General features: G+C 34.1%; 4 protein-coding genes across 7 annotated transcripts; 1 reads left to right on the plus strand and 3 right to left on the minus strand.

The window, feature by feature from the left end:
• Positions 1-498: 498 nt before the first annotated feature.
• LOC145601262 (DExH-box ATP-dependent RNA helicase DExH14-like) lies at positions 499-34,636 on the plus strand. 2 transcript variants are annotated; one of them, XM_081657244.1, is made up of 49 exons: positions 499-725; positions 826-887; positions 1,062-1,236; positions 1,613-2,051; positions 2,153-2,218; positions 2,815-2,919; positions 2,996-3,298; positions 4,681-4,797; positions 4,878-4,937; positions 6,818-6,889; positions 7,002-7,118; positions 7,236-7,397; positions 9,834-9,899; positions 9,991-10,143; positions 10,223-10,306; positions 11,316-11,390; positions 11,473-11,604; positions 11,687-11,752; positions 13,817-13,882; positions 14,240-14,362; positions 15,316-15,465; positions 16,101-16,313; positions 16,759-16,911; positions 17,186-17,410; positions 17,491-17,592; positions 17,657-17,737; positions 17,883-17,963; positions 20,323-20,526; positions 20,676-20,792; positions 20,876-20,998; positions 21,951-22,040; positions 22,141-22,266; positions 22,443-22,505; positions 23,860-23,948; positions 25,440-25,530; positions 26,231-26,380; positions 26,806-26,997; positions 27,181-27,246; positions 28,484-28,639; positions 28,724-28,867; positions 29,808-29,875; positions 29,970-30,135; positions 30,212-30,274; positions 30,627-30,722; positions 30,834-31,001; positions 31,677-31,847; positions 33,360-33,506; positions 33,870-34,001; positions 34,095-34,636. In XM_081657244.1, the coding sequence occupies exons 1-49, from the start codon at positions 619-621 to the stop codon at positions 34,179-34,181; spliced, it is 6,264 nt and encodes a 2,087-aa protein (XP_081513370.1). In that variant the 5' UTR covers positions 499-618; the 3' UTR covers positions 34,182-34,636. The 2 variants fall into 2 exon arrangements, with proteins under 2 accessions (XP_081513370.1, XP_081513378.1); XM_081657252.1 differs by lacking the exons at positions 499-725; positions 826-887 and having other exon boundaries at positions 1,124-1,236; positions 1,654-2,051.
• A 195-nt stretch (positions 34,637-34,831) lies between these two features.
• LOC145601274 (flavonoid 3'-monooxygenase-like) lies at positions 34,832-38,186 on the minus strand. The gene is made up of 3 exons (XM_081657263.1): positions 37,645-38,186; positions 36,576-37,028; positions 34,832-35,636 (listed from the first exon to the last, which is right to left on the minus strand). The coding sequence occupies exons 1-3, from the start codon at positions 38,095-38,097 to the stop codon at positions 34,989-34,991; spliced, it is 1,554 nt and encodes a 517-aa protein (XP_081513389.1). The 5' UTR covers positions 38,098-38,186; the 3' UTR covers positions 34,832-34,988.
• A 6,450-nt stretch (positions 38,187-44,636) lies between these two features.
• On the minus strand, positions 44,637-48,972 carry LOC145601283 (chaperone protein ClpB1-like). The gene is made up of 4 exons (XM_081657275.1): positions 48,685-48,972; positions 45,572-47,819; positions 45,274-45,471; positions 44,637-45,177 (listed from the first exon to the last, which is right to left on the minus strand). The coding sequence occupies exons 2-4, from the start codon at positions 47,807-47,809 to the stop codon at positions 44,884-44,886; spliced, it is 2,730 nt and encodes a 909-aa protein (XP_081513401.1). The 5' UTR covers positions 47,810-47,819; positions 48,685-48,972; the 3' UTR covers positions 44,637-44,883.
• A 4,210-nt stretch (positions 48,973-53,182) lies between these two features.
• LOC145588479 (protein LEO1 homolog) lies at positions 53,183-64,390 on the minus strand. 3 transcript variants are annotated; one of them, XM_081645135.1, is made up of 12 exons: positions 64,107-64,390; positions 62,789-63,135; positions 60,628-60,754; positions 60,356-60,538; positions 58,962-59,138; positions 57,426-57,557; positions 55,427-55,606; positions 55,221-55,352; positions 54,894-54,998; positions 54,559-54,789; positions 54,070-54,229; positions 53,183-53,522 (listed from the first exon to the last, which is right to left on the minus strand). In XM_081645135.1, the coding sequence occupies exons 1-11, from the start codon at positions 64,236-64,238 to the stop codon at positions 54,095-54,097; spliced, it is 1,881 nt and encodes a 626-aa protein (XP_081501261.1). In that variant the 5' UTR covers positions 64,239-64,390; the 3' UTR covers positions 53,183-53,522; positions 54,070-54,094. The 3 variants fall into 3 exon arrangements, with proteins under 3 accessions (XP_081501261.1, XP_081501268.1, XP_081501255.1); XM_081645142.1 differs by having other exon boundaries at positions 53,183-53,572; XM_081645129.1 differs by having other exon boundaries at positions 53,183-53,527; positions 64,107-64,389.
• Positions 64,391-71,736: the final 7,346 nt, after the last annotated feature.

The following is a 71,736-nucleotide window of genomic DNA, read 5'->3' on the forward strand; positions in this document are numbered from 1 at the left end:
ATCACTTGCATTTACACGGAGTTTTAGGAAAGTTATTTGCTTCAATATTATATTGTGCAAGTGGATGATTAATTTATTTTGATAAAAGTACAATGTGGGTCATGAAATAGATAGTATGTGTGAGAGAATGATTTATTTAATAATATAAGTGGGGACCATGAAAGAGAGTGAAATGATAAAATATTTTGAGTGGGGTATTTGAGAAGAGAGAGAGATAATAAAATATAGTATAAAGTTACCAAATATAGAAGTGATGCATATATAAAAAAACACCCCTAAATAGAAAGTGATGCATATAAAAAAAAACGGAGGGAGTAATAAAAAAATCTTACATTAACTAATACGCCAAAAAACCCATCTAACCGAAACCATATCGAGCCATACCCAACCGGTACAACGGCTGTCATAAGTTAAACCCTTTTACTAAGTCATACGAACCAAACGGACCCTCGTTTCATTCTTCTTCACCCACTACAAGTCTACAACCAAAAAAACCCCTCGATTGCAACTTCCTTGTAATCCAAGTTCCAATACTAACGTCGACGATTGCCAATTTGCCACCACATTCTTCCGCATTTTCTCTTTCAGAGTTCCGAAAGCAGCGCACCTGAATCAACCATGGTGCTTCAACTCCCTCGACTCACCAACTCTCTTCGAGACCCTTTCGACATCGATCGTGCTTATCTTCATCGCAAAACTCTCCTCCAAAACCTCTTTCCAACTAGGTAATCTTCAATTTTGAATACTCTAATCAATCATCAATTTTCTCATTCTAGTTTATGTTTACGATTTTTTGATTTTTTTACTTGATTTTGGTGTTTTTAGTAATGCCAATTCAGTTGATGAGTCGGAATTAGCGCGAAAGATTGTTTTTGATTGGGAACAAGGTAAATTTCAATGTTTAAGCTAGTTTTGCTTCGAAATTCAGTTAATTTGGACTGTTTAATTTGATGTAAATTACTTGTAAATTGAATCATTTCAATTTTTTTTTTAAAAATTGTGATTGTTTTGGTTCGAGAATGAAGTTTTGACATGATATGTGTGCAATTGGTTTTTTTTAGCTTCTACTGAAGTGCGGCAAGCGTACAAACAGTTTATTGGCGCGGTTGTTGAACTGATTGGTGGAGAAGTTGTGTCGGACGAGTTTCGTGAAGTGGCATTGACTGTGTATCGACTCTTTGGTGTCCGAGGGGAGGAGGAGGAGGAGGAGGATAGTAGAATGCTCGCCGAGAAAAAGTATAGCTTAATTCTATCACCTTTGAAATGTTCTTTAAAATTTAAATTTTGATATTTGGTGAAATTGCTCTAGTTTTATGGTTATCCTGGAATATGATTTGAACACTTGTAGAATGCTCGCCGAGGAAAAGTTTTGCTTGTATTTCATCTGTAGTCTAATTGTAGGTTTGTAACCAATTGCATTTGAACACTTGGGTGGAGTTGGGGAAAGAAAACATGGTAAACTTATGAAAATGCTGTAATTTTCTGCATTAATTTTTTCGTTTTCCTCTTAGAAGCATTTTTTATTGGAGCTTTCATGCTCAAAGAGATTGTTATTATTGTCCAACTTCTGATTGTCATTTGTGAATCTGATAGTCTCTGAACATGGATTTAGGTCTGAATTACAAAAATTACTGGGTTATACTGTTTCTGAAGGTAGCCTGCGGAAAGTAGTTCAATTGGCTCAGAGACTATGTAGTCTGCAACCTAGAACAGCTTCACCTAATATGGATGGAAATTTGATTGATGATGATGTAGAGTTCGGATCTAATCTTGATTTTAGACCTCCTTCACGGTTTTTGCTTGATATTACTTTGGATGATGAAGAAATTTTGGGGCCAGAGGACTTGGCTCCATCGACTTCAGTGTACAACGATTGGCCTGCAACTGATGCTGATAACAACCGTTTTTCAAATGGTGGGATAAAATATGATTTAAAATGGTTAAGAGACTCATGTGATCTAATAGTTCGAGGAAGTGGCTCACAGCTTTCTCGAGATGAACTGGCCATGACAATTTGTCGAGTTCTCGATTCTGACAAACATGGGGAAGAGGTATTATTTAAATTTTAATCTGTTGTCACCTCCTCGTTGTTGGTTTTTAAAGTTGCAACTAGAAGAAGTGTAGTTTGGACAATAACTGCCTTTTGTTGTAGATTGCTGGTGATCTACTGGATCTTGTTGGGGATAGTGCTTTTGAGACTGTTCAGGAGCTTATCTTGGTAAGGTGTAATGACTCTTTGTTTCTATAACTTGCCATATTTTTTCATGTCGAAATCCACATGTGTTTTTATTACACGCATCTTGATTTCATTGCTATACTTAGGTACGTAGTTTCTGGGGGCAAAAGCTTTTTTACTGAAGGAATTTTTTTTCATTAAGAACAATAAGATAAGAGTATTTCAAAAAAGAGGGCAAATATCTGCTAAAGGACGAGCATAAGATAATCTTAACATCCAGGGATTGTGATTGTCGGTCCATTAATGTTTGTTTGCTAGGTGGTCATTAATGATTTGGTTGTAGAAAGGAAAACATAAGACCTGAACTTTTGAAACACAAATTTGCATCAAGATATCGAATGATCCATAACTTGAATTTCGAATATGGGTGATAGTGGGCCTAGTGGCATAGTGTCAGAATAATTCTGCACAACATATTCAGCTAGTGAGATTGGTAATTTGGCTAATTGAAGTTCAAGACTCATTATTGTTTGATTTTATTATGGGTAGAATAGGTCTTTACAGTAGCAGAGAAGGCCTTTGGTGTATTTATTTGCAGATGGTTAATCGACTCTTTTCTCTGTGTTTGTTGGTTTTAGCATAGAAAACAGCTTGTTGAAGCAATTAGTCATGGCCTGCTAGTATTACGATCTGATAAGTCGCCTTCAAATGCTCAACCGCGCATGCCTAGTTATGGCACTCAGGTAATTGCTACATATTTCTGTATAAGTTAGTTGCAAGAAACATCATTATTACTTTTGACTATATGTGTCATTTTAGGTCACTGTGCACACTGAGTCTGAGAAACAGATTGATAAACTTAGGCGCAAAGAGGAGAAACGCCACAAGCGTGGAGTTGGGCAAGGGATCGAAGATGACTTTTCCTCTACAAGTTTTTCATCCTTGCTGGAAGCAAGTGAGAGGAAAAATCTATTTGATGATGTGATTGGAAGTGGACCAGGACCTCAGTCATTAGGTGTTTCTGCACTTCCACAGGGAACTGTGAGAAAGCATTTCAAAGGCTATGAAGAAGTCATAATTCCTCCAATACCAACAGCTCCAATGAAGCCTGGGGAAAGACTGGTATCAATCTTGCCACCATGCATCCATTTCTTCTTGCTGATAAATTACAATTCTAGTATAACAGTGTTTCTGTTGAATATTTCTGGTTTTGTCTTTTCGGATCAGGGAGAACATGCGACAAGAATAGTCTAAGAAAATTATTGAATTTTCTATCTATTATATTAACACACCACCAACTATTATAGAAGTATTGAATAATTTCTACTTTGAAGCAATTGATGCAATATTGACTAACCAAAGGGCGCACGGATCCGATGTCAAAACACTTGGAAAATGATACGTAGGGGTGTTGAGAGATAAGGGAGACTACTACTGTGGGAGCCGAGAGGATACATGAGAGTGAGAAAAGGATAGTACTATATGATTAGGTTTTACTGATGTGTTTGACTCTCAGTATTGGTTTAATTTGGGAATTGATCTTATACTGTACTGTGTAGGATTTGGATCTCGATGAGGAATGGTAAGAGTTTTAAGATCAGGTGCTCTACACTTCTAAGTGTTAGTCTTATAAAGAGTAGTTATCTTTGCTTCTGTTTGGCGCTACTTTGTTGGGTCAGAGGCATTTATAGGAATATCTTTACTGGTGAAAATATAATTGATATTGTATTTTCTATCTATTATTTTAACACACCACCAACATAGTCACAGAGCCTGAGAATGCCTCGTAGTTACATACTTGTAGTTAATTAAAATATTTATAAACTTTACTACACGGGCATCGCTATAAGACAGGGGGCCTCTAAGACAATTTTATAAATATTTTGTATGTCGTGCTTTTCTTTGTTATTTGCATAGATCATCTAATGTGGGAATAGGGGTTTTGAATTGAAGATTTTCTGCTAGCTCTGTAATTTTGCCACTTGTAGATAACTGAATACATCGGTTTGGTCAGAATATTGTTGTTTAGTTGATCCAGGAACCAGGAAAAATTAGAAATATTAGAGATTTTCAGGTATATTGGTATTGAAGAAGTATCTCATCTCTCTCAAACCACAACTCTTCTTCTTCCAATATCCATGACAATCTTTGTTTTAACAAGCTAGGCACAGTTTAAATTCCGATATCGGTGGTTAATGTCTCGTCGCTTTCTCAGACCACATTGCATCTTCTTTTCCGATTTAATTGTTCTCCTTGTTCCAAGTGATATATACCTTGCTGCTGCAATGAAAATTCTAAGCCTTTAAGTGATTCAAGACGCTTCTGTTTCAATTATTTCATTGCTCCCGGGTCCTTTGTTTTAAACCTAATTTAAGTCTTCAATGCTGATTGTGATTCAATGCTTCTCATCTCTTAATATGGACCCTTTCAATGTTCTTGCTTTTGGATGTTGCGAACTTGCAATAAGTGATTTTATCCATTAGTGGTGATTTTCCTGCCTGCAGATAGAGATAAAAGAATTAGATGAATTTGCCCAAGCTGCTTTTCATGGATACAAATCCCTCAATCGTATCCAGAGCAGGATCTTTCAGACAGTCTACTACACTAATGAGAATATTCTAGTGAGTAATTAGTGAACTATCCTAGTACTATTTTGTCGCATAAAGCAACATCTTTCTGAAGTGGTACTTTTTAATTTCAGGTATGTGCCCCAACAGGAGCTGGCAAAACAAATATAGCTATGATTTCTATTCTACATGAGGTATGACTTGTTTACAAGTATATCATGCAGACAACTCATACTGTATTTTACTCTCTAGGTGTATTCAGCTAGAAGCATTCTTCATTATTCTTACCTAGGGTGCACACTGGAAGCTGTTAATAAGTTATGTACTAGTAAAGTAGACACAATTTTGCCACATATGTCAACAACTCAACACTGTTAAAATTTTTTGCTGTCAAAAGTTTTTCCCTTTAAAAAAAATAAAAATATTAATACTATGTATATCAGTATATAGAATCTTTTGAAAAAGGATAAATACCAAGTATACATTTGTTCACTAGTTTGGAAAACTGAACTTTCGACCAATATTTTATCTATATAGAGCAGAATTTTCTATCTCGATATAGGGGAAAGATCTGGTGAGAATAGTTCTCTATGTGAGAGCACTATATTCTAGAAGATATCACAACCATTAGAGACTAAAAGCTCCAACTACTGAAATATCTCAAATAGTAATGGTAGTACAGTGATTCTATAATCAAGCATCTTTCTCTTTAAAAATTTACCCAACTTTTAATGGCAGCGAATTCTTTGATATAGAACTGAACATTAACGAGTTGGAATTATTGTTTTTCGGCCTTCTAATGCTGAAGCTATTGCTAAAGATGAATAAGACCTTGTTACGGCTATGTTTAAGAGGCTACCTTTTGTTTAACGGATGAATGTCGCAGTCATTTATGATGATGATAATGGCGGAGGAGAGATTAATTTCCACCATAAATTTGAAATTGATTTCCACCATTGATTTTACTAAGCTTGATTGAAATTGTCGTGAGTTGGTTATTTAGAAGATTATTGCATTTATGAATTTCTTTCAAAAATTGTTTCTTTAAGTTCTGCAGTTTTTAGATAGTTTTAGATAAGCTTTGCAGTTTTTAGATAATTTTTGCAATTTTGCATATCTTTAAAAAAAAATAAAAAATGCATTTTGTTAGTATTTATTTTGACGATGGAAATGTGCTTCAAAATGTTATTTATCTGTATTCTTATGTTTTTTTCTTCTTTTGGAACGTTTGATTTAAGTTAATTAAGAAATGTGACTTAAAACTTTGAGCACCTGATTTTAAATTTAGAACACACGAGTAAAAATTTAGAACATATGAGTAAACATTTGGAACATCATATATAGATTTAGAACATGTGAGTAATAATTTAGAAAATCTGATTTAAGATTTCAAACATATGGGTAAAAATTTAAATTAGATTTTTTAAAATTTTACTCACATGTTATAAATCTTAAAGCAAGGTTTCTTGTATTAATTTGTATTCCCTCCGATTCTTTTGTTCTTTCCATTCAGAATCTTGGCCCTATCCATAAGATGAGAGAATCTTCTAAACTACTCTCAATATATAAAACATAACATCGTCACGTTGGGCCTTATTTGATTCGTCTCAATGTGTTGTTTATCAATATTCCAACTGTTGTATCTTTTTTTTTACTAATATAGAACTAAATTTATTTACGGTCAAAGTAATGTGTTGGCAAACGTACACAACCAAAATGCGAAGAACATTAAGGATCAGAGGGACTAGTATGTATTGCAAATGTTCACCATTATGTTATTTGTATGGGCCTTTTGCTTTCTTCCTCAGTTCTTTTGTCCTGTTTTTTACCATTAAAAGGGGCGGGCGGTGATGTTCTGTTCTGAAATTGTTTAAGGTCTTCCATATACTGGATTTAGTTTATAGCTCTGAGGTGGAACATTAGGGAAATTATGCATCCATAACTGATTGAAATCTTGAAATTGCTCTCATCAAGTTTACACTATCTTATATACTCTTATATTGGAAAAACCAAAAATGCTGTGGAAATTATATGATACAATTGTAATCACTATATCAATTTTGAATAATGGCAGATTGGACAGCATTTCAAGGACGGTTACCTGCACAAAAATGAGTTCAAGATTGTTTATGTTGCTCCAATGAAGGTAAACTTGTCTGTTTTTTTTTTCTGGCTTGTCATCTTCCCTTCAGCTTTTTAAAGTATCCCCTTCGTCTATTTTTTTTCATTTCATTGATGATTCTCTCTAATTTCTGTAGGCATTAGCTGCTGAAGTTACAGCTACATTTAGCCATCGGTTAGCTCCATTAAATATGACAGTAAAGGAGCTTACAGGAGACATGCAACTTTCTAAGAATGAACTTGAAGCAACTCAGGTTGGTTATCTTTTTTTTTTTTTTTTTTTTAATTTTATTATATCTGCATGCCTCAACCTATTTTGCTGTTGTACTGGTGTATTAACATGGCTTATCTCTTTGCTTTATGTCAATTAGATGATAGTGACCACACCTGAAAAATGGGACGTCATCACGCGCAAGAGCAGCGACATGTCACTTTCAATGCTTGTTAAGCTTTTAATAATTGATGAAGTACACCTTTTGAATGATGATAGAGGTCCTGTTATAGAAGCATTAGTTGCTCGTACTCTTCGTCAGGTAAGATCCTCGAAATTTTGGAATCATCTTCGTTTTGTAGATATTTACCCTGAGCATGAAAATTTTGATAGAAAATGATGATTTAAGAGCAATTAAAACCCATATATAGCAATCTACTTTATCATAGCAGTTCTTGTTACTCTAGCTAGCTTCTTGACATACAATTAGAATCATCAGAGGTTCACAGATTTAGAAGTTTTGCACGCAGCAGCTGTTGAGGCGAATGTTTAGGGTGCTAACCTTGTTTTAAAACCTCCCTATGAAATTCTTTGAGATCTACCCTGTTGTGGTGAGTGTCTACCTTTGAGTAAGGATGGCATTGGCTGAACGTAATAAAATTGCTTATTTTTACTGAAAGCTACCGTAGTTCAGTAACATCGGTCATTTCATGTATTTGTCGAACTTGTTCTCTTCTTACTTTAGGGATTGTATACTATTTGTAGTATTTTGTCAAATAGTTCAGGTTAGTCGGATATCTCAGGTCCATGTGCTCACAACATTGTAAGAAGTTTACAAACTGGCATATGTTACATGTCCTAGACGAGAGCCCACTGTAGCCTTTTTAGACATGCGAGGTACTTTGCTGGTAAGGCTGAGCCAATTAGGCTTATGGTTCCATCTGTCATATTTCTTTCCAGATCCTCAATCTATATGTTGAATCTTCTTAATTAATATAGCCCCCAAAAAAACCTAGGAGGGTGAGTAGATTGTGTTTCGGTGGATGTAGGAAGAGCAATTGTTGGGTGATTGGGTTGATTAAACCTGATGTTGCCTCATTATTTGGCTTACATATAATAGTAAATGTTGCAGTTTAAAAGTTACTTGCATTTTTTTAAACTACTTTTCACCCATCTTACTTGACCTAAGATCTGCGTTACCCATCCAAATTTAATTCATTTTACAGTAAAGACAACTAAAATAAGTGCATGCACCCACTTGGACATAAATCCGACTCTTAGATGCTTCAAATTTCAAAATCAACGACTTAGAGACATGTTTTAGAAGGATCTGTCACTTGGATTTGGACTCGAAGATTTTATTCTGTTTTAAGATATAAGATAACCAAAGTATGATTTTCTCGTATGGTGTCAAAGAGATAGCAAAACAGGAAATGTAGCAACAAGCCAACAAATCAACTTCTTTATTTGTGCCAACATCTTTACCAATTACCACAGATTTGAGCAAGGTTTTAAGGTTTTTCTTGGTAAAAAAGTGCTATTTCTGATCTTTTTAAATCAGGTATTTGGTACCCAAATTAGTATAAAACTGGACGATGGCTTGAGCAGTTGGTATCCAAGTAGATAAGCCACTTCTTTTTCACAGATCTTGCATCATACTCCTCCTTATAAAAAGACCCAGTTAAACATTAAGATACCAAAGAATATCATGTTTTGATACAAGTATTAGTTAATTAGCAAATATTGAAACACATTGGATACCAGGAATTATAAAATTCTAATTATCTTGTGCATTCAAGTAATCCCAATGTGTTCCTTGACAAAGTCAATAGTATGTTATAAAGCTATAGTTATGCTGTGTGTTAAACAATCTCAACGTGCTCTTTAAAAAACAGATATAAAATGAAATCCAGTTTAAACAACATATACATACTAGAATATATTGTCATATTACGAACTTCAGAAAAATTTGAATCACATTGATATAAGGATTAAACAAAAACGATTGAATGATTGGGGAAAATTAAAGGGACAACAATATGACCACAAGTCCACAACCATAGTGATCAATTTTGAATTAGCTCAGAAAAAGTAGTTGCCTCACCAATAAGAGGATATTGTTAAAGCATCCTGTCATCGGGACAACTGTAATAATTAAGTATAGTTATATCATTATATTCAATTTGAGCAAGCATATTTACAGTTCCAAATACTTAAAAGCAGATAAATAATTCCAGAGAATATAAATCAATTGCATAAACAAACTTATCCATAGTAACAAGGGAAAGTGAGGGACTAAACCACAAAGGCATTGGAGGCGTGTTTTTGAGTTACAGAATTTATATGTGATTGTCGGGGAACTTTGTTTGAGAGTTGCAGAATTCCATTGTAGATGGCTAAAGGTCTGAGTTCATTCTTGAAGCTTTTTAGTTAAAAGTAAAATCAACTATAGACAGTTGCAAAATTGAAGAGCTTTGGTATTTGGGGATATGGACTTGTTTGGAGAATTTTGGTATATGGGATTCGTATTTTCGTCTTTTAATTTATTTATTTGATCGGAAAGTTTTGTACTTGTTTGGGTCATTCTTTTCTCCCACTTGTTATTCTGGCTGATCTCCCTTTTCTGTTTTTGTAGGGAGAAGAGAGAGAGAGAGAGAGAGAGAGAGAGAGAGAGGGGGGGGGGGTTATTGTCAGTGTTGTGGAAGATTATTTATAGAATTGTTCTAACTGATTGAAGCTGCTTTAATTTCTTTGATAGGTCGAGTCAACTCAATCAATGATTCGCATTGTGGGTCTCTCAGCCACTCTACCTAATTATTTGGAGGTTTGTCCCTTTAGCTGTTGTTGATTTTATCATTGACAAAACATTATAAATTTTCTTAAATAAGAATAATTATGACCAAAGAACCATTTAGGTGGCACAATTTTTGAGGGTGAATCCGGACTCGGGGCTCTTTTTCTTTGATTCTACCTACCGTCCTGTGCCTCTTGCACAGCAGTACATTGGTATCAGTGAGAAAAACTATATGGCTCGCACTGAGCTGTTGAACAAGATTTGCTACTACAAGGTAATATTTTCTATGTAGTTTTGCTAATTTTTTCTTTTGAAGTGAGTGTTTATGTTTATCACCCATAACTTCATGACAGGTTGTTGAATCCCTAAAGCAAGGTCATCAAGCAATGGTCTTTGTCCATTCACGCAAAGATACTGGGAAGACTGCTGAAAGACTGGTACCATTGCTTTATAAGTTTTTCTGCTATCCATTGAACAAATTTAGGGTTTTATTCATTATATATTATGAACAAATTAGCTGTTCTTCGTGGCTTCATCTGTTCATTAACGAAAGATAGACATTAATGATAGTTCTTGTTTCATTGCTGTTTCTCAAGTTGTCAAGTTCTTTGGGTCAGGATATTTTATCTAGCTTCCCTTTGGTGCTATTGCATGGGGCTTTCCGGGAATGTTGTTGACTTTCGGTGTGAGTTGCACCTCATTAGTTTTCCTTAGAGATTCCAGGCTTTCCTACCTAGTTTGATCTGATCTTGGGTGTATGGTATAATACCAAAATACTGATGACAATAAAGGGTCAATCAAGCAATACTAGTATGTAGAATATCTGAATGACGTAAAAGAAATAAGATGTCAATCACCACAGCCTCAATTTTACCGAGTATGAATTATGAAGATAGTTGTTAAAGGAATCACATTGTAAGAGCTATAAGCAGATTTTAAGAGATTGTTAGTGTAACTTCTATGAAAGATTCTCCATTTTATAGCTTGGACTTGAGAGGGCACCTGATCTGAAATTGAGACTAGGGAGAATTTTCGTATCAGGATATTGAAATAAAAATTAACCTTGTAATAGGATTGGTTATTAGAAGGATAGTGCTTTTTTAACGTGCTAAATTTGTCAGCTAGTTATTATATTTTTTTCCTGAACTCTTTTAGATTTCAATGGCACATTCAGATTGAAAAACTAACCTTGGCTTCCCACTTGTAGCATAGAAGAAGCTTAGAAGCCTATATCCTGGTATATGTTCTTGGTTTCAAAATTTGGGGTTAAACAATAAAGAATTATTATAAAAAAAAGAAATTTTTGACGTATGTTGAGTGTTGTAATTGTTATGGTATTAAACTATTAATCAGGTACTAACATATATCGAATGTGAAGTTGAATGCCTGCTGGCCTACTGTTTGACATTTCATTGTTTTCTTGTTAATTTTTTTTGTCTACAATAGGTTGAGCTTGCCCGAGAGGACAATAATCTAGAGCTTTTTCAGAATGAGACACATCCACAGTTTCACTTGATAAAGGCAAGGACCTCAACTGTTCTTCACTTACTCTTTGTTAACATGATTGCAGGTCACTGATGTATTTGAACTGTTTACATTTCAGAAGGAGGTTATGAAGTCTAGAAACAGAGAATTAGTTGGACTCTTTGATTCTGGGTTAGGTATTCACCATGCTGGAATGCTTCGTTCTGATAGGGGTCTTACTGAGAGACTTTTTTCTGATGGATTGCTAAAGGTAAAATCTTTTAACTTTTATTTCTTTATTGTTCATTTCCTGATTTAAACTCTGTTTATTTCATGGATGACTTTTGCTGCAGGTGCTTGTCTGCACAGCAACTTTGGCATGGGGAGTTAACTTACCTGCTCACACTGTTGTGATCAAGGTTTGTTCTTTTCTTCTCTATTGCCTATAGAAATTTTAGAAATCAAAGTGGATTATTTTTTGATATTGGTAATGAAGGTGGTAACTATTTATCAAGTTGAGTATCACCCACAAAAAGTGGGGCTGCAGTTGTATATCATGTTATTCTCATATTTCGGCATGTGAAACTTTATAGTTTTAGGGAGGAAAAAAAATTAATAACCTGGAAGACCAATGGTGTATAAGAAATGCCCTATGCTTGTTGTAGTTAATGGATGCCGAATATTGATATAATAATGTGTATTTAAGCTCACATTTGTTTCATTATCATTTCTAAGATGAGGCTTCATTTAGCCATCTATTGACTTGGTTAATTAGGATAACAAAACCTGTAGTGCTCTGTATAATCATGCTACCAACTGCAACATCATCTTTGATCATGCTCCTCATTTGCATTGTGCTGTGTATTATGTAGTGTGCTCTTGCATGATGACCATTGAAAGAACAATATTTTAAAGTTTCTGTTACACTCTTCTTTCTCCTTTTGCTAATTTTATAATAGAAATTAAGGGTTGAAATGTTGAATTGCAAAATAAAGCTTTGCAATGAATTACTGGCACTATTTGTCTCAGAAAGTGTTGTTAAATATATTCCTTTGCTCACATGTACATGTATTTCTTTGACTACACAATTGTTGCAGTCAGAGCTCTACAGTCATTTGTACATAGCCTAAATTTAAAAATTATGATTGTATCTCTGTTGTGCCTTGCAACGTTTGGTAATTGGTATGCCTGTAACAATTTCTTCATATATTACCACATTGCATCAAATTATTGGCATGGGTCATAGGAATGCTCTTGTTTTGCAGCAAAAATGTAACACAAGTTGATCCTGGTGAAATAATCCTGTCAGCCGCTCATTTGTTAACATTGTATCTACCCCATACTATTAGAAATCATAGGTTGGCATCTAGTATATGGAATCCTCTCAAATGGAGTGGGTTAAGTGATTTTTGTCCCTTCTTAATAAGCATGTACATGATGCAGAATTTCTCTCATTGATAACAATCTTTAATCCGGGTTGAGTGGTTTTTATCCCTTTTTCTCATTCATTGCATATTCTTCAAAGTTCATTAATCCTGATTTGAAACATCAGATGTCTATACGTTTACTTCACCCTTCAAGTATAATATCAATGGATCAAAGAATATGTAATCATTTTCCCTTGCAAGAATCAGAAATGCTTGTCTATTGCTTTCTGTTCCATCTGGGAAAATTAGTTTGGCTGAAAGTCCCATCTTGCTTGCGAGATAGTGAAATTAGAGATCTTTGGTTGATCATGCACTGTCCTGTCCACAGATAAACCCGTTTATCACTTGTTAGGGTTTTTTTTTATTTTTTTATTTTTTATTTATTTATTTATTTATTATTTTTTTTTTATTTTTTTTATTTTATTTTGAGAAGAGTCTTCATTACAAATAGTTTTTCTTGTACTCCCTCCGTCCCATAATATAGTTCCTATTTTCCTATTTTGGAGATCCAAAATGTTGTTCTCGTTTCTATTTTTGGATAGTATGTAAAGACTTTATACCCTCACTTTTTTTAACTTTATTCATTGTACTTCCTAAATTACCCTTGAATTTTATACATGTCATGTACTTTTTTTTACTCTCTCTCTCTCTCTCTCTCTCTCTCTCTCTCTCTCACTTTTGTCTATAGTTGTACTTTTCACTTTTATTAATGCATTTCATCTAATTTTTCTTCCTATTTCTTAAACACCGTGAAAAAACACAAATAGGAACTATATTATGGGACGGCGGGAGTATAGAACTTCTTACTAACTGCCATTCAGGATGAAAATATTTCAAAAATTCTAATCAATTTATCTGATTGTAGAGTTTGGTCAAAATGATTAAAATTGGTTACGGTTGTTTGTTTGTTTGCTAATGCTGAATACGAATTATGTATTTTATTCCTTGACTATGAAAAACCCTCAACCAAAAGGCATGTATTTCGTTTGGGAAATTCTGCATACCCTTCTATTGATCAACAACTCAAGCTTACATGTATATGCTTTAACTGATTAGGGCACACAAATATATGATCCAAAGGCTGGTGGTTGGCGGGACTTAGGCATGCTTGATGTTATGCAGGTGAGAAAATTCTTGTAGCTTTTGCTTGTGGCTTAGTTAACAGAATTTCTTGTATTCTGTCCATTCTTTTTTAATTTCAACATTGGAAGTTTCATGCTTGCCAATGCACTTTTTATACTCTTAATATCTCTAATTAGGTAAATATTATATTAATTTGAGATCTTGAAAGTGTATTAATAAGATGAATCTAACAATTTCACATGAATATATTTATTCCTAATGTATAAATCACAAAAGTCGATCAAAGGAGCATGTGTGAATCGTGTAAATTTCCAAACATTTCAATTTAAAAAGAACAGAGGAAGTATTATTTATGGTTTCTATTTCTTAATACTCTTATTGATGCTGTACTTTTAGATCTTTGGGCGTGCTGGAAGGCCTCAGTTTGACAAAAGTGGTGAAGGCATTATCATTACATCTCATGACAAGTTAGCCCATTACCTGCGGCTACTTACTAATCAACTCCCTATTGAAAGTCAGGTAGTCTTTTGATGATCTTTTTGTTATGTAAAGTGATTAAGACTGCTTTAAGCTTTCTCTATTATCCCTGGTGAAGTGCTATCTTGAGAATCTGCAATGTTATCCTTGTCGTGGAGTGAAATAAGGAGTATTATGGCGGACATGATGATTTATTTTTGGATTTAGTCATTTAAATTCATGGTTTGATTGTTATAGGTTTGAGTTGGATATCTGTAGTTAAGAGCATTTCATTTCTATGAAACTTTCCCATGCTAAAATATCCAAAATTTCTCTATTATAATTTCTTGTATTCTGTCCGTTCTTTTTTAATTTCAACATTGGAAGTTTTATATTATTTCAGCCCCTTACAATAAGCTTTACTTAACTACCAACAACTCTTTTACAATTAGGGGAGTTTTATATTATTTTATTTATTTAGTTTGATTTATATTGTTTAAAATATGTTTGTGCTACATGCATTATGGGTCGAGAATCAATAAAGCATGTGCTCTTGTGAGGTTTTTTTTGTACTTGTGGGATAGAATTTTTGGATGTGAAAAAGGGGTTTGCGGGTGTGTCCATGACCCAATCTTAATCTGTGTGTTCCACACTTGGTAAGGAGAACATGCTTCACGGGTGTGGATCAGGATACCTTGGGTAATCTAACCTGGTAGTTTGCTAGCTTTTGTTAGGATGTAACTTGTTGGCTGTTGTTTGGGACCAAATGATGCTTCTATGGCATTCTTTGGCCAGATCTTTAGATTGGCTGGCGGCCAGGCATGCTGTTATGTTGTTTTTATACATGTTGTTTTGATATAGATAGTTCCTTGTCATCTTGCATCTTCTTTTTATACACTACATTATGCATTAATTAATTAGATTTGTCAAAAAGAAAAAGAAATTTCACGGCTAAGAAAAAAAAACTGTAAAGGCTGAGTTTCTGACAGGGCTTATATTAATTTTTCTTTTGGCAGTTCATCAACTCCTTGAAAGATAATTTGAATGCTGAGGTTGCGCTGGGTACTGTCACAAATGTGAAAGAAGCTTGTGCTTGGCTTGGGTATACCTATCTATTTATAAGGATGAAGATGAATCCTTTGGCATATGGTATTGGATGGGATGAGGTATTCGTTAACCTGTTTAGTTTATATATTCTCGTATTTAGTCTTAAGTTTTGGAAATGCAGTTGTATTTCTGCAGGTTTGTGTAATGAACTAGAAACTTGAAGATGAAGAAGATTAAGGGAAGAAGAATAATTTGATTAGTAAATTAAGATAGTGTAATAGGCCTTAGAGAGGCTTGATATTCTGCATGAGTCTGAATTAACAAACTAAAACTCCTTATTACTCTCTCTCACACACAGTCACACATATGTATTGCCTTCTTCCACAAGTTTTGGCAACAGACTTATAGTCATTCCCGATCATTTTCCTTCCGTAAGCCAGTTCATTACAGTTTGAAACCAAGCAATCATTTTTTTTTGATGGTGGTGGTAATGTTTTACAATTATGACTGTAAGGGCATTTGTTGTTCTCGTTTTGTTGTATATTCTTTGCTGAGATTTGTCCTTCAGAGAGTCATTTTCTGAAGCTAACAATTGATTTCCTTGATGGGGATTTGTAACTAACTTAGTTTTGTATTAGTGTCTACTTACACGTCTTCATCACCTATCGTCTACTTGTTATTGACACTGGGCCCAGAAATAAGGTTTATATATCCCTCTAGGAACTTCTCATAAATTTTCTCTTATTTGTTACAGATAGTTGCGGATCCTTCTTTGGGTTTAAAACAAAGGTCATTTATAACTGATGCTGCTCGTGCCCTTGATAAAGCAAAGATGATGCGTTTTGATGAGAAAAGTGGCAATTTTTACTGTACTGAGCTTGGTCGTATTGCAAGTCATTTCTATATACATTATTCCAGTGTGGAAACTTACAATGAAATGTTGAAGCGACATATGAGTGATAGTGAGGTAATTAGTCAAGATAATGGCTTCCTTAACCAATTTAATCTGTTGAGCTGATATTTCACTTATCTCCTTCATTGCATCAGATTTAGGTGAAAAAGTTTTAATATTGTTGAGGTTGCTAGTTCAGTTTATTTTATGGTGACTCTCTATTATTAGATCTAAAGCATATTAAGAATTTCTTGTACATTAGACAATCAGGTTCCTTAGGACAAAATCAATACGCATTAGTATTTGGTTCTTTATTTATTTTGTGGATAATCGACCTGGGATATGCTGCTCATTATATCCTGTGGCGTTAGGATCTTCAGTTTATGATAATATATATATATATATATATATATATATATATATATATATATATATATATATATATATATATATATATATATATATATATTAGATATTTTTTTTTTTTTTTTATGTTGGTTCATACTTTATACTGATGTAGGTTATTGACATGGTTGCACATTCTTCTGAGTTCGAAAATATTGTTGTAAGAGATGAAGAACAAATGGAATTAGAAAATTTAGCACGTGAATGCCCCTTAGAAATTAAAGGTGGTCCCTCCAGTAAACATGGGAAAATTTCTATCCTCATTCAGGTACATTTGGTCTCTCTGAATTTATACAGTCCCTCCATCAAAGTATATTGTGTTGCATTTCTTTTTACGCTTCCTCTGCCATATTTCATGTGCCATAACTTCAGTATTACTCTTCTTCTAGCATAATTTTTGACTAGTTTAATTATAGTATCAACAGATGGCTGTCTTGGTATACTATAGTTGTTGCAATTTATTAGAGATGGAGTGGCTTACATCTTTTGAATACAATAATCAGTACGATTATGGACTGTTCTGTTTATGTTGTTATTTGCAGTTATACATATCACGTGGATCCATAGAGGCTTTCTCATTGATTTCTGATGCTGCATATATAAGTGCAAGTTTGGCTCGTATTATGCGTGCTTTATTTGAGATATGCTTGCGGAGAGGATGGTCTGAGATGTCAGCGTTCATGTTAGAATACTGTAAGGCTGTAGATCGTCAAATCTGGCCTCATCAGCATCCACTCAGACAATTTGATAGGGATATCTCCTTAGAGGTTTTTTTGGGAGCTTTCCTACTCTTTTACACTCTAACAGTTTAAAGTAGTTTTTGATAAATGTATTTTATTTATTTCAGATCTTGAGGAAGCTCGAAGATCGAGGGGCTGATCTGGATCGCCTTTATGATATGGAAGAAAAGGATATTGGAGCTCTGATTCGTTTTGTACCTGGAGGGAAGGTAATCCTTGTGATTGTATGTGAACTTTTTGATGTTGAGAATAACTTCTTTACTGCATTTGCAGACAGTGAAGCAATATTTGTCATTTTTTCCAATGGTCCTGTTATCAGCCACTGTCAGTCCTATCACGAGAACTGTCTTAAAGGTTATTCTAGTTTTTCTTTTCATAAGTTATATATCCTCTATAAGACGGAATCTATTAACTCCATATTGTCATGGATTTAGATACTGGATACACCATCGACTGGCTGACATAATCCTTCTTATTTGCTATTGTAATTATTGTCCAGGTTGATTTACTTGTAACTCCTGATTTCATTTGGAAGGATCGTTTTCATGGAACTGCTCAGCGGTGGTGGATTCTTGTTGAGGTGCTATGTTTGCTTCGAGATCCTAACTTTATTATTAATATATTTAATTATGCTAAAAATCTCAGAGCTACTTTCTTTTGGGATAAAATATTTGTTGGAGTAATAAATTGCATTTGTTTTGCCGACTTGCATGTATAATAATTGATTTAATTGCATCTCTCTTCACTTTCCTCCTCATTTACCTAAGTGACTTCACTTTGCTATTTTTTCTCCATTTTTCTCATCTATTTTTTAGATTCTTAAAGATGAAACATGTGAAGGTGAATATATAAAGGAGTGTCTATTCCCTCTCGAAAACCTTTTACTCATGTGGTTAAATAACAAATAGAAGAAATAATTAACATTAAGGTGTCTAGATATCACTCCTTTTTTTATACTCACAACATTATTTCTTTTTACTCATGTCTCTTCTTTTTATAATCAATAAAGTTAATTAATTACATTTAATCTTGTCAAAAAAAAAAAAAAAAAAAAACATTTGATCAACAATATTTCTTTCAGTTTCCCACAAGCTTAAATATGGAGTGTGTAACATTAATTGGTTAAAGAATCTAGATTCTAGGCATTCCCTAACTTGAATAATTTTAGTAACCAACTGAGGTGTTTCATTTTCTTAAAGACACACCTCAAGCAAAATAATTTATAAGAAATAACCTGTGCATTCAACTGGCCAAATGACTGGTTGATTATAAAAAAGGAAAGACGTTTTAAGGGTGATACTTATCTTGTTTACGGTAACGATTTATTATTAGCATCTTTCTATGTTTTAAAGTTCTAATCCATGTCATCTTATCTAGCTTGAAAACAAAAATCCCCAGTATATCAACCGAAAGAAGTGGAAATAAGAATTATTTTAGAGATCTGTAAATTAATATTAATAATTAAGGAGAAGATTTACTTAGATTGATGACCAAATGTAATTATTGATATTAGTAAAGGAATGTGTTAGATGATGAGAAAGTACCGTGTATAATACATTGATTGTCACAGTATGCGACTTAAACGAGGAGTTTCTTATAGGGTAAAAAGAGTGTTGAAGATACGTAAGGATTTTCCAGTTGTAACCATATGGAAGAAGTTAAAATGGGAATGGTAGCCTAAAAAGAAGGAATCATTGCTAACTACCCTTTAGCTATTGTGGACTGTGAAAATATACAATAATAATGATTGCAGTAACAAATAACACCCTAATATTAATTAGAAGGATGTTACCCGTATTCAATTAAAAAAAGCGGCTTCACACGGGGAAGTATGCATGTTTATATCCTCCATTACCATTATGGCATAGATAAAACAGTAAAGTAAATTGTCTTGTACTTAAATCTTGTTAAAGTATGATTGCAATATTTAATTGGCTTAAGGTTTCTTGCTTGATTAATATGTTTTTCTTTTTCTTTTGAATTCATTCTATCAATAATTATATTTCTGATGATAATAAGAAGTGTAATTAGATCTCTATAAGATTATTAGGCCCACAATGTTGTGTAATATATGGCTCTGGTTGGCCTTCAACATGTGAGTTGTTTTGATGTGAATTTTCATTATTTATTGGCAACAATGAAACATACATGGGAGCGATCTATATTATGCTTTCCCACCAAATTTTAATCTTATTTCTCTTAGTATACATATACATTATGCTATACAAACATGTCAAGTAGCAAGCAGAGGAAAAAGAACTATGGATGGAATGAGTGAATGAGAGGGGGGCAGAGACTGTTGAAAGTGGATGGGGGAATAATGGTAAGATATTGAAAGGGGAAGTAGAGCTGGTTTGAAGTGGCTGGAACTGGATTTTTTTTTATTAGAATTTTTACTTCTTCTTGTTACGATGATTTATTCCTCAAGATTAAAGACTAAGAGGTTGTGATCAAATATCCTCCTTTTCATGTATACTTATTTTCAGCAAATCCACTTAAGAATTACTAAAGAGTTCTGAACATTATGCGAGAAGCTGATGTATGGAGTTGTTATTGCCTAAACCAAGGACCAAGCCCTCAGGTGAAGCTTGGGGAAACCGTTACAAGATGTTGAAGTTCCTCCTCTTTTAAAGCGGAGACTTGATTTAATTTTTTTGGTACATGAGTGTAGACTTCTTTAAGTTTAATCATTCATTTGCTTTATATTTTCTAACACTCGTTTTACCCTAGGCATGGTGGCTCTGGAACTATTGTAATGTGACCTTATATGTTGGGCTGTTTTTCCCCTGAAAGTGTATAGATTTGGAATCCTATTAATGCATTGAGACTGCTTATGACGTGCTGTGACTTCGTAAATGCAAATTTAGAGTATCGTATTTAGTGATTGTTTTAGCTGGCAACTTGTATTTCTCACTTACTGAGGATATTATGCTGAACAGGATTCGGAAAATGACCATATATATCATTCAGAGCTGTTCACACTTTCGAAGAGAACAGCAAGAGCGGATCCTCAAAAGCTTTCTTTTACCGTGCCAATATTTGAACCGCATCCACCACAATATTATATACGTGCTGTTTCTGACTCTTGGCTTCAATCAGAATCTTTTTACACTATATCTCTTCACAATCTTGCTTTGCCTGAGGTAATCTATAAGCTATAGTACAAGAGGAAGAATAAGATTTTTTTTTTTTTAATTTAATTTTTCCTTTGTTTGTTTGTTTGTTTTGTTAATTGGTTACGTTACTTGTGTATTCTATACGGGAATTCACTTGTTTTTCTTCTGTTTTCCAGTCTCACACTTCCCATACAGAACTGCTTGATTTAAAACCTCTTCCAATAACCGCGCTTGGTAATAGTATGTATGAATCCTTGTACAGCTTCTCGCACTTCAATCCAATTCAGACACAGGTCCGCATCTTCTTGTTCTTGCTACAATATAGTGTAAAAGTTACTGTGATGCTTATTTTTTTATACCTTAGCGGTTCTTGTAGGCTTTTCATGTCCTGTATCACACAGACAACAATGTTCTCTTAGGAGCTCCTACAGGAAGTGGAAAAACTATATCAGCTGAGCTTGCAATGTTTCACCTATTCAATTCTCAGCCTGATATGAAGGTTGGTTTTTGGATCTGTTACCCAGTTAAGAGAATGCATATATATACAAGTCATTTTTTCGTCAGAGATGTGATAAAGGTTGATGAAGTTACTGGTCAGGCCATGCAAGACTTCATGTACAATATAATTTATCTTAGAACTCTAGAAAGATGGAATTATAATTTTCTTTTGGTCATACTTTTGATCCTGTCTCTTTTGCCTTCTTCAGGTATGTGTACATAAGGGCTTTGTCGTGCTCCTAGTATATAAACCCTTTCTTCCTTCATTAATGTGCATATTTTAATTTTCATGTTACAAACTTTTACTGTAATTTCTCATCAGTTTTTGGGAAATGCATAGTCATGTGGAATCTTGTTAGATCTGCCTTGATGTTATGAATTAATATAGCTTTGGACAGAATTTCGAGATTAGATGCAAGCATAAAGCAATGAATGATGTTTTATTCTGGAAAACAGCAATAAGAAGGATAATTCAAACTTTCGAGATATTCAGTTGAAATTAATCAATCAAACATCATTTTATTGCTTTATTCTTGCATTTGATCTCCAAATTTGTCCAAAGTTATATTAAATAAAATTCAATGCGTATCTTTAAATTAGCAAAATTTATAATATAATGATACACAAGTAAAGATAAAGATGGTCAAAAGTGTGTCTTAGAGACCATTAAAGTCAAATTGTGCAGAATATCATGTGTCAAAGGGAGAATCCTCTTGCTCACAGCTCTTGAAGTTTAGTTAACGATAATTCTATTTATTAATGCTGCATTTGCTTTTTTGTTGTATTAATTGTGTTTTGGACAGTTGTAGTTATCAAATTCTAGTAAATGTTATAAGACTTGTCTTGAGGCAAACTGTTTTTGTTTAACCTGGACAAAGGTTTAATCTGACTTTGTGGCGGGTTTTCGTTGTTAGTCTAACATCAATAAACATGCACTGCTTTTATTCTTGCAGGTTATATATATAGCACCCTTGAAGGCCCTAGTCCGAGAAAGAATGAAAGACTGGAAAAGGCGACTTGTCACTCAGCTGGGGAAAAAGATGGTACACTGGATATTTTTCTAGTTGATTTGGAGAAAGAATTTTGTTTGGTTATTTCTTTTTGTATGGTTAAATAATTTTAATGACAATTTCATGTGATCAGGTTGAAATGACTGGTGATTTTACTCCAGACTTAATGGCCCTTTTGTCCGCAGATATCATCATTTCTACTCCTGAAAAGTGGGATGGAATCAGCCGTAACTGGCACACTCGAAGCTATGTTAAAAAGGTTATCCCTTTCACCCTTTGCTATGGTTTCTCTTAGTTAATATCTCTCTTTATTGCCTCCCTTCCTTTATTAGTTGAAATTCAATGGTACATTGAAATGCGTGCGTGTGTGTAGGTAGGTAGGGCTTATGATTTTTTGTGTATTTGCTACCTTTTAAGCTGTTTGGGGATCTGTAGGTAGGGCTTATGATTTTGGATGAGATTCACCTACTTGGAGCTGATCGTGGACCAATTCTTGAGGTAATATTGATCTCAAATGCATGTATGTTGTCACTTGGGTGGGTCAGATTTGCAACGAAGAATCAGACCCCCTATTAATTCTGTCTTATTTGTTTGGTTCCTCTATCCCTTTTATTCTCATTCTCTTCCACTAATTCTACTACTCATTGAATACTAATATGTTAAATAGTGTAAATTTGCAAATTATGTATGTAGTCATAACAATGTTAATATTTGCAATGTGCGTGCCTTTGCCCCATGCCTTGTTTTTGGAAAGTGATCATTCCTCAGAGCTCCTCATATGTGCTAAAACTATGAAGGGCTCAAGGTGAAACCAAACTACCATACCACTAGGGATAGGGAGATTATAAGGGCTTCCAGTCCATATAATCTTGTCTGTTCACATAAATAAAAATCAAATGGCAACCTAAAGAGTAAACTGATTGCCTCAATAACCTAAAGAGAACAAATAGGGATACCCCTCCCCCAAATAAAGACATTAGATAGTTTACCATATCATCCTTGCACACTTATTCTGTATAAGGCTAATAGGCTATGAGCGTTATGGTCTTATGGAAAACTAACTTTGGTCTTGTAAGTAATCTAAAGGTAACATCTGGACAGTCATGTTTGGTTGGATTATTAACAATTGTACTGCATCCTTTTCATTGAAAATATCCTTTTCTTCCCACTTTCCACTTATTAAAATAATAGAAGGGTCGCACAGGTAGGCATGATGGGGCTGTCAATTAACTTTACCTATGCCCAAAGGCTTATAGGCCTATATTCTATAAACTTTCTACCGCACTAAAGAGTGTAAGACTGTAACAACCAGTCACCGAAATTTGAACTCTGATCCCTGGATGGCGGTGAAAGGCTACAGTCTTAGCCAGTCCACTAAGTTGGTTTCTTACTCCTGTGCTCAAGAAAATTGTTGTTAGAATATGCCTTAAAATTGTCACTCCCCTTCACATTACCATAACGGGGATCTCGTTATGGTTTTCTGTTTTGGGCCTAATTTTTGGTATATTTTATATTTGTTTAGGAGTTCTACATAAACTCCTTAAGCTATTAACCTAGCATATCCTCTAATATTTGTGCTCGATTTAGTTCTTTGCATTTGGACGTAGCTACTTTAGTGAACCATGTAAATTTGTGTGAATCATTTTCACATCTGTTACAACGATTGTCTCTGTAATTTTTTGTATTGCTCTTACTCTTAAGTCTGAAGCTAACTTTATCTGTTTATGTTGCTGAGAATTATCCATTATTGTTTCAGATTATAATCATGTCTAACCTGCTTTGTTTGACGATCTTTTAAGCAATTCATGCAACTATCATTTCTATATTGCTAATGGCAGATTGTGCTTTTTAGGTCATTGTCTCAAGGATGAGATATATATCGTCACAGACAGAACGTTCTGTGCGATTTGTGGGTTTATCAACAGCTTTAGCAAATGCAGGGTATGTAATTATTTCCTTAGGAATATCTTTATTAGTCTTTCCTTCCTGACTGTGCATTTGTGCTAATATTGTCTAATTACCCTTGGTTGTGTTTATTGTATTACCACAACTATGCAATGAAATCTATAGTTTATGTAGACAAAGAGGAAGCAGGGTATTAATAATATAGAAATTTGACACGTGAGGTGGCGAGTTTGGCATTGACTTACATATATTTCACTATTGTAAGAAACACTTGTTATATGTATTGTCCATATTAGCTGCGTCAGTGATGCTTCAATGATCTGTAAAACAAATTTGAATTACCCAATTTGTGCTATAGACTGTTATGTAGGAGTTAAGATATTCTGTTAAATACTCCATATACAACTTCAAAAGTGCCATAAACTTTTGAATTGCTATTCAGAGAGCTACACATCTTGCTTGAGGAAAAAGCTACTAGTATTGAAAATTTTATCCTACATTCTACAACTATTAGGGTTACATCTGAGATCTGATATAGGGGCCTTATAATTTGCTATAGAGTAATGATAATGTTCTATTTCCACTAAAAAATCAAGCCCAGGAACCTTGAAAACAACTCATTTTAAACTATATTACGCTTTTCTTTATCCACAATTCGAAATTGGTTAGATATTCCCTCCCGCCGACTTCAAGGCCCAGTCAGTAATCGCACCAACAGGGCTGGAAGGGAATCTTAACCAAATTGATGTCTATGATCCACCTTGGCCAGCGCTGCAGTAGACTAGTGCTTTCTGAACTCGATTTTGTATAATTCAATTTTTTCCCTTATTTCATCTCCTCCACTTCATTCTTCCCCATCGGTAGGCCTACCTGCTTTGGAAGCTGCTTTCCCCACCCCCACCCATTTTGACTAGTTACCGATAATGCTGTTGTCATTTCTTGCATCTTTGACTTAAACCACTCTTAATTCACATTCTCTCCGTAGAAGCCCCTCCCCTTGCAATTGGCAAGTCTGCAAGCCACGATTGATTCCTTTCATGTCTTACTCAGCCTTACCCTTCCTTTTTCCCGCCAACAACCTTGCTTATACCTTTACCACATTTTTTTCTTCTTCCTTCCCTTTCTTTTTGTTTAATTTCTTGCAGCCACCTTTAGGGTTTCAGGCACTTGTCAATATAAAGCCAAATATACAAAATAAGGCGTGAATAACTCTCTTCATAAACTTTGCATAATTACCATCGATGAAGTTTTAACTAAAACACAAAAATAACTCAAAGAAGCACAAAAATAAAATGGTATCTACATAAGCTAATGAAATTCAAATTTGTGTATCTTCTTGGTGCAATAAAATAATACACCTTTGAATCATTTATATACTTATAAGTTATAAGTGTGGCTAAAAATAGATGAATTCCTACTTTACATATTTTATGAATATGTAAATAAAACGTTGAATCTCTGTTTGTGATTTTTTTAATCAAATAAGTTGTGTTACTTGATAATCTATTCATACTATTGACCATATAGGAATTTGGCTGACTGGCTGGGTGTCGGTGAAGTGGGACTCTATAATTTCAAGCCGAGTGTGCGACCTGTACCACTTGAAGTCCATATCCAGGTCAGTGAAATTGCTCTTTTCAATTGGCTTAATATCTGACCATGAAGGTATAATGATCAGAGTGTTGCCTACATATGCTCCTAAAGTCTAAGATATGTGTGATTACTCTCTTAGAGGAGCATTTCTTCTAAATATCATGATGCGTGAATTTCCTTATTGCCAAGAGTTGGCTGCATAGATTATTCTTCATTCTATATCCGATGGATTCTGCAAATTTAGGATGAATTTCAACATAAATGATGTTAAAACAATAAAAAGACCTTATCAAAACTGCGAGCTGTATTCTACATTCCAATTTCTGTACCACAAATCATATTGTACTGGCTACCATGTAACATTGGTGCTGCTTGACTGGCTATTGTGGCTGAAAAGTAATTGCTAAATTTCAGAAACGTCAGCTTTATAGAAATAGATCTTTAAACATAACATCTTTGTAGGTTAGAGTTGGGTTGCTTGCTTCTTTGTGGTGCTACACTATGGGTGTATCTTTGGTCTTAGGTTTGTTAAAAAATTGATCTTGTTTTCAGTAGTTGTAAATTTGTAATAGTTTAGCTCACGATTGTAGATATGTTTACATCTTTAAATATTTGTCTTTTGGTTATTGTCTTTTTAGTTCTAGATACCTATTGTTTTTGTGTTACAAGATATTGGTTTGAGTATTGCAAAAAGGTGAATGGTTATCTCTGCCTCTCATGTACAGGGATACCCTGGGAAATTCTATTGTCCAAGAATGAATAGCATGAATAAGCCTGCGTATGCTGCTATCTGTTCACATTCACCTACAAAGCCAGTTCTTATATTTGTTTCCTCGCGTCGACAAACAAGACTTACTGCTTTGGACCTTATTCAGGTACAGAGGAGTATCTTTGGACTGGTTTTGTTTATTTCCCATTAATTTATATGTACTTCCTCCGTTCTTTTATTATTGCACCACTTGCCTTTTTAGGAAGTTTCACAAATATTGCACCATATCCTCTTTAGGAAAAAAACTATTTGTGTTCACACTACAAATACCCAACATACCCTTGCTTTTTCACACTTATTTTTTAATTTATCAATGTCACATGGGCAATTTTGTATTTTTACCTTTCTCTCTTACTTTTTTCCACTACCAAAATTTTTGTATCCAACCCCTATGGTGCAATAATAAAAAAACGGAGGAAGTATATATATATAAATTTTTTTTTTTAATTTTTTTTTTGTAAATCTCTGCTTTTACGTTCATGGATGTTTATGACATTTTTGCTGCTGTCCTTGCCCTTCACTTGTATTTAGTATGCTGCATCTGATGAGCATCCAAGGAAGTTCTTGAATATACCAGAAGATGCACTGCAGATGATTCTTTCCCAGATATCAGATCAAAACCTAAGGCACACCTTGCAGTTTGGAATTGGTTTGCACCATGCTGGATTGAACGACAAGGATCGATCTGTAGTTGAAGAATTGTTTGGAAACAATAAGATCCAGGTTCATCTGCTGACTTAGTCTGGAAGCTTTTTTTTGGTGTGATGTAAAATTTCCGCGTATTGATTTATAATAGCACCCATTTGCCCTGTCTTGCTCATGTTTTGATTATATTGCAGCGTTCTGAGCTCCATAACGTATACTTCTATAATGATTAATTTAAGTATTTTGATTTTTACTTGATAGGTATTGGTGTCAACTAGTACATTGGCTTGGGGTGTGAATCTTCCTGCACATCTTGTTATTATAAAGGTTAGCCTACTATAAAGTGTATACAATCTCACTATGATATATGCAAGTTTTAGTATGGAGGGTGCTTTTTTTTTTTTAATCTGCTACTATCATTTTCCCTCTGGGCTATACAGAGATGCTTTGTTGATTCTATTGACTAGAGCCTATTTGGGTAGTTTAAGCTGAAGGAGGGAAAAAAGTGGTGGATGTATAGATGGTGGGACAAGACTTGGTTGTTAGTGGCTCAAGACGTAAGAGGATAACCTTTCAAAGGGTTTAAATGGTTTGGGCCAAAGCTGTGCATGGGTCTCTCATGGGTTGATTATGGACAGGTCATTAAACAAGCAAGAAAATATGAAATGGAGAGAGGCAAAGATAATTGCAAATAACTACAGAATTACACAATTAGTTTTCTTTATCCTAACTATTTGCATTTACAAAATTATTGGGAAACCCTGTCCTTTACAGCCAAACCCATTTAACACCCTTTAAAATTGTCCTAACCCTATTAAAACCAGATCTAGTAAGGACAGGGAAAATATTCTCTTTTCTGTTTGTTTAATTAATGTTCATAATCATACTGACGGATATTTGCATTTAGGAGTAGGTTGATGTTTAGCTTTCCTATTCTCTTTCATATTGCCTGAATCTGGTCCTTGGTTATTACCATTTTGAGGGTGCTTCCTGACTATGTATTTTAATGTTTGTGTGTCAATAATTGGCAGTATCTGTTAATATTAAGTGGCTGGGTTGTGGAAGATGATTATGTAGACAATCTTTATCGGGTTAGAGAGAAGGGATATGCAAGATTAGTGATAAAGTAGGTTAGGATTGAAATACCTGCGACTGCTATTATTTTTTTTTTTTAAAAAAAACTTATGAACAAATTGTGAATGCAACCGGTTATTAGGGAGACAACTCAGCAGAGAATCCAATGCACTCCCATTTAGAAAGGAAGCTTGATAGGTTATGCATAAACCTTTCCCTTTACCTCTTTCAATGGTTGGTGCATGTATAGGAATTCACTGAAAGAAATTGTACTCATAATCCTCACGTTACAATTGAGTCAACAGCTGAGGGCTGAGGGCTGAATGTCACAATTTATTCCAAATTATGACGATGAAAATGAGTTATCCAACTTAATGGCTCTTATTTTTACTTTTGCAGCTATTTCTTGCATCTCTAGGTTTTCCTCTATGATACCATTCATCTCCTGAGTGTCACCTTTTAAAATCATGAGTTTTTTGTTGAATGACAGGGAACAGAGTTTTATGACGGGAAATCAAAAAGATATGTTGATTTTCCTATAACAGATATCTTGCAAATGATGGGTCGTGCTGGTCGACCTCAATATGACCAGCATGGGAAAGCAGTTATTTTGGTTCATGAACCAAAAAAGAGTTTCTACAAAAAGGTATTATATACATATTGCTTTGAAATTCAATCATGAGAATGCATTTTTGAATCTGTTTGCTAAAAGCATTTTTTCTATTTGCAGTTCCTTTATGAACCCTTTCCAGTTGAGAGTAGTCTCAGAGAGCACTTGCACAATCACTTCAATGCAGAAATTGTGTCCGGCACAATTTCCCATAAGGAGGATGCCATCCACTACTTAACCTGGACTTATCTTTACCGAAGGCTGGTAAATTTCTACTTATTACTTTATGAACTCTTATTGCATGGGATTGTGATGATAAGCATTGGAGTTTCTCGTTATCTCTAAATTGAATATCTAAATCCTCGATAAGCTATTGTTACTCTTTGCTTCCTTACTGTTGCTGAACTGTCTGTTTGTCCTCTTAGGTATAATACGTTTTCTTCATTTGTTTGCCTTTTTACTCAGATTTTTTCTTTTAGTTTGAAGTGGTGATATTTATCTTACAACCCAAAGGAAAATTATACACTTCATTATAACAAATAAACAACAATTATGTCTATATAGTTTTATTATCTTTGCTGGATTTGTGTTTTCATTAGTGTAATAGTCGTTCTCTTTAACAGGAAGTTCATTAATAGGCTACTTGTTAGATACAATGCAGTCCACATGGAATTACTGGCAGATCTATTTAGTGGGACTAATGGCCTATGGTGGCACGTTCATTTAATTTACAATTTACTGTGCCAACATGTTCATTTCTTTTGAATACTTATTATTTTTTCCCTGATTGAAGCTAGTGTAAAGAATGATCAGAATAAAAGGATCTTAAGATGCGCCTTTTTTGCTACTTAGTATACTTATTTCATAATTGTCATGGTTTATCTATAAGATGAGTGTGTGTTGTTAGTATCTTTTTTCTGATATATAGAGATGAAAATAGGATTTAATCTTAGGACTGCCCTTCAAGACTTAACATATTAAGCCGGCGATTTTCTCATTCACCTTTTTTTTACAACTCTAATTTGTGCTCAAGTCCGTCTCATGTGACATACAGTGCTACCCCTAATAGAAAATACCGGATCCCTGCCACTGGGCAAATAAAAAAAATAAATAAAAAAAATACTGGCTTTCAGGTTCTGGTTGTCATATTATCATCTGTGTCATTTTATCTGCAATAACTAATCACATTTTACATTCAATCTAGACGGTTAATCCAGCTTATTATGGTTTGGAAGATATCAATCCAGTGGTCGTGAGCTCTTACTTATCAAGGTAATGAATCAGTGGCTCATTTCTTTTTACATGACTTCTTTTATAAAGGCATTATTAGTATTAGTATTGTCATCCTTCTAACTCTCTGTCGCAGGTTGGTGCAAAGTACATTTGAGGATCTAGAAGACAGTGGTTGTATAAAAATGGTTGAGGATAGTGTGGAACCGATGATTCTAGGCTCGATTGCATCTCAATATTACCTTAGTTATTTGACCGTGTCAATGTTTGGCTCCAACCTTGGACCAGGCCTTTCGCTTGAAGTGAGTGTTAGCTTGAGATGTGATTGTTTGTTTTCAGCTCCCATCCTTTTCTTTTAATCAGATCCTTCTCTCCTAGGTTTCATTGCATATATTATCTGCTGCTTCAGAGTATGATGAGCTTCCTGTGCGGCATAATGAGGTATAATTATATATGCATTATTTGCCATAAGAAATTTTGGCTCTGAAACATAGCATATTTTTTTTGGTAATGTATCTCTCACTATTATCATTTATGCAATTAGAAATTTTATTCGATGATGAAAATTTCAATCGGTATCTATATGTTATGTCATTTATAAATATGAGTACCAAGGCTTAGAGAGGGTGTCACTAATATGCAAAAATAGTTATGCTTAATCAACAACAATCACTTAAAATTGAAAATTTTGCCAGCTGCACTCAACTTTATGAATAATTATCAAGTCATTCTAGGTCTCTAGTCTTCCTTAATTTAACACTTAAAGCTGCTACCTCTCTCTCTCTTTCTCTAGGAAAACCACAATGCAACATTAGCTGAGAGGCTTCCATACAAGGTGGATAAGAATCGTCTTGATGATCCACATGTTAAAGCAAATTTGCTCTTTCAGGTCATTCCTTTATCCACATTATCTGTTATGTCACCTCTTTGCATTTTTATACTGTGAAGTTGACTTTAGATATTCTGGAATATACTATAAGTGAAGAAACTTTGAATACAGGCACACTTTTCCCAGTTAGAGCTGCCAGTCAGCGACTATGTGACAGATCTAAAGTCTGTTTTGGATCAGAGTATACGTATAATTCAGGCCATGATAGATGTATGTGCCAACAGTGGATGGCTTTCTAGCACACTTAATTGTATGCATCTAATGCAGATGGTCATGCAGGTATTTTTCTTCCCATATATATGTCTTTTATTTTTTTGTCATAAGAATTAGCCTATATGTGCTTACATTGCTTTATACGCAGTCTGTTGTAATTATATTTAAGCTGACATAGGTAGCTTGTTACCCAATAAACAATGATGTTCGGGAGTCTTAATTTCAGCTTCTCTATATCTTTAATTTTTTATGTAAGATTTCAAGTTATTGATTTACTAATGCTCCTGTTGATGGATTTCTGCATGGTTTTGTCTGTACAAATGGTTTTTGTGTGTATATGCATGAGCTTGTCAGAATTCTATTTGAAGTTTACTAGGAAGTTTTACTGTATGCCTGAAGTATGTTTCCAGATTATTAGCTCTTCTCCAGGTAAGGAGTTCTAGTAAGCATCTTAAAATTGCAAGTCTAAGGCCTCAAGAACTGATTCCTAGCTGTGGACCTGTGGCCATCCCATTCCCTCCCCAAAGAAAGCAGGGAAAAAAAAAAAAAAAAAAAAAAAAAAATCTGATGGTTTAAATAGTAGTCTGGAAGGATGTGTCACTGCAACTTTTCATTCTTAAAATCCTCCTGCTGCATTTTATGTTTAATGATTAACTGTGACCTTCCTGTGGTGTTCAATAGATATATTTCTTCTTTTACTCCTTGCGAAGAATTACTGTTAACAGTTTCTTTGGTTTACAGGGGTTGTGGTTTGACAATGGTTCTGCTTTACAAATGTTACCCTGCTTGAACAACAATGTTATGGTTACACTCACAAGACAAGGAATATCAAATGTGCAGCAACTATTGGATGTTCCTAGGGCGACTATGCAAGGTCTACTTGGAAGTTTCCCAGCTTCAAGTTTATACGAGGTAAAGCAATGAAAGAGGATTTCTCCCTTGCTCGCAATTTATTTTATTTTATTTTTTGAATTTTGGACATATCTTGAAATTAGCATTTAGGCATCTCATTACTGCTAACTGTGTGGGCTTATTAGCTATATTGTAGTGTGGGTGATGCTGAGGTGTGCAAACATTAGTGGTTGAGTAGCTGAGTGTGTAGGTGATTATATGTACAAATGGAAAAGAAAAGGAATTTGACCAATTATGAGAGAGAAATACAGAAGAGAGGACATTGGGTTTGAAATTTTCTGTTTTCTTCTTGTGCTTACTCTCCAGGATAAATGTTCTGTTCAGAGTTGAATTACTGTGTAGAGCCAAAAATATTCTCTGGGAAGATTTGAAGCTACAGTTATCTAATTATTATTATCTTTTTTTTTTTTTGAAACAAGTCCTAAAGGACACTAAATTTCATTAATATAAGTCATACGGCATCTATAATTGACAATGAACGATAATGAAAACGAATTTAACAAAATCAAACAAGAATTAATCGGGGAAGGGCTAAGAATCCAAATACATAAATATAACAATTCGGCATATTCTCGATTCGTTGTCTCATACAACTTTTTGAGTGGATCCGTCGTCGCTTCGCAATTTTGTGAGAAAGTAAATTCTTGTACTGATTCCGTAACCCGAATTCGAGCCATACAGGGGACCAAATTAAGCACAAATAAAACCTTGTCTTTCGATTTCGAAGGAGTACGAAAAACCTTGTTTTTCGAAGGAGATCGAAAAAACCCTGTCTTTTGAAGGAGATAAACCCTTTCTTTCGAGGGAGACATTATTGTAACCTAAAACAAAAGGCTTAAAAGAAAATAAAAACTGGGGCTTTCCACCGGTGAAATCCGATGGAAGCCCCTTTAAAATTGACAATGGAGACTAGGTTTAGAAGAGAGAAGAGAGAAAAGGAGGCTTAGGGTTTTATTTTTATCTCTTGGTTTCACTTATTTATTATTATCTTTTTTTCCTAATATATTGCATTTGTGAATAAGTGGCATCAACTCAAGGTTGCCAAGAATCTGTTCCTGGGGTCGGGATTGTTTTAGGTATTCTTTGGTCTTGCAGTTGACTCATTTACTGCAACACTTTTTGATGGTTATCAAATGCTAGTAGTAAGTCAAGAAGCTGCAGTTCTCACTGACTAATAGAGGCATTGATAGTTATTCTACTCTTTTTTTCTTGGGATATTTGTACTCAAAACATTGCACTCTGTGTATAACACGGGATAAGTTCTCATGAATCAAACCTGGTAATTTCTAAATTTTCTTGATTTTGGAATCTAAGCCGCAGAGGATGGGTAATATGTGTTTGGTGGTTCTATGTTCTTGTCTCTCACCAATCTGCTGTATTTTGTGTGAAGTTGCACAATGTTTTATTTTCTACTTAAGACTGTTGAAACTTATATGATTTTGTTTATTGTTCCTGCGCTGTTCATCCTTTTCCAAATTTATGTATGACTTACATCTTATTCATTTACTTCAGGATTTGCAAAGGTTTCCTCGCATACATGTGAAATTGAGACTTAAGAAAAAGAATGAAAGGGCAAGTTCTAGTTCTCTTAATGTGAGGTTGGAGAATGTTAATGCCAAGCGAAAGACACCAAGAGCATTTACTCCTCGATTCCCCAAGGTAAATCTTTAGAGACGGTGATTTGTATTGGCCAAATGTAAATTTGTTGTTTGAACTGATCAAAACTGGCTTTTTATTTTTTCCTAATAAAAATATATAAATATAACCCCCAAGACAAATATCAGCCTTGTTGCTGAATCTATATTTCTTTTTGGGATTTCTAAGCTGTGGATTCTTCAGTCCATATGATATCAGGCTTTGTTAGTTCTAAGTAATATGTTTACTATTTGGATGAAATGTGGGCTAGAGCTAGATTCAGGCTTAAAAGTTTTACCAGCATCAATTTCACAAGATCAGCATGTAACCACTGTGTACTTCTAAAATCAAGTTTACCCGTAACACAAACTGAAATTATGTTAACAGGTTAAAGATGAAGCGTGGTGGCTTGTACTCGGAAATACTGTCTCTTCTGAGTTATATGCATTGAAGAGAGTTTCATTTGCTGACCACCTGGTTACGAACATAGATTTTCCGTCAGATTTGGTCATATGCCAGGTACCTTGATTTTATCAAACTAGAGAATAATATGCCTTAATTGATAGCCAGTAATTATTTCATCTTAATTGATGTCTTTCTTCTTTTATCCAGGGGTTGAAGCTCATCTTGGTCTCAGATTGTTATCTTGGTTACGAACTGGAGTACTCTTTGGAAGAACTTCTCAGAGATCAGCCTTGAGGAGTCTAGTAAGGTGCCAATTTCAAGAGCCAATGTGCCTGCTTTAAGTCGGTATTTTCTGATATAAGGGTACGGATTTCTCATCTGATCTGGAATTTTCATTTGGCAAGTTTTATGTTGTTTTAAGTTGTATGCACCTTAAAAAAAAAAAAAAGAAAAAAAGAAAAAAATATGTATGCCCGATGAAGTCTCGTCAGGGAGAATCCCAAAAGGCCTTGCCAAAGTCATCAAATGGAAAATGCATCCAAGTTAAGTTGTAAATACTCCGTATATGGTTTTCGATCATTGGTCAGAACTGTTTTTATGCTTTACACAGTGTACTGAAATGTCAAATACAAGACAATGAAGAGTGCTCTTCGCCTGTAGAGTGTATAACATATCTTCAAAATCGAATGATCTCTGAAATGAAATTTTGGCCATGTTTACATAATTACAAGTTTCGTTAGTTCCCGTCCTACTCTACTCTTTACAGTGCAATTCTTATACAGTTATACCCAATTGTTTTCAATATAAAGTGAATTTCAGAATGAGGTAGAATTGCCTATATAAGAGGATTATATTGTTATTTTGTACCTCTTTCTGTGATTCTGTCAGTCATGTAATTACTTTATCAATTTGATAATTGAGTCGAAATCTTCAAATCAAGTAAGCAAAGCATGAATACCTCATTCTGTGATTCATATAGTTATTTGATTGAAAGTACAAGGAACACTCATATGCACAAAACAAGTGCAAGTTCTAGCTATAACCAAATTCAATATGTAAAAATGCTTGGAATGCTACAAATTATCTTACTGAAACACCACTTTAGTATGATGCTTTATAGGCAAGGGCGGGCAGCCTAGGTAGTGGATGGACCATCAAGGGTTCCTTTCGTTGCAAGGTCAGACCATAAGCCTCTTCCATATTCAACTTCTCGGCCACCCGCCCATTAGCCAACTTCCAGTCAAAACCATGGACCAAAGTGGCTGTCAATAATTGAACCATACGAATTCCCAAGCTCATCCCAGCACATATCCTCCGCCCTGCCCCAAATGGAATAATCTCAAAATCATTACCCTTGACATCTGCATTAGGCCTCTCACCGTCCTTTAAGAACCTCTCAGGCCGGAACTCTAGTGGGTCGGTCCATACATTTGGATCACGCGCAATGGCCCATACATTGACCAAGAGGGTGGTGTTCTTAGGGATGTAATAACCGTTGATTTCACACGACTCGGCTGAAATTCGAGGGAGGGAGAGCGGAGTCGATGGGTGGAGTCGGAACACCTCCTTGATGACGGCTTGGAAGTAAGGTAAGTTAGGGAGGTCTGATTCATTTACAAGTCGGTCTTGACCCACAACTGAGTCTAGCTCTTGTTGAACTTTAGCCAAGATTTTTGGATTGCGGATTAGTTCTGCAATGGCCCATTCTGTTGTACTTGACGATGTATCAGTCCCTGCTGTGAACATATTCTGTCACAAGATTAAAGTTAAAAAAGAAATCAAGTTTGGTTTATGTGAACATAATTTATGTTATGTAACTAATGGCCTGTTCATTTTAGCTTAATTTCTGTTCAGTTCAGCTCAGCTCAGCTCCAATCAATTCAGTTCAGTTTCCAATTTCCTTCTCTCATAAAATATCCAGTTCAGTTTAGTTTCAATCAATTCAGTTCAGTAAACGTGAACAGACTTTAAATACCAAAAAATTCACAAAAGCTAGGAAAGAATAAAAATAAGATCATATAAAGCTTAAACACCAAACATAAAAAAAAAAATAAAAAAAAAAAAAAAAATAATAAAAAAAAAAATCCAATTTCTCATTTTGTAGAAAATTAGAATTCTTCTATTTTCTTTTATCAACCAAACAAGCACTAAAAATAATGAATTTTTTTTATTTTTTTTACGAGAAGAAAAAAAATTGATTGTTGATACACCAGAATAACGACGTCACTCCAAAGTACAGTAACTAATAATGGTTGATGTCGTGAGACGATTTAGTGAATAGGACTGATAAAATAGAAGGGATGATACCTCTCAAAAATGACTTGGGTGACCTTTAACCAATTTGACTGTTTGTAAGATAATGACGTTAGTAATTTCTAGAGCACCTACTACTCTACGTCTCTACCAACGACGTGGGGCTTTAATTGCCACTTCAATAATGTACAACTTCATCTGTACATGTCAATATGGAGTTTTTTTTTAAAAATAAACCGTATTTTTCTTAAATAATATTATTCATTAGATATCACTAATTTCTAAGCTAATTTGCTTGACTAAGCTTGATTAGTGAATTATTATTCAATAATTTGGCTACTTGCAAGCTAATCCTTAAAAGCAACGGATAAAGCTGTTATAACGATACCATATATAAAACTGCAAATAAAAGATAAAAGTTGTAGAGATCATTACCAAAAGCAAGGCCTTAATCTCAGTGTCAGTCAATTTGCCACCCTCACCATCACAATTATCTTTCAAAGAAATCAAAGTGCTTAGGAAATCCCCACCAAAATGATCACCCTTTAAGTTAGCCTTGTGTTCTTCCAAAATGGCACCTAGAAAATTGTCAAACCTCTTATGTAACTTCTTCATCTTAGAAGCAATCCCTTGCAAGTCTAGCCATTCTAAAGCCGGCACGAAATCGCCGATGTTAAACTCTCCGGCAAGGGTCATGACTTCCATCACCATATCCTTGAATTCCTCTGATTTTTCATCACTTTCGCCCGTGCCATCGCCAAAAACTCTCCTTCCTAGCATCACCCTTGATAAGGCATTGGTGGTGCACACATTCAAAAGTTGTCCTAGTTGAACTTGTTCATTTGATTCTGCCTTTACTAGTGCCTTTGTAAGTATTGCCACTTCCTCCTATTTATGATCCAAATATTTTTGGACAAAACAAAAGGTTAAATTCCATGCAAATTAAAATAACTCTTCAAATACATAAGATAACATTTATGATATGTAACAATTATTTTGATTTTTTTGTTTTGTTGGTACTAGATATCACACTTTATATAGATTCATGTGTCCCTCAAAAAAAAATATATATATAGATTCATGTGTAAAGAAATTTAATTATTCTCCTTCAAAAAAAAAAATAATAATAATAATTATTATTATTTTTCTGGTACTTCTTCAATTAGTTGTTAATTGTTGTAAATTAGATCAAAATACAATGGATGAAATAGTTATTAATTCCGGAAAATTAGAGTATATTGCTACTATTAAGCTCATCTAGGATCAAGCATGATTTTACTTTTTTTTTTTTTTCCACCTACTTACATAAATATTTTGCCAGCCAAATAGGCAAAACAAACTTTGCAACGTTCTTTTGAGGAAGTGTCCCACATTTAATGTTTCACCTTAATTGTTGTACGACCAAAAAAAAAAATCTTCATAAAATAATTAACATAATTTAAGAAAAATCAAATATACTACGTATATGACTTTAAAATTATAAATAAATAAATTTAAAATGAACCTGACGAATTGGTTTGTAATCTTCCATAGCCTTAGCAGAAAACAAGTGAAGTGCAGAAATTTTCCTAAGCAACCTCCACCTTTGACCATAAGGTGCAAACACCAAGTCTTGGTAGTTATATGCTATGTACTTTGCTCCTGAATTTGGAGGCCTACTTGAGAAGTTTGCATCATGGCTCTTTAAAAACTGCGCCGCCACCGAAGCCGAAGCCGCCACCACCACATGGACGTACCCTAGTCTCATGTGGAGGAGTGGTCCATATTTTTGTGCTAGGGCAGCTAGTCCCTTGTGTGGGACTGGCCCCATGTGTGGTAGGTTTCCCACTATAGGCCACGGCTTCGGCCCCGGTGGAAGCGGCCGGGGGTACCGGTTCCGGGTGATGGTGGTTGTGATGAGGTAGTAGATGAATATGGCTAGTGCAATGGTGTAGGAGGTTAGTTCTAAGGGTGACATATTTACTATTTTGAGGAGGATATATGAAAAATGGACTTGAGTAATAAAACAATGATATGAAAGTGAGGTACTTTTTTTGTGAAGAGTTAGGTGTGCATGTGGAAGGTTGTTATATAGGGAGATATTCTTGGGGGTAAACAAATGCAAAGTACTTTTTATTTTTCGAAATAACTACTCCAGTGATTAGATGGTTGTTAAATAAGGAATATACTTGTGGAGTTATGGTTAATAGGCAAAGTTAATGAGTGTTCTCGGGGCATTGGATAAGAGAATTAAATTAAAGTGGAAATCTTAGAGTGAAACTAATATTAATTACACCGAATGATGCGTGATTTTGTCATATATTCCTAACTTAATATTATTTCAACCAATATAATTATTCCTTATCTAATGATTCGGGCCGCTCGTTAGCAAGATCCTGGTTAATATATCAATCAGGTGCTTATTACAGAGATTAAGAAAAAAATGCAATTAAATTAAAACTAATATGGAGTGCAACATATTAGGATTGGATTATTACAATATAAAAGATTTTAGACAAAAAGTTTATTATTAAGAGCCCTTTCCCTAAATAATGTTAGGAAATTATCTAATTTCCAAATTACAGCTACTCTTTTTTTTAATTCCCACTATACCGTCCACGTCAGCTAAGGAAAACAAATCGGTTTTTTTTTTCTCGGTCCAGCAACAAACCGCTACTTCAAATAGCGGTGTTATGAGAATAAACCGCTACTTGAGGGCTTGTTTGGCATCATTTTAGGAAACTGAAAACCAAAAACCAAAAACAGGAAACAAGAAAAAGGTGTTTCCACTTTTCTGTTGTCAGTTTTCAAAATTATCATAATTTTAATAAGTTTATATAATTTTTGATTCATTATGGGACTCATATCATATACTTTTTGAAAACAAAAAACTAAAAAACAGAAAATCACAGCAATGTCAAACGAACCCTGAAGTAGCGGTTTTAATTTTGTAAACCGCTACTTGAAGTAGCGGTTTTCCTCAAAACACCGCTACTTCAAGTAGCGGTTTATGAAATTAAAACCGCTACTTCAAGTAGCAGTTTATGAAATTAAAACTGATACTTCAAGTAGCGGTTTATGGGTTTGTTTTGTAAGTTTTTCTTTAAAAACAAAATATCTATAAATCAGTCAAAATTAAACCTTCAAATAGTTGAATAGTTGTATCCCCAAGTTTCATAAACCTTTGATATTCGGTGCAATTTGGCGTGCAATCGGTGTCGGCAATCACAAATCCTTTGATATATCCTCGTTTCTGGTTATATTCTCACAGCAATCATTGTCGGCAAACAACCGTAGGAAGGCGTCGATGGTGGCGAAAACGGCTTCCAGCGCGAGGGATTGTTGCGTTGGAAGGCTACTTGAGGAGTGTCATTCGAATTTTTATTTATTTTTTTCTTTTTGGATGATTCTGCTAAATTACTTTACATTGGGAGGGGAGAAAGTGATTTTATTAAAAAATTAATTAGTAAATACAAACCGCTACTTCAAGTAGCGGTTTCTAATAAGTAAACCGCTACTTGAAGTAGCGGTTTTCAGTAGCACACCGCTACTTGAAGTAGCGGTTTTCTAATAAACCCGTTTTCTTAAAAAATTCCCACTGAACCGGTGACGTGGACGGTATAGTGGGAATTTAAAAAAAGAGTGGCTATAATTTGGAAATTAGATAATCTCCCAACATTATTTAGGGAAAGGGCTCTATTATTAAAAAGTATATATGTTCTTTAAAAAAAAAAAGAGTGTATATGTATGTATTCAAGTCACAACTAGAACTGTTATCATCATAGTATTTTTTTGAGTTTCAAAAATTGCTTTATCAATAATGTCATTAATATTGCTATAAATAGCAAGATTGTATGCACATTTGAATAAAACAAAAAAAAAAAGTAGCTAGTAGCTGTAGTTGTTGCCAAGTTTTTATTTGACAGGAAGTTATTGCCAAGTTGATTGGAACAAAATACAAGTAAGATATTGTGCTATGAAGGTGGTGGTTGTATTGTGAGTTCCATATTCTTTCTAATAGTCTTCAATTCTTCGTGCCCATCTTACAGTCATTCAGATTGCCACGTGAACACCTACAATTAAAAATACTACTACATACTAATGCATTTGAGTATAATTTGGAGAATACTTCTTAGCTAGGGCACCATATGATGCTCATAGAACCAAACTCAATTATTTGTGAGCACTCGATTTTGATTTTACGTTGTTGATAACTTGATTTTGATTATATGCGTGTTTATATGATTATACGATTGTTTTTAACTTCTTCAAACTTTAGTTAATATCGATCGTTGAATTTTCAAATTTCTTACTTGTAAGAGTAACACTTTTTCTTTTTTTTCCGAAGTAATAGAAAGACTAATCCAAAATATGAGCTTAGTTTGTTGACTTTTCAATCAATCAATATTATATACTAAAGCAATCACCAGAATTATTATAGAGATACATGTGTCGCGTCCACATTAAAAAAAATTCCCGCCAAAAAGCTTTTTTTTTTTCCTTTAAAAAAATAAGAAAATTGATACTAAAATATATATATATATATATATATATATATATATATATATATATATATATATATATATATATATATATATATATATATATATATATAACAACCTATATAATAGAACAATAACATATTTAAATAAATACAAAATCTATAAACAAATACAAATTTATAGTAATATGAAAATATAATTTATTTTCTTATGAATATCCGAGCATTGCTCGGTCAAAAAACTAGTTTAGATTAAAATAGAGTTAAACAAATTTAAACTTATTACTTTCATCATCTTATGCAGCCCATTTTTCATTTTTTTTTTTTAATAGCAAAAATATTTCATTAATTAAAAGTCATACGACATCTACAATAGAGATTCAACGTTAACAAATACATAAGATATTGAATCAAATAGAATTTTCCTTCATAAAAACTACGATCGTCGAGTAGATCTTGCACTGCGGAGCATCTCCCGCTTATATCGCTGAAAACTACAGCCTAATCTATATTCGCTTTTCTTATTCACTATTTTACTATCTTATTACCACATAATATTCACACATATACACTCTATTCAAATTCGGAATTCTAATCCAAATCCAAGTGACACTTTAACCTAAATTTTTTCAAAAATCACCTACCTTTCTATCACATATTCACATCTATCTTACTTTATTCATTTTTGTCATAAATACAATTTTTTTTTTTTTTTTTTTTTTTTGGTTGAGGAAGTCATAAATATTTCTTATATATGGAGTAATGCATATATAAATACAATTAAAATATAAATAAATAAATAAATAAATATATAGAGAAATTAATATACCAGTAGTACTAAAGTTAGGCGCATTGAAATTGTCCTACTAATCAAACTTAATTGGATAAATTTGATTTTTCTGAGAAAAGTGAGGATATATCGTCCACACATTCTAACCACCACTCTACTCCGCATGACGTAGCCAATTCACTTCTAATGTCGTATTGAATCAATTGTTTGGACATTGACGGCAAATTACGTCTATTCAAGCTCATGTTACAAGAGAAGATACCATTAATAACACTATCACTAACAATTTTGATGTAATTGTAACCCGTAAAAACAACGTTGAAATTGGAAATTTAATCCCCATAAGAGACGCTATAAGAGTGGAGTTTCTTTTGCCCTTCCCCACTCTCAAAGTAGGGGTGAGCATGGGACGGGTACCCGTACCGTTAGTACTAACGGTTCGGGTACCCGATAACCAAAATCACTAAAAGTGACACCCATAACCGGAACCGATAAGTTTAGGTACCCGGATTTTCGGATCGGTTATCGGGTACCCAATAAGATATCCAATAATGATAATTAAATTTAATTATGTAGTTATTATGATATAATTTACAACTAATTAAAAACAATACCATATGATTTTGACCAAATTATTAATAATATTACTAATCATTGATATTATAAAGTGATTATGAAATAAAGTAAAAGTTTAGATTTATATTAATAGATTTAAGTAGGGAAAAAAAGCAAAAAAAAATTGTTTATCGAATCGGATCGGGTAACCATTAATTTTAAAATGATAAACATAACCATACCGATAACAAATTATCGGAACGGGTACCCGAACCGTTATAGTTATCGGATCGGGTACCCTAATTTTCGGAACGGTTACGGATCGATTTTTCGGGTTTTCGGTTTTTCGGGTAGTTTTGCTCCGCCCTATCTCAAAGTGCATACCGACTATTTCGAGTCGAATGGATTTATGAAAGGTTTAACGCTAATAGAATAATTCTTCTTACTTCTCAAAAAACAGATTTGGAAGATATTTCCTCCGTTAACTATTAATTGCAATATAGAGGTATTATTTGTAAGACGTATAATATTCCTTTGTTGTAATTAATATTTAACAGAGGAAGTATATTAAGAGCATTATAATTTACAATTTTCACATGACTACTCTCCTTAAGTGCCTGTAAAAAATTTGCCCCGACATTCTTTCAAGGATTTTTGGTAAATTACCACCCTAAAATTTAACATGTATTGAAATAACCACCCATTTTTGTTAAAATTAAAAATAGCCACCCATATTTGACAAAACTGTAGGTTTTACCACCCCTGCCTATACTCCGGTCAGTTTTCCGAGCATGTGCCCCACAATTTCATTATGAAGAACCCTAATTTTCAATTCAAGTTAAATTGAATGAATCAAACAACGATTACATCATTAAATTCCTAATAAAACACATTCCAAACAAAAAATATCGTATAACTTGAATTCTAGTTCAGTAAAACATTGCAAAATAACTAAAAAAAATTTTAAAAAAAAAAAAAAAAAAATATTAAGTGCGATCTTCAATTACCTTGCTGTACAAATTGGTGTAAAAAAATTTAAAAACGTTCTTTAAAGGATTCGCTTGTCAATTTGCAAAACTTGGAGTAAAAATTGGTAGAATTTGTGAAAAAAATGAAAAATTTTAAGTTTGGTAGTAGTTTGTGAAAAAGGGAGGAAATAAATCGAGAAACAACTTTTATAAGAATAAAAAAAAAACAGCCGTTATGTGGAGCCGATGCTCGAAAACTGGTCGGAGTATAAGTCGGGTGGTAAAACCTACATTTTTTGTAAAATATGGGTGGTATTTTTAATTTCAAAAAAATTGATGGTTATTTCAATACATAGTACATTTTGGGGTGGTAATTTACAAAAAAATCCTTCTTTCAAATTAGGCTGTAAAAATTAAGATTGTCCAAACCTCCACAATTTTTATATACCTTGATTTTCTTTTTAATACTTGAATTTATCATTGCATTTCCGAAGTGAAGCTAATATTACAATTGCAACTAATATGTAGAAAAAAAAAAAAAAAAATCCTGCATTAATTAGTAGCTTGCAAATAATTTTAAAAAAAATTGAGAAGATAATAGTTATAGCAAACTAGCAAATACTAGCCTTGAAAATACAACAATTTTTACACGGTCACAACATGAACACAAGATCAATGTACACAAGACAACCAATTTATCACTGCTCTATATTGAAACATTTCTACGGTATTCTCTAAAGAGAACATATATTTTGAGAACTTTTCACAAAATTGGATAAAGAGAGATGCTATTTTGTTGGTACAACTTTATGATAATATATGCACGGATATCTACACCAAGGAATATTAAAAATAGCCACCCATATTTGACAAAACTGTAGGTTTTACCACCCCTGCCTATACTCCGGTCAGTTTTCCGAGCATGTGCCCCACAATTTCATTATGAAGAACCCTAATTTTCAATTCAAGTTAAATTGAATGAATCAAACAACGATTACATCATTAAATTCCTAATAAAACACATTCCAAACAAAAAATATCGTATAACTTGAATTCTAGTTCAGTAAAACATTGCAAAATAACTAAAAAAAATTTTAAAAAAAAAAAAAAAAAAATATTAAGTGCGATCTTCAATTACCTTGCTGTACAAATTGGTGTAAAAAAATTTAAAAACGTTCTTTAAAGGATTCGCTTGTCAATTTGCAAAACTTGGAGTAAAAATTGGTAGAATTTGTGAAAAAAATGAAAAATTTTAAGTTTGGTAGTAGTTTGTGAAAAAGGGAGGAAATAAATCGAGAAACAACTTTTATAAGAATAAAAAAAAAACAGCCGTTATGTGGAGCCGATGCTCGAAAACTGGTCGGAGTATAAGTCGGGTGGTAAAACCTACATTTTTTGTAAAATATGGGTGGTATTTTTAATTTCAAAAAAATTGATGGTTATTTCAATACATAGTACATTTTGGGGTGGTAATTTACAAAAAAATCCTTCTTTCAAATTAGGCTGTAAAAATTAAGATTGTCCAAACCTCCACAATTTTTATATACCTTGATTTTCTTTTTAATACTTGAATTTATCATTGCATTTCCGAAGTGAAGCTAATATTACAATTGCAACTAATATGTAGAAAAAAAAAAAAAAAAAATCCTGCATTAATTAGTAGCTTGCAAATAATTTTAAAAAAAATTGAGAAGATAATAGTTATAGGGGAAAATTAAAATTTCATTATAACTGACAAAGGGCATAAACTTCAACTCACAAGAGTCAGAATTTTCCCCTTACATTTCCTGTCCTATATACAACTTAAAGCCAAAACGAACAGTTTAACACCCATTAACAGATTGAACAACGTTACATAAGTCCATTTTTAAAAGGAAAATTTGTTAATCCATGAAATTAGGAAAAAAGCCCATAAAAAGGAAAAAGCTTTCATCATCCTACTTGAGCTCTTCAGTCCACCATCTCATCGTCCTCATCATCAAGCTCCTCGATCTTTAACTTCTTTGCAGCTTGTGTGGCGTTACTTCGTGGTCCATTAGGGACTTGAATCAGGACCTCAGCCCTCTGTCCAGTTGCAGCATTAACCATCCCACCAGTTTGCTCCACGCGGTACACAAGTCCATCCATCCCAGCATCAATGAAGACGGTTGAATTCTCATCAATTTCCTCCTTGATGAGCATTTTCGACAATTCTGTGACGACTTTCTTTTCTAACCATCTCCTAATAGGCCTTGCACCATATACCTAATGACCAGAAAGATTAAAAAGTTAGTACAAAAAACATACAGCATGTTACAATATTGAAGAAGGAAAAATAGTTAGGACACCAGAAATACTTACTGGATCGTAACTCTCTGCTAAGATGTAATCTAGAGCACCATCTGTAACTGCCAAGGCAACACCCCTCTCAGCAAGACGTTTAGCCACATCCTTCATTTGCAGCCTAGCAACCTTGCTTAGTTGCTCATGTGATAGAGGATCAAATATTACAACCTCGTCCAACCGATTGAGCAGTTCAGGCTTGAAGTGTCTTTTTACCTGTGAACAACAATGCAACATTGTTAATACATTCGCTCACTAATTTAAGTTAAAAATTTTAAATCATACAAAACAATATTTGGAGTTCCAAGATAATTACCTCTGCCATAACTCTCTCTCGAGCAGTCTCCATTGTGCTCTTGCCCGAAAGTCCAGCAAGGAGATGCTCTGCACCAAGATTAGATGTCATTATGATCACTGTGTTCCTGAAGTCAACAGTCCGCCCTTGCCCATCTGTCAGCCTTCCATCATCAAGAACTTGCAAGAGTGTGTTGAAGACAGAAGTGTGGGCCTTTTCAACTTCATCGAATAATACAACACTGTAAGGCCTTCTTCTGACAGCCTCTGTCAATTGCCCGCCCTCTTCATGGCCAACATACCCTGGAGGAGCACCAATTAATCTGGCCACAGAGTGTTGCTCCATATACTCTGACATATCGATTCTCACCAGCAAATTCTCATCATCGAAAAGCTGTTCTGCAAGAGCCTTGGCAAGTTCAGTTTTCCCAACACCTGTTGGACCCAAGAACAAGAAAGAACCAGTTGGTTGTTGAGGTCTCCCTAGTCCAGCTCTAGATCTCAGTACGGCTTCTGCAACAGATGCAACTGCACTGTTTTGACCCACCACTCTTTGGTGCAATTTCTCATCCAGGCCAATTAGCTTTTCCTTCTCATTCTCACCCAGTCTGGTGACTGGAATACCAGTCCATCGGCTCACCACTTCTGCAATCTGCTCTGGCCCAACAGTTTCAGTCAACAATTCAACATCGGTAGCATTAGATTCCAATCTAGCAATAGCTGCCTCGACTTCCTGGATTGCTCCATACCTTAAATCAGCAGCCCTTGCAAGATCATATCTTCTTTCAGCCTCTTGTGCAGAAATAATGAGCTCTTCCCTTTTTTGCTTCAGTCTACGGAGCTCATCAATCCTCTCCTTCTCCTTCATATATTTCATCTTTAGAGGCTGAAGTTTATCCCTCAAGTCCTCAAGCTCCTTAGTAACCTCCACTAACCGTGCTTTGCTAGCTTTATCTTTTTCCTTCTCAAGAGCATGGAGCTCAATTTCTAACTGCATTCTCTTCCTCTCCAAATTATCTATCTCCTCTGGCTGGCTGTCTAGCTGAACTCTGACATTTGCACATGCCTCATCAACCAAATCAATAGCCTTATCAGGTAGATGACGACCTGTAATATATCTGGCAGATAGTTGTGCAGCAACCACCAAGGCTCTATCTTGGATTCGAACTCCATGGTGACCTTCATACTTTTCCTTCAACCCTCGAAGGATACTGATCGTATCAGGAACACTTGGCTCAGCAACATACACTTGCTGGAAACGCCTCTCGAATGCTGCATCCTTCTCCACATACTTCCTATACTCCTCAAGGGTTGTTGCACCAATGCAACGAAGTTGACCCCTGGCAAGCATAGGCTTAAACAAATTTGCAGCATCCATGGAACCTTCAGTTCTTCCTGCTCCTAGGACAAGGTGGATTTCATCAATAAAGAGAATGACTTTCCCTTCAGCTTCTTCCACCTCTTTTAACACAGCTTTCAACCTCTCCTCAAATTCACCCCTGTACTTGGCTCCAGCAACTAGAGCACCCATATCCAATGCAATTAGCCTGACATCAGAAAGGTTGCTCGGAACATCACCGCTCACAATCCTTTGAGCCAGGCCTTCAACAACAGCAGTTTTACCCACACCCGGTTCACCAATCAACACAGGATTGTTCTTAGTCCTCCTTGATAGGATTCTTACAACCCTCCGAATCTCCTCATCACGACCAATCACAGGGTCGAGTTTCCCAGCCTGCTCAACCAAATCACGGCCATAAGTTTTCAAGGCTTGGAAAGTGGCGTCTCCCGTAGCACTTTCCACTTTCTTCCCATCCTTCCCACGAAGCTTCTCAACCTCAGCCTTCACTCTGGCCATCGCAACCCCAGCCTCCTTGAGCAGATCAGAAACTTGAGAATCCTCAATAATCCCCAAAATCAAGTGATCAACAGCCAAATGCGAATCCCCACGAGATTTCTGAAGAGACTGAGCACGTCGAATAGCTTTCATGAGAGTAGTGCTAGCTGGAACCTGTTCAGGTGGAGGACTTTGAGATGGAAGATTCTTAATAGCCCTCTTGAACACCCTTTCCACCGAGTTAGAAGCCTCATCGCTGCCACCAGCATGTGACACCGCTTGGCAAAGGATACCACCAGGTTCACCAATCAAGGTGGTGGCAACATGAAGTGGAGTAATCTGTACATGTCCATTGCTCAATGCCAATTCATGAGCAGCAAGTAGTGTCTCATTTGTCTTGTGGGTAAACTTATCAGGATTCATATTCGATCACCTATTGTACATTGCACACAAATAGTAAGTTCAACAATTCACTAACAAATTACAAATCCACAAATATTAAGTTCAACAATTCACTAACAAATTACAAATCCACAAATAGTAAGTTCAACAATTCACTAACAAATTACAAATCCACAAACCAAAAATCATCACCAAATGCAACCAAATTATAAGAACTCATAGACCATTATTCACAAACCATTAACACAAGAAATATTATTTCTATTACTAAATACTGATTTTTCAATTGAAATGCATCCAATTACAAAATTATACCTTTCGATTATCAAGAAATACTAGATCAATTAATTCACAGTGCGATAAACATCCTCTGTATAACTAATTTATCAGTAGTAATGCAATACAGAAATCAAATTTCAGGATTAAACTAACTTGAACACTATAATTCTGGCTCAAATCCATAAAAGCATTAACATTGATGATTATTATGTCAAAATAACAATGATTCCAGCATTCTACATAAAATTATACAAAATTCGAACAAATTGAAACAAATCATACATTTTCAGTGTAATTAAGAGCTACCACATCCCTAATTTCACAAAAATGATTAACATTGAAGTTTTCCAGTTTATTACACTACAAGTCTACAACCAACAATCATACAAAAAAGTAAGAACATAAATGAAATCACACTCAAATCACTGATTCAAAATTCAAACTAATATAGTGTAAATCAAAATAATTACACACAGAAGTTATAATCAAGAAACAGAGCAGAAACAGAACAAAATTCAATATAAAAGCAGACATTCAAAGGAAATCAAACATGCAAAATAAGAATGAAAACAAACAACTAAAATCAAAAAGAAAAGTGTAGGAGAAGAAGCAAATACCTTTGAGAAACAATCGAAAAGCTTTGAAATGAAATTTGAAGATGAACTAACTGTGAATCTTTGATTTCGAAGAAAACGATCGAAATTGAAGAGCGTAGTATGAGAGAGAAAAGGTGAGATTGAATTGATTTAGTGTTGGTTCAAAAAATTGTTTGTGAATTGTGAACTGTGAGTGAATGAGCGAAGAAATGGAGGGGTTTTTGATGAGGAGAGAGAGAGGAGTCTGGAAGTCGGATGATTTTCCTAGAATTTACTAGAATTTTCATCATTACTTTGCGCTTTTTTTTTTCCTTTTTTTTTTTTTTTTTTTTGGGAGTAAGGGGGATTAAATGCAGAACTCCATTTGTTAATATTTTTATCCATATCTTACTCCCAGTGCACCACCGCACCGCACAGGGTACTCCAGGTTTAGGTTTGTAAAATTTATAGTGCTCCGTATTATTTTGCCGTGTGATAGGGGTTACTTCGTTAGTGTAATAAGGGTTACTTCGTTAGTGTAAAAGGCGTTACTTCGTCGGTGTTATTTGATTACTTGGTTAGTTTTATATGGATTACTTAGTATATATTACACGGGTTACTTGGTCAATTTAAAATGGGTTACTTTGTTCTTTTAAATGGTCACACGGTGCGGTTGGCCACACATAAGACGAACTGTTTTATGATCTATAGCTTTAATTTAGTCGACACCATTTGACTTTTATAATATTCACAAATTATACTTTGACTAACTTTTTATGATCTATAGCTACAAAAAAAAAATGTCATGTGGGATATTGTTTGAATCGTCTCAATGAATATTTTATTAATATCTGTTTTTAACTTTTTATGATTTTACAATGTTTGCAATTAGAAATTTTTATCGTTAAATGTGCATTAATAAGCGTGATAATAGAAAGGTATCAATAAAAAACTTATATATTATTTTTAAATAAGTACACGTCATTGATTTATAAGATTCATGTTATTGTGAAGTGAACTTATTATTTCAATTTATATACATTTTACTGTATTTTTGAAATAAGTGGTCGGAATTTTTCATTTAAGGCACGCGTCGCACCTAACACCATAGTTGGTGGTGTTTTAGCAACTACGCAAAGTTCAAGGTGCTCAATGCACCTAAACCATACTTCAAATTGTTGCGACCAATTTTATCTTTAAAATTTAAAAATGAGCAAAAAAAAAAAAATTATATAAATCAGTAAAAATAATTTTAAAAAAAAAAAATACTCCCTTTATTTCTATGTGCAATCATATGTAGATATTGGAGTATGGCCATAGACTGGTACTCCGTAACATACTCCCTCTCATACTATAGTTCTTGTTTTCCAATTTTGGAGATTCAAAATGTTGTTTTAGGATAGTATGTAAAGTCCATTATACCCTCACTTTTTTTAACTTTATTCGTACTTCCTAACTTACCCTTGAATTTTGCACATGTTTTAAACTTTTCTTACTTTCTCTCTAACTTTTGTCTATATTGTATGTTTTACTTTTATTTTATCTACTTTCTCCTCCTATTTCTTAAATACCCGAAAAAACACAAATAAAAACTATATTACGGAACGGATGGAGTAGAAAGTAGAGAGAATAAAGCCACGTATTTGTGTTAATGATTTGTAGTTTTGTACGTATAGAAAGGCATTGGACCCAGCAAGAATATTTAAAAAAAAAAAAAAAAAAAAAAAAAGGAAAAAGAAAAAAGAAAAAAAGTAGTCATAAAAAAAATGGATATTGAAATGGAAAAGTCTAGATTGAACCAGAACAGATGTTTGCTACTTTAGGAAATAAAAATCAGTGGGCAGTTTTCTAGATTCTAGAACATGGGTCTTTTATCGGACTAGCTGACTACGTGGCCATATAATTGACAAATGGATTAAACAACCCAACTACCATTAACTATATAACTCACCAAAATAAAGAAATACCGTATATATTAAGGGGTCGTTTGGTTCGCACAAGGAAATCGGAATGGAATAAACAAAGGGAAAGGAGAAGAATGGAATGAAAATACCCTTTTTTTTGCTTCGTTGTTTGTTTTTAAAACAAGGGAATCAATCCCACCACCACCACAACCACCACACAATTCATATGGTTTTCATCATTCCCAGCCACGAAACCCCTCGCCGGCCCTCCCCCTCCCCTCGCCGCCCTTCACAAACTCTCCCCCACCACTCGTTGGGCCCAAAACGACGAAACTCCCCTCGAAAAACCTCCCTTAGGGTTTTCGGAGGTTTTTCGAGGTAGGGGAGGGGTTTTTGGGCGGCGAGGGGAGGGGGTTTTGAGCGGCGCGCGTTTATCGGTGGGCGGCAAGGGGAGGGGGTTTTGAGCGGCGCGCGTTTATCGGTGGGCGGCGAGGGGAGGGGAAGGGGCGGCTAGGGTTTCGCGGGTGGTGGGAGAGAGATCGGGGCTAGGGGTGGTTTTTGCATGGGAGGGGAGGGCGGTGAGGCTTGAGGGAGGGGCAGCGGTGGTCAGGGTAGGGGCGGCGGTGGTCGGGCTGATTTTCCGGTGGTGTTGGTAGGTGTGAAGGTGGTGATGTGGTGGTGATGTGGTGGTGTGAAGGTGGGTAGGGAAAGGGAATAGGAAAGTATAGGTGGGTGGGGAATGGAGTTGGAAGGATTTGGGGTAATGGGGAGGGTAATGGGAATGATTAAAAGTGCTAAACAAACATCAACAAAGGGAATGGGCCCAATTGATTCTCATTCCCTTTCCTGATTACCCCCAACCAAACGGCCCCTAAATATACGGAGTTCTTCGTAATATCTTTCATCTACTCTTCTACCGTTTTATTACTCATATTTTTAACATTTTTTTTGGTGTTTAAAAAGATAATCAATCCCAAAATCTCATGAAATCGGGAGGAAAACTCTAACCACTTGATATTGAGGAGATTTCTTAGCTCACTAGTATAGTACCCGTGCATTGCACGGTGGTGATAAGTAATGTTTCCATAGTTTTTTTTATATATTTTGTTGTTGATATCATTTTAAAATAACTTGGTTTGTTTTTAAATTTGGTATATAAATATTAACAAAACATATACATAGTCTTTTTTAATGTTTATTATTTATTGTTGCATTATAATATTTACTACAATGTTATGTAAAATTTTCTAAAATGATGGCTAGACAAAACATATTTAATGTATCATCATCTATTGAGCTTATATGTTTAGAGTGGAAGCTTAAAAAATGTATATAATTAGCTATCAATATCTAATATTGTTGTATATTGAAAAGATTCAACAGTGGTAATGAGTATACAACAATATTGATGCCAAAGTCAAGTTTCGTATTTTTAGTTTTAAACCTACTTAATCCTAAAATCTAGCTAGTAAAAGGAAAGGGCAAAAAAAATAAATAAATAAATAAATTGATGATATCATAAATAAATTTGGAGGAAAAAATTTTAATGATAGTTTGACACATAGGATACTTTAAGGAATTGATGACATCAATATATTTTGTTTTAGTAATAGTTAATAGATTTGCAAAACACATATGTTATCACAAATAAGTTTAAAGTCCAATAAATTTTAATAGGTAAGTTAAATAAGCTCCGATATACAAAGTATTTTAATTTGGTCCAACAAAATTTACTCCCTAACTTGGTTTAATCAAATTTTATCAGATGTAATGAATTCCAACATCTTATATGTTCAGATCAAATAATTTTAAAAAAAATCCCTCAAAAAAAAAAAAATTAAAAATTTTAGAATAGGGTGCACAATAACTTATTGTGCGTGCACCCAACCATCTACTGTATTTTTGAAATGTAATTATATCATACGAAATGTATTATCGTCTAGAAACCGATTATATCATTTCCAATGTAAATACGTAGTATATCATTTAAAAAGTGAATACATCAACAACAACCACACACACACACACACAAAAAAAAAAAAAAAAAAAAAAAAAAAAGTATCAAAAAGTAATTCATCCAAAAGATTATTATATCATCTTAAAATACGAATATATCATTCACACAATATGACTCACAACAGCATAATTATATCATTTAAGAAAGTAATTATATCATCCACAATGTGATTATATTATTTAAAAGTGTCAAAGAATGGGTCTACAATAACTTAGTGTAGATTAAGTCCATACAAGACCTTCTAAATAATTTTATATTCCAAGATGATTTTGTTTCGCGGGTATTAAGAAAGTTAAATAAAAAGAAGTAAAAGTGTATTGGAAAGATAAATTTACATGGGGTTTGGTTTGTAAAAAAGTAGAGAGAGAAAGTAATAAAAGTATATGGGGAAGCTAATTTTGCACAAATATTATAGCAAATTGGTGGGAATTTTAATGCAAATGGGTCATTCTTTTTGGGATTAAAATTAGGCCAAATGGGTCGTTCTTTCGGGGACGGAGGGAGTAGGACACCTTACAAAAAAAGAAAAGAAAAAAGTCAGGTTAGTAGGCCACTACCACAATTTGACAAAATAGAGCAAAAATAACTGTAAACTTGTAAAGTGATGTGAAAGATAGTAAAAAATTCCGTTTTTTTCATAAAAAGGAAAAGAATTACATCATGATATCTCCTTTCATGTAAAAAAAATCCTAACAACTCTAAATTAGCCATCACTTGCAACACAATTTTACACAAATCATCTATATACTCTTTATCAACAGGAAGCCAAAATTTGTATTTATTATGCCACTAATTAAGAGAAATAACACATTTGAACCATAATTATTCTCTTTCTTCCTTTCGGAAACCCTTTTAGAAACCCTCTCCACGAATTGTTACGTAAGGGCTGAAACTGCATTGTCCACAGGAATCAAGATAAGCACCATGCATCATCCCCAGGACATGAATTGCTATGCAATCTGAACTGAAAATTTGTTTAACTGAAGTTAAGATGATGTGTATTGGACACCTTCAATAAATGCAAAATTTGTGCACAGATCAGAAATAATGTATCTCATTGTCTCAATAATCAATACGAAGGCAGTATTAGCTAAAGAATATCTTTTTTAAAAATTACACATAATGTTCAGAGATAAATTGTGCACTCCAAATAAATTTATATCTAAAGCATCTCAACTCAGCAGGCAGATAGAAAGAGAGAGAGAGAGAGAGAAAATTTAAGTGACATGAACCGGGAAACAATCAGAGTAATGACAACATACAAAGGCTGAAATAGCAAGGTCCTCAGGAATCAGGGTTAAATAGAAAACTTTTCAAGTAATGTTCTGCTCACATGAATGTTATTGGGTAAATGTTAGTCCTTCAAGTGTCATTACCTCAGTCCTCAAAAAGTGTATCGAGAATAAGATATTGATGTCATAAAAAACAAACAGACTACTCCGCACTGTCAAATTCAGTTCACAAAAACGTAATACGTGCTTGCTAAAATAGAAGGATGATACTCACTTTTGAATTTTGATCAATAAACGCTTCAATCCTCATCACTCTCATAAACAACTGCCATCCGACGATGTGTAGTAGGCTTCTTACGAGGAGACTCCTCATCCGAATCTATCTCCTTACGTTTAAGGCTACCTCTAGCTTCCTTGGTCATCTGCTTTGGCTCCTAATATAGAAACAAATGCATAAAGGAATTTAGGATGAAACTGAAAACCTCATGCATTAATAAACACCATTAATGGATAAAAAAAGATTTTGCACTGCAACAATATGAAATATGATTATTATCAGGTATATGCATAACAACTTTTTAACTAGTCCAATATTGACTTGCTGTCTAAGCATTACAGCCTAAAACATCATAAATTATACTCCATCTTATATGAACATTAAAATGATAATTCATAAAACAAACTTTCTAAATCACATTTTCCAAATCATCTTCAAAATCATTTCAGCTGAGAAAAAAACATATAAAGTAGGCCAATTGCACACCTCAGCCTCCTCTTCTGAAGCTCCACCAACAGCCTCCCCTTGCTCCTCATCCTCTGAATCTTGCCATTCTGGCTCTGAATCCTCCATTCTACGTTCAGGAGATCTTTCCTCTTCCCCACCATCAGTTTCATATTCGGACTCGTCTCTTTCACTGTCAGAGAAATCCACTGGGCGTCGAGAAGTTTTTGGAGCATTTGATAATTTTCGAGGAAAGTCTTTATGCCCTTGAGCCTTAAAGCAAGAACAATACCATCAAGAAGAGATCACTCATATGAGGTCATATATTTATATTTATATACATGATAAAAATGAGAGACATTAACATCAACTCTTACCTTCTTGGCATTAATGATGCGCTTCTCAGCTCTAGCTTCTGCCTCTAGCTCATCCTCAAAACGATGCCTATCACGACGAGGATCATAATAATTTGCTTCGTCATCCTGTCAAGATACCAACGTTAACAGTGTTTGTTATTCTTGCAAACTACATAGTCAACTCAAAAGGAGCAACTCCCTTATTTCAAACTACAGTCATTAAGCAAAGAAGAAGACTAGCTCCTAGTTTGGCTTAAAAGTATTTGAAACAAGATGACCTCAAAGTTATTATATATTATTTAACATAATATGCTGGCACATTATAGACAGAGGTGATTGAGAAAGAACCTCTTCAAGTGCGTCCTCTAAAAATCCAGGAGAAAGTTGTCGACCTCTATCTGATGATTTTGCGTACTTCCGATTCACTCTCTCACGCTTCTTGTTCAGAATCGAATTGGCTTTGATTGTCTGACTTTCAGCCTGCAAAGACACATCTTTAACATCTGCACAACCATATGGTTAATAAGCAAAAGCTTTTCAATGATACCAATTACCTTTTCTTTTTGCTCTTTCTCCCTCTCAGGATCAACATCAGTTATACAGTTCTTAACCTTGTAGACCTTTTTATGCCTCGAGTCCACAAGTGCCGTCAACAAGCGATGAGAATTTGATGTCAGAGATGATGGCATAAATCTCATCTTTTTAAGAAGCTTGCCTTGTGATTGAAGAATTCCCTGACACAAATATATCCAAAATACAATTATCAAGTGAAAATAAACCCAGCAATGATAGATATAGATTTGTGATAAGAGTTAAATTGGTATGCAGCTGCCCAGCAATTAAGAACAGGCCACAAGGAATCAGAACATGCATATAAGTCAACAACACTTAGAAGCATTAGAAGAGTTTGCTACCAAATTGAGGAAGACAAAGAGTTTCCCAAAAAAGACATTAGTTTAAACTTTAAAAAGTATCTGGTGTGGAACGAACAATAAAGCTATTAGAGATAAGTAGTTAATGAGCAATAGACATGAGCCTGCTGTGAAAGTTTGAAAGAATAGAGTCTCAAAAATTGAGTTTGCACTCTCTATAAATAGGCTGCATACCAGGTGATTGTTACTATTCTTGTTGCAGAGTCACTGAAAATGTTTTAAGTGGGCTGGAAATCTATAATAATATCCATACAAGTATACACTTGAGGTATCAAAATCCTAAGTCGCCATATTGAGCAAGACTGTCAGCAGCCACAAAATCTTGGTCCCAAATTTCCCCAAGGAAAATATACACATAGTCGCATCTTGCACACTCTAAGAGAAAGCTATCAGGTATGGGGGGTTGGGAAAGTCAGTAATAGTTGTTATTTTGCAGTTGATGCTTACAGTAAATTTTTTTTTTTTTTAAAAAAAAAAAAAAAAAAAAGTAATCCAATGAGTTAAAAAGTTTCAAAAGTTGTGTACACAATAATTTTTATTTAAACCGTTAATCGCCTCAAGATATCCATAGATTTTGGCCGCCAGTAAATAGTAAGAAACAAAGTGGTCACAGAAATACAAGTTGAAAGCAAGAAGTTAAATCTGCAAACTGCTTGTCCATAATTAAAATCAACATATCAAATTCAAAAAGGAAAGCAACACCTCTTCACAGTTCACACACACCCCTGCTACAGGTGAAAATTGATCTGCGGGCAAGCCCCTAGTAGCTGAAAAGCTACAGTTAGGTTACTGCCTCGTACTTTACACGCACACAAACAATTAAATAGAAAGAAGAAAACAACAGACATCAGCCCTCAATTGAATGAGGAGAGAGAAAAGGGGGAGAAAAAGAACAACAGCCACATGAGGGAGCACCGGAGCAGAGAGAAACTGCTAGGATACAGAAATATGCTCACGGGAGAATGGAGACAACCAGCTGGTGCAGCGAGCATGGTGTTCAGCTTGAACACTTTATTTACATCTTGTTGTGATGGACATTGCCTTCATTAGGTAGATTAGGGTTTCTCTCAAACCCTCAATCTGAATATTAAGCAGATATGGACAGATTAATTGGGTGAATTCCCATTCTACATAGCCCTCCTCCTTGAGATGTGTAAAAGACTCAAAAGTGAATGCAAACTAAAGGATAAGACAAGATGCAACGTAAAAACTGAGAACCATGTGCACTGGACCAGATCAATTTATTCTGCCCAAGTAAAGATTACTTGTGTAGACATGCGAGAACTTCTTTTAATATTCTGCTTCTTAACGAATTCCTTTGATTCCTTTCCACAATTAATGAGTCTCAATATAAGTTCAACCAGTCATGCACTGAACAGGTCACTGTTCAAACCTCTGGTTAAAATATCCTCTAACTTATTGTATAAATAACCATATACCATCAGAATTGATCAGTTGGGTTGCACTCCAGATGGATATGCATTGACAGTTTTCATCTCATTATACCAAGATATGAAGAAACAGAGATACCAAGGGTTAAAAATGTGACCAACTATGTAATTTAGAATAATTTCAAGCTAGAGATGGGAGAAGGAAGAAAAGGAGGAACAAAAATAAATACCTTGCCATGTCTAAGGAAAAGGTATGCATTATCATGCTGAGCATCCTGCACAGATATATCAAGAACCTCATTCCCGATCAGCAATTGTAGACTGCCATCTGACCACCTCACATAGCGTGCATTGCTCTCATACTGAGAAAGACAAATAAATGTTAAATAGGCTAGAAGCATAGAATAATTTAAAACTCCCTCCATCCCATAAAAACTTGCATTAGCCTTTTGAGCAAACATAGAAGGAGAAAAGTAAAAAAGGGATAAATAAGAAAAACTGTTAAGTACATACAGAAAAGTAGGGGAAAGTGAAGGCAAGCTGGAGTGGATAAACAGAGAATTCCCAGAAAAGGATAGTGCAAATTATATTGGGATACAGAAAAAAGGAACCAGACAATTATGTTTGACAAAGTAGAAGACATAGTTCAACCAAATGTAACTAGCAGAGGGCAATCAAAACCAAGATGTTGGGAAAAAAAATCTAAAAATGGAAGAAATAACATTCAGTGATATAATCACATACAATTAAAAGCTACATCCCAACATCATCTAAAAGCTGGAAGTTATGTTTATAAAAAAGCCGATCCATTCGGGTATTCACCAATATAAATATGAGAATTAGCTCTATAACAGGAGTTTATCTTTCCAGACCGCAGAATTTTTCTTCCCTTTTCAGTTTAAAACATTTACATTGTATCAGAGCTGCAATTCAGCAATAAATTTATACATTAACAAATTTTTAAAACTTGATAATTTGACTAGATCAAGGATACACCCAGAACTCTATAAGTCTGGAGGTATAAACTATAAACCAGGAAAGTAAACCCCCAACAATCTCGCCCTTCGAGAACAAAGATAATTGAATCAAAATGCCCAGAAGAAATAGGAGGTTCTGGAACAAAATGATAACAATTTAGTGATTTTGAAAAGGAGCTAAGACACTACACAAAGACACAGCTGACCTACTTTACTAGCTGGTTCTGAATCTCTATAACAAGTAATATACTACCTCTGTTTCTTTTTAGTTGCAATAAAGGAATTTTATATGTCTCACAAATAGTACCCCTCTGTTGCAACTATAAAGAAATGGAGGTAGTAATTAACTAATTATGTATACAACACATCAATATCTACAAGTTCTGACAGAAAGAAGTAAAGAACCAGTCCCCAATGTAGTAAAATAGCACACAGTCCCATTTTTTCTAAAAAAAAAAAAAAAAACTATATATTTATTAAGATGTTACTGTATAAACAATATATAGCACCATGAGAGGGTTTCCGATAGGCAAACTGGACAGCATAAGAAGTGTTTAATTGGACAATTTTCAGTATTCAGTAATGTATCCGGAATTCTGGATCAAATAATGGACTAAATCAAATGCTTTATAGACTATCCATCATCTGCTGTTAATGTCCATGACTCAATGGAGCTTATAACTTCCAATCAGTGGTCTAGAGCAGATAGCCCCTACAGTTCAACAAGTTTAAAGCAGAAGTATGATATGCAGGTATCCATGTGGGATAGAATAGAGAAGTTTCACTTACAGCTAATGTTCCATCTGGCTTTTTCACAGTTCTCCAACGTACAATGTTGTTCTCCAAACGAATTCGTTTTTTGGCACCAGATTCGTCAGTCACAAAGACGTCCTCTTCCACAAATGTCTTGGGATCAAATGGTTTTGGATCAATACCCATAATATTCGAAACTCTAATCATGTTCATCTGTGAGAAAATTCAAGCTACAACACATCAGGTACAAAATAACTATTAACAGCAGACCAAACTGCCATAATACACAAGCTGGAAAATTAGGCTCTGTTTGGTTCATCTAATTTTGTCTAAAATAAATTTCCATTGTCCTATCTGAAAATATTTTAATCTATTTCATCTGACATTATTTTATTTTATCTGATTATAATATTTGAATTTTCTGAACTTATTTTGTCTGAACTTTTTTATTTTATTTTTAGTATTTTTTATTTATCTAAATTATTTTCACTTCCTCTGTTCCAACTTTATGCTTTTATTGCACCATGAGGGATTTCGCGTTTCCCAATGCATTACTTTGGCTATTAATATCTTTAATTACACTTTTGTACTATTCAAAAAAAAAAATTACACTTTTATAAATATTATAAAAAAAATGATATTTGAAAAGTAGATTTTGAGACGAATCTAAGTAAATCCCACATGTTGATGTTTTTCATAAAGGATAAATCACAAAAAATGATCAAAGAAGATTAAGTGAATAGTGTAAAAGTTCATATGGTGCAATAAAGAAAAACGGAGGAAGTATTATATTTGAACTTAATATATGTTATTTTATCCAAGCAATCTCAACTTATTTTTCCTAAAATAAAATAAGATAAAACAATACAAGACAAACAAATCCTTACAGTTTGTTTGGTTAATGTTAAGGGATGGAAAAGAAGGGGAGGGGAGGGGAGGGAAGGGGAAGGAAGAATAATGGGTTTTCCTTCCAAATCTCTCCATTATTGGAGGGATCATTTTCTTAAAATTTAATCCCTCCATTTCTCTTCCCTCTGATTCATTTCATCCCTAATTTGCTATCCAAATAAAAGATACTCCCTCCTTCCATTTTCCTTCCCTCCATTTCCATTAATCCAAACACACTCTTAGAAAGGATGATTTATCCAATTAATCCAAAATATTCAGAAATCTAAAGGAATATCAACTACGATTCACATAATTCCATCCGCAATGATAATCTATCAAACAATGCAAGAATTAATCAAACGATCAAAGCCCATGACATACCAAACTTTGATCATGTTTGCCAAAAAATTCAATTACCATGCAGCAGTTACCCCACATGATTAGCAACAACCCAATTAGAGGAGAGGATAAGACAAAAAATTTCAGGCCTTGTGTACTTGGATATAAAAACTTGAATATGGAATGAGAGGAGAGGATATTACCTTCTCAGGGTCTGCAGGAGGTGGACGCAAAGGAATTTCTAACTCCATTGGGGGGCCAACAGGTTTCTCTTTAAGCTTAGCTTCAATTTCTTCTTCTGACCCATATTGAGCATCCTCGTCACGAACTAAATCATCCGGCCTCAGATTCTTCTCATAGCTTTCTTCTTCTTCAACAGGGGACCTCTATTAAACGAAACGAAAATGTTTTACCTCTATACACAGCAGCAGTTAATAAAACCAAACAGATAAAAATAATACAGCTAAAACCTTACTTGCTCCATATCATGCTGAACACCATAATCTGCTGGCTCTTCTTCATCAGAATCTCCAAATACGTCACGAATTTCAGCAGTTGATTGAGCTACATGAGTCATATCCCTCTCTTCTTCAGGAGATTCCCTGTTAAATATTTTTGTTCAGTAAATAAGAATACTACTTCATAACTGAATGCAGGATAGTGTTTCAAAAAGTATTTTATGTTTCAACCAGATCGAACACCACTAACCCAGTAATCTCCGGATGTGGATCTTTAAAATATCATTTCTTAAACATCATGATTAGCAACATATAATTAGGGATGAATGTGTCTCATTTCCCATTCATATTTTCCCTGACAAGCACCCCCCTCTAACCCTTTAGTAAATTAGTAAGCTACCTTTTAAAATCATCACCATTAAAAATACACCCCCTCCCTTCAGGCCTTTGCTTGAACTCCAATCTTTTGTTAAACTATATCATAGTCTCCCCTCTCCTTATCTAACTAAGGTCAATCACGGGGAGTTCCTTACTCGCTTGTACCACTTAATTACACTTCGTGATATGAATGTTGAGAATATAAATAAAATAACAATCTAAGAAAAGTTGGCTCTTCAAAGTTCACAAACCAATGAAGCAATTTTCTCTCTTTCCCTTGTTTACCTCTCTCTGACACTTTGGATTTTTCTTCTCAAATGCTATATGTCCACCTTAAAAGTAAAATATGAATAAATCTTAAACTAGTCACACAATCAAATAAAGCTTTAGTTGTGCTGCTATATGCAAAGTTGATTGCTTAATGTAGCACTGATTCAATAAGTGAAGGGAGTAATATAACTTCTGCTTTTATTTAAACAGGTGTATTCAACACAGTATGATGTGATAGTATGATATATAGTCCTTTGATATTTTTTTTATGATTAGCAAGGCTAAGTAATATTGGCTCCCTGAAAAGAAAGTATAAGTTGATGCCATTTTAAGTTAAGTCGATAACCTATTTACCCAATACGTTCTATTGTATCAATCACGCAAACAATCATATATCATCAGCTTGCCAGCATTAAGGCTGAAAATTACTATAACAACTAGCACTTGATTAAAGTTTGTTTTTCCCAATAGAGATCCTCTATTCCATCGTACATCCCATAATCTGTCCCATTGTAAACAAATGTGCCAAATCATTCACATCCACTAATCATATTAAATAACTTATATTAAGTTGGTTGTGTGCCCAGTTCATAAAGAGGTGAGACACATATTGAAACATATGATATCAAAATTCCCAATCAGTAACAGACTTGACAATGATTGAAAATAACATAGGTATAATTTTACGTTATCCAAACAAGAAAATATAATTTGTCATAAGCTACTACACAGGGAACTCAATGACTATCTTGGGAAGCAAACAACAATGCCATCAGAAATTAGCCTATTGACATGAGAAAAGGCAATTAAACAGCCAATATATGCTTTGTACCTCTTAAAAAAGCTGACTAGTGTAATTAAAAAAGAACACACAAAACCAGTGCCAAATCTGCCAGCTTCATCTCTCTACTAAAAGATATGAAATCCTATAACATGAGTTGAGAAGCTTAATAATAGTATTACTCATGTAAATCATTTGAGTGTAAAATCATAGCACAATTAGACTATGGCTTATACCAGTTGCCCCTAGTTACAATATTTAGATACTTAACCATAGCTTATAGCCTGTAATAGATTGGCCCTAAATATGAATCCAATTTACAACATATGCTAGCAGGTTATCTAGCCATGATTTCATGCAAGTTTATTCTGTTTGAAACCACAGCATGAGGATACCATGTCACAAATCAAATTGCTTCAGATATAAGGAGTTAGCTCTTCATGTAGAAAATGAAATAAGAAGTCAACAATTAATAGGGGAAACTAGCATGAATCACATGACATAACAAAGAAAGTGGAGAAAGGAAATAATATGAACACTCATTTGCCTTAGTAGCTTTCTGCAGAAAGAAGCAGAAGAGGTTTTGTTCAGAACTTTTTATATATTCACAATGCTATCCGAAATAAAAGATATTCAGCAAAAATAACTGTTCAAGAAACATCTGGAAGACGATAAACATTGTAATTTGACAAACACACACACACCAAAAATAAATAAATAAATAAATAAAATTGAAGAATTTGAATTACCCGTGGCTTCTAGTCTGACCAACTTCTTCATCATCGGGGTCAATGTAATGGGGTTCTTGTTCTTCAGACCTTTCTGATCCACTGTCAACTACATCCCTTCTTCTACTAGTTACTACTTTTTGGGCATAATCCTCTTTCTCATCACTATCAGATTCTCTTGCCTCACTTTCTTCATGTTGCTCACCAACCTCTACTTCTTGAGAACTTTGTTCTCTCTCACCTTCACTTTCTCCAACTTCTGGTTCTTCCTCACGATACTCACCCTCACTCTCGCCTTCTGCCTCACCTTGCCCCTCTACAAAAGCTTCAGCTTCAACCTCTTGTTCAGCACCTCCATCATTTTCATCCTATCCCTCACAATACAAGATTTCCATAAGCACTAAGCACAAATTCTACAATGCTTTGGTAAAATACTACAAACACCAAAAATGAAATGAGTAAAAAAGCTTCTTTATCCAGTACTACTTACTGTCAATCTCAATTCACATGCCAATGATAAGTAAAAAGCATAGTATAGCGAAAGCATAAATGAACTCCAGAGGGGATCATGATATAAAACCTACTACAAAAAGAAGATAAACTCTGGTAGAAATCGAAGATGAACTCCATGATATAAAGCCATATACACAACATTAATGGGTCCCAACTCCCAACTTCCCACACACATTTTTAGTAGTATAATGATATCTTCTGTATGATTTCCATTTTCAAAATAATTCAGCTTACTATTATCGCCCTAACTCAAAGGAAGATTGACTCCCACATTATTTCACCCAAAAAATCCTAAATTGGTACATCTTATTATTTCAATAACTGCCCTTTTGAGTAGACGGGTCGTATATGTGTCAATGTTTGTGTATATTAGGGTCTGTTCTGATTTATTGAATTGATTAAAGCTTAACTGAAGTGAATATTTTATGATAGAAGGAAATTAGGAACTGAAGTGAACGGAACTGACCGGAAAATAAGCTGAAGAGCAGGCCCTTAGTACCATACGATTTCTCTTTTCAAAAAAACATAAACAGGTTACTAGCATTGCCCTAATTCAAAGGAAAATTGGATTCCCACATTATTTTCACCCAAAAAGAACCTAAATCAACACATTACTATTCCAATAGCAGGTTAAACGGGTCGTGTTCGTGTTCGTGTGGATGTTTGGGTTTACTTCACCTCAATCAAGTATCAAACATTGCCCCAACCAAATCAAACTTACAATTAATAAACATAAATCAAACCCTAAACCTAAAATCAAATCCAGAAATCATAAAAACAACGAACACACAATCAAATTGAATTCAAAAAACAAATTAAAACTTACTGAAACATAATTGGGGCGGTGTTGATTAGATTCATGCTCGGAATCAATTTCTTCCTCTTCTTCTTCATCATCAGAATTAACTCCGAAGAGATTTTGCATCATTTGCTGCCGTTTTTCTCCTTCGTCCTTCATCTTTCAGAATTTAATCCCTTCAAATTTTGTTCGATTTGCTTCGAATTTGCAGAAACACTCGCTTTCTATTTCTCTCTCCTACTTTGGTTTCTGCCTGTAGCGAAGTCGGAGGTTCTTACTTTACTTCTACGATCCTACGGACTTACGGAGTATACTTCGAGTTCGAGTCTACGGTGTATTTAAGTATATTCCGTACTTCCGTAGGTCCCGAAATAAAAATCTTATGAAAAAATTGAGCTCTTTCCCTAAATAATGTTGGGAAATTATCTAATTCTCAAATTGGGTGTATTAGCCCCAACACTTTTATTGGAGGTGTAAAGTAACCCCATAACTTTTACTTGTAGCAAATTAACCCTACAACTTAATATAATTGTGCAATCAAAACCTATACATCAAATTTGAGCAAAATCACATTAAAATATATAAATTTCATAAAATATACTCCAATAAAAGACAAAAAAAAGTTAAAAAAATTAATTACATCCAAAATATTGTGCATACATTATCATACATATTAAATACATACTATAAAATATAGAAATTATCGACACTGAAATATGACAAAGGGCGAAAAAATTAACGGAATTTAGCAAACCATCATACTTGATTAATCTCTTCAATTGCTCACATTTAATTGAAATGGTAAAAAATATAACGCATGTATAATACTCTTAATGCTTATTATTAATACAAAAAATTAGCATGTTTTGATGAATTTATTGTTAAATAATGATGCTCTGATGTACGTTGCACGATATGTTAAGTTTTGGGGTCCATTTGCTATAATTAAAAGTTAAGGGGGTAATTTGAACATAGAGTTAAAGTCTTGGTGCTAATTTGCTATATTTCCCTTCCCGAATTACAGCTACTCTTTTTTTAATTCCCACCATACCGTCCACGTCGCCGGTTCAGTGGGAATTTTTTAAAAAAACGGGATTATTAGAAAACCGCTACTTTAGCGGTGTGCTAGCGAAAACCGCTACTTCAAGTAGCAATTTACATATTAGAAACCGCTACTTGAAGTAGCGGTTTGTATTTATTAATTAATTTTTTAATAAAATCACTTTCTCCCCTTCCATTGTAAAGTAATTCAGCAGAATCATCCAAAAAGAAAAATAAAAAATAAAAAATAAAAAATTCGAACGACACTCCTCAAGTAGCCTTCCAACGCAGCAATCCCTCGCGTTGGAAGCCGTTTTCGCCCCCATCGACGCCTTTCTACGGTTGTTTGCCGACAATGATTGTTGTGAGAATATAACCAGAAACGAGGATATATCAAAGGATTTGTGATTGCCGACACCGATTGCACGTCAAATTGCATCGATTATCAAAGGTTTATGGAACTTGGGGATACAACTATTCAAGTACTTGAAGGTTTAATTTTGACTGATTTACAGATATTTTGTTTTTAAAGAAAAACTCACAAAACAAACCCATAAACCGCTACTTAGCAGTGTTTTGAGGAAAACCGCTACTTGAAGTAGCGGTTTACAAAATTAAAACCGCTACTTGAAGTAGCGGTTTGTTGCTGGACCGAGAAAAAAAACAAAAAAAAAACCGATTTTGTTTTCCTTAGCTGATGTGGACGGTATAATGGGAATTAAAAAAAAGAGTAGCTGTAATTAGGGAATTAGATAATTTCCCAACATTATTTAGGGAAAGGGCCCAAAAAAATTCCTCGAATACTCCCTCCGCCTAGCAATAAATAGTTATATTATACGGAGTACTTAGGTGCTCTCAATTATGTGCAATAAATGTTTTTTTTTTCATTTTTAGTACTCCCTGTTCTTGTTTGGAATCTTTGACTTTTTTTAACAAGAGATAATCTTCTAAATTTCTCTTAATCTATAAGAACAAATATAGTCATGTGAGATCTAATTTGATTCGTCTTGGTGAGTAGATTATTAGTATCTGACTTTTATAATTTTTGCTAGTGTGAGATTAAAGATATTTGCAGTTAAAGATGAGTAAAAATTTACATCGATTTACGAAACAGGAACATCATTCTAAAACGGAGGGACTAACTTTTTTCCGACAAATTGACTACGAAGTATAATGCTCTTACTTAAAAAATTATAACCTTAATTACATACTTAAAACAAAAGTAATTAAAACTAATATAATTTTTTTTTGAGGCAATAATATAATGTTATTAATCTCATGATTTTTCAATTTTTTTTTTCCGACAAGTTGACTATAATGCCCTTACTTAAAAATTTATAACCTTAATTACATACTTAAAACAAAAGTAATTAACACTAATATAATGTTTTTTTTTGAGGAAATAATATAATGTTACTAATCTCATAATTTTTCAAAATTCATCATAATTTTCAACACAGAGTAAATCCTTATTGATATGCCATATTAACAAAGACAGTTTCTATGGGCGTGGAATTGACAATTCAACTGCTTTAGTAAGGGTTATGACGTCCAATTAAAAGAAGTCGGTAACTGCTCACTACCGGTGTCAACTTGTACATGGTCAACAATCAGTTGAAAAAAAAAAAAAAAAAAAAAAAAAACCTGTTCGTTTCTAGACATTCCGTTGAAAATAACCTCGCTTGTTTCTATGTCTCCCTTCTTCAAAATTGCAATCATCCATCCAAATAAAATTGCGAAATTGATTTTCTAGTTTTCCTTTCAAGTTGGTATTGGATTGCTGATTGGAAGTCGAATTGCATAATCGATGATTTGAATACCGTTCGTAATTATCGTGGAGGTATAGTCGACCAGAATGGTTTTACCCACAATCGAATGCGGTACTAATTATGAAGGTTTGAGGAGGTCGTTGCGGCGAGTGAGTAATGTAGAAATCTTCAATGGTCAACTACAATGGAGATATCAAAGATGAGGACAAATCCTTACCCTTTATGGTTAACCACCCTTTGTTTCACTTTTAATCTTAGGTTTTTCGTTAATTTCTGGAAATATTGTGACGGTGGATATGGTTAAGCATCTTCAATGGAGGACGAAAGGTTGAGCATCTTTAATAAAGGGTGAAAGCTTGAGAAGATGAAAGCTCATATGGAGCTTTTGATTCCAGATTCGTTAACAATGGGGTGAGCCAAAGATAGAGATTCCTAAATTCAAGACAAAAAGGGATTCAAATTGTTAACCAAGCTCTAACTTCCACAGTTATGTGTCATGTCAGCTAAAAACCATGAAAACCTTAAAATATTGAAAGACGCTTGAATAATTTCGAAAATGCCATCATATTAACAAAAAAACCTTAATATGACATATTGAACGGGGCACCCTCTTTCAACTCATATTCTACATCTCCCCCAATGACGTTCTTTCTCCTCCTCCATCTTCAAATTTCTTAACCTTTCTTCATTTTCTTATTATCTTACTCTCTCCTCCTTCAACTCATTCTCGTGAATTGAAGAAGAAGAAGACCACCTTTGTGTTTCGATTCCAGATCTGAGTTCGTACGTGGGTTGTCTTCTGGGTTCGAGGATTTCTTGAGGTTCGTGGGGTCGTAGGGCGGTAGGTTTTCGGGGTCTAGGTTTGTGGGCTGCTGGGTTTCACTGGTCTGGGTTCGTGTAGTGGTGGGTTTCGGTTCTTTGAGTTCGTGTGATGGTGGGTTTCACGGGGGTTACGTTGGTGGACGTGGTTGTTGTGAGACGTCGTGAGTGGTGGTGGTTCCCTCTGTTTAATTTTTTTTTATAAAAAAATTGGATTAATTATCCCTTGTCTCTCCTCTAACTTTTCAATAATCTTATTTAAGAAATTTTGCCTAGGAGTCCGCAAAATATGGGTTTGTTGCATATAATTGTGGGCAAAGGGAATAAGTGAAAATTGGGAAATATGAGGCTAGAATAGTTGGCTAGTTTCCAACTTTCAGGTGTGAAACCAGAGGTCAAATCTTACCAATCAAGCTTATTCTAGGAGGTTGCCCTAGACTAGTTTGATAAATATAGTCCAAAACCTAAAGATCTAAAATACTGATGGCACGATTAGTGTTTTTTTGTTTAGTAAAAATCTGAATTACTTGTGGTATGATTAGTGTTCAAACTGTAGTTTACACTTATTTCCAAGAGTAATGGTTGCACAATGGGAATCGATCATTTAATTAAACTACACAAAAACAAACACAAGTAGTAGTAGTACTAATAATAATAATCAACTAAGAACTAACAAACACAACTAAGGGTTTGTTCTCTTCAACTTAATTTTAGTTCAATTCATCTCCAATCAATTCAGTTAAGTTCACTTTAGTTCCTAACTTCCTTCTCTCATAAACAGTTCAGTTTAGTTCAACTCTATTCAGTAAATCAGAAACAGGCCCTAAGTAAGTATAACCCATGTACTACAAAGCGCAAGCAATCAAAAGACTTTGTTTAGTACACAAATTGCAATCGCTGGTCCCTACAGGCGCCAGCACGCTGTATCATACAACCGTTTTGTAAGAAAGAACATGATATAGAAAAGCAACGGACATATAGTTATAATGAAAAGAACATACTATTAAAATATAATGAACATATACCTAGAGTGAAAAAAAAAAAAACTATTAAAATGTAATGAACATATACCTATAGCGAGAAAAAAAAAATACTATTAAAATGTAATGAACATATACCTAGAGTGAAAGAGCATATTTACACCAATAAAGAGTGAAAGAACATATGTCCATATTCTTTGATTGTCTTTGTAATGTACTTTTATTTGTGACATAATGTTCATTGCTTATTGCGAAATGTTCTTTAAATTTTGTCTCTTCAAATTATGGTGGGTATATATAAATAATGTTCAATACATAATATTATTATCTTCTTTATTAATATTACAAATGTACTTTAGATATAAAAAATAAATAAATAAAAAAATAAAATAAAACTGGATGTTCTTTACAAAACAGCTACATGTTCATTCTGTGTTTTTTGTCTGTGTCAAGTATGGTACAACCGCCTGTACCTTAAAATTTTCACACAAATTGCCCATTACATTTCAAAATAAAAAAACAAAAAACAAAACTAGGCCAGAAGGAGATTTGTTGAAAATTTACTATTACTAGTATAAATTCTCAGTCATACTCGACTTCATGGGTGATAAGAAAATAAATTGACTCCCACATATATAAAAAGTTATCATTCAAACTACAATGCATATATTAAGCATGTGCATTTCAAAATTGACAAACCAGAAATTAGGAAGGAAATGAGTTTTTGTCAAGTCATCATGCCAACACATTCAAGCAAATTACAATTTGTGTGCTCCAATCCTATAAAAATCTAGACCGTCTAATCGTACTCATTAATAAAAAGGATAGGATTTGATGAAGAATGACATAAAATTAGCGGTAAGAAACCCCTTAATTTTCACAAAATTGAACTAAAGAACAATTGTTGATTAAAGGATTTTAAATGAATGAAAAAAATAAAAATGATGTGGGTATCTTAGAGGAGAACGTTCGGTGAAAAAACACCTCGAGATCAAAGTGATTAACCTTTGATTTTACAATTTGATGAGGAGTCAATCATTGTTTTAAGGTTTATCAATGAACAAGGGATATTTATATCATAAAACTAATGTGGGATCTAAAAGATGACAAGATTTAGTGGGGTGACACTTGAAATTTGAGGTAAAATACTTCGAGAAAATTTCTTAATGATGAATATAGATAGATAGGGATATTTTTTGTTTAACGACATAACAATCACTCTCGTTCTTTAAATAGTTTAGTTTATTTGATTAATTAGATTTAGAAGAACACTATTTCCCCATGAATTCAACCCTATTTTCCTATCTATTTTAGTTAATAGTTTTTGGATAAACTTTTGATTAGGTGGCCAAACACAACTTTACATATCCTGTTATTCGTCCCTCCCATCGATAACCAAATATTAATCCACCCACTAATTACCTCATATTGCATCACCATCATCGGAAAGAGAGGGCAGTCGAAATTGAGGCGTGGGAAAGAGCCGGAAACGTGGCTAGCAAGGGAGGGAGGTCAGGATCGGGGCAGAGAAGGGTTTTTTGTGGGTGGTTGGTGGTTTAGGAGGCGGTTCAACGAGGAGTGGGGACAACAATTTGTACGGCGCTCCGGTGTCAGGCGGCAGGCAGCGGGGAGGGTTGGTGGGAGTGGGCAACCATAGAAGGTGGTTAGGCTGGTAGGGTGATTTTTATTTTTATTTTTATCTTTATTTTTGTAAAACAATTGGTTTTTTTTAATTAATTATTAAGTACAAGTATAATTTTTTTAAATTTTTTTTTCTTTTAATTTTCATTTATTTTTTAGACCAATTAAATGCCAACACGTATCATATGACTTGCTATAACAAGTTAAATGGTCTGCTAGGACCATTTTAAGCGGATTGACATCAAAGATCGGATTTTAAAAATATAATCAAAAGGTGGAATTATTTTGGGCGGATCAGCTAAAGGTTGGATCATTCCTAGCAATTTTTCCATAAATGAATGAAATTTTTATTTAATAATTTTCGTGATTTGTAGTTGTTAAGGTGTATTAGGAAAAGTCAATTGCTGGTGTTTGAAAATGAGAACATCAATTAAAAATACAAAACTTAGTTTATTAACAATGATCAAATAACTTTAAGGTTGAAAGTTTGAGTTTTTATTCTTTTTTTTTTCTTGGCTAAGTACAAAACAGAACAAGATCTAAGCACATCCTTTAGTTTTCACTTTTGTGTGCCTCGATGACTATCCTTGTTTTAACAACAACAAACATACGAAAACAAATCAATATTACTATGACTAGTAGGAGAAAGTTTGTCATTACTTAAAAACCTAATTACCTCTCTTATATAGTGGATGTGAAGTGTCTTCCCTCCTTCAGTGCATGTAAAATGGCCAAAAGGCTGGTTTAAACTTGTTAGATTTGAAAATCACGTAAAGTTTCAAATGATTAAATACTTATTTAGTCTATTTGAGAGGTTCAATGGTAATTTGAGAATTTCACCCCTTTTGTACTTTAAGTAACATTAATATGGAGTACTCACGCTTTAACTTTAAATTAACGTATGTCAAACAATCATTTTTTATTTTTTTTATTTTTTATTAATTAAGGTCATAATCACAAAATTAGTCAAGGATAGTAACAAAAAGTATTGACCAATATTTAAAATTAACAAGTAATGTTGAATAAAAAAATTATAAGAATTTTGCTTAGTTGGGGCATGTTAAGAATTTAGATTAATTAAAGGAAAATAACGCTCACGAATCACACTTGATTTTCACTTATTATAGATTATCTTATCTTATTTTAGATGTAATTAGAAATCAGGTTATCTCTTATTAACCGAACTTATTTTATTTGACTATATATGGATTGACTTCTTTTTTCTGGAATAAGTGAAAATAAAGTCAACATAACAATGTCTTTAACATACAAATACACGAGTTTGAATGCAAGTCGAAAACAAAACAAGACCAGCTTTAAAAACATGTAAGGTCAAGCTGTGTTGAATTAAGTAAAAGTTGGTTTCAATTTATTAGTTTCAGGTTGATCAATAATAGCCCAGGTAAT

The sequence above is a fragment of the Chenopodium album genome, chromosome 2, assembly GCF_948465745.1.
Source record: "Chenopodium album chromosome 2, dcCheAlbu1.1, whole genome shotgun sequence".
Lineage (NCBI taxonomy): Eukaryota > Viridiplantae > Streptophyta > Magnoliopsida > Caryophyllales > Amaranthaceae > Chenopodium > Chenopodium album.

Excerpts from the sequence above, each read along its gene's own strand:
- LOC145601262 (XM_081657244.1), top strand. The coding sequence starts at position 619 with ATGGTGCTTCAACTCCCTCGACTCACCAACTCTCTTCGAGACCCTTTC. Across the intron at positions 10,144-10,222 it reads ACAAGATTTGCTACTACAAG|GTTGTTGAATCCCTAAAGCA; the intron begins GTAATATTTTCT and ends ACTTCATGACAG. Across the intron at positions 15,466-16,100 it reads ATGGTATTGGATGGGATGAG|ATAGTTGCGGATCCTTCTTT; the intron begins GTATTCGTTAAC and ends TATTTGTTACAG.
- LOC145601274 (XM_081657263.1), bottom strand. The coding sequence starts at position 38,097 with ATGTCACCCTTAGAACTAACCTCCTACACCATTGCACTAGCCATATTC. Across the intron at positions 37,029-37,644 it reads ATTACAAACCAATTCGTCAG|GAGGAAGTGGCAATACTTAC; the intron begins GTTCATTTTAAA and ends GATCATAAATAG. Across the intron at positions 35,637-36,575 it reads AGATTAAGGCCTTGCTTTTG|AATATGTTCACAGCAGGGAC; the intron begins GTAATGATCTCT and ends ATCTTGTGACAG.
- LOC145601283 (XM_081657275.1), bottom strand. The coding sequence starts at position 47,809 with ATGAATCCTGATAAGTTTACCCACAAGACAAATGAGACACTACTTGCT. Across the intron at positions 45,472-45,571 it reads GAGAGAGAGTTATGGCAGAG|GTAAAAAGACACTTCAAGCC; the intron begins GTAATTATCTTG and ends TGTTGTTCACAG. Across the intron at positions 45,178-45,273 it reads TAGCAGAGAGTTACGATCCA|GTATATGGTGCAAGGCCTAT; the intron begins GTAAGTATTTCT and ends TCTGGTCATTAG.
- LOC145588479 (XM_081645135.1), bottom strand. The coding sequence starts at position 64,238 with ATGAAGGACGAAGGAGAAAAACGGCAGCAAATGATGCAAAATCTCTTC. Across the intron at positions 54,999-55,220 it reads TAGAGGACGCACTTGAAGAG|GATGACGAAGCAAATTATTA; the intron begins GTTCTTTCTCAA and ends GTATCTTGACAG. Across the intron at positions 54,790-54,893 it reads GCATCATTAATGCCAAGAAG|GCTCAAGGGCATAAAGACTT; the intron begins GTAAGAGTTGAT and ends TCTTGCTTTAAG.